The following is a 71,180-nucleotide window of genomic DNA, read 5'->3' as shown; positions in this document are numbered from 1 at the left end:
TCCGAGGCCAGGACAAGAGCCTGCCGAGGGGTTAGGCCGGTGCTGGGGCCAGCGAGGCCGGCATCGGAGCCTGCCGTGAGGCAAGGCCAGTACTGGGGCCTCCGAGGCCAGGATAAGAGCCTGCCAAGGGGTTAGGCCGGTGCTGGGGCCAGCGAGGCCGGCATCGGAGCCTTCCTTGAGGCATGACCAGTGCTGGGGCCTCCGAGGCCGGGATCGGAGCCTGCCGAGGGGTTAGGCCGCTGCTGGGGCCAGCGAGGCCGGCATCGGAGCCTGCCTTGAGGCAAGGCCGGTACTGGGGCCTCCGAGGCCAGGATAAGAGCTTGCCGAGGGGTTAGGCCGGTGCTGGGGCCAACGAGGCTGGCATCGGAGCCTGCCGTGAGGCATGACCAGTGCTGGGGCCTCCGAGGCCGTGATCGGAGCATGCCGAGGGGTTAGGCCGGTGCTGGGGCCAGCGAGGCCGGCATCGGAGCCTGCCGTGAGGCAAGGCCAGTACTGGGGCCTCCGAGGCCAGGATAAGAGCCTGCCAAGGGGTTAGGCCGGTGCTGGGGCCAGCGAGGCCGGCATCGGAGCCTGCCTTGAGGCATGACCAGTGCTGGGGCCTCCGAGGCTGGGATCGGAGCCTGCCGAGGGGTTAGGCCGCTGCTGGGGCCAGCGAGGCCGGCATCGGAGCCTGCCGTGAGGCAAGGCCGGTACTGGGGCCTCTGAGGCCAGTTTAAGAGCCTGTCAAGGGGTTAGGCCGGTGCTGGGGCCAGTGAGGCCGGCATCGGAGCCTGCCGTGAGGCATTACCAGTGTTGGGGCCTCCGAGGCCGGGATTGGAATCCTGCCAAGGGGTTAGACCGGTGCAGGGGCCAATGGCCAGCATCGGAGCCTGGCGTGAGGCAAGTTCACTCCTGCGGCCTCCAAGGTTGGGACCAAAGCCAGCTTAGGGGTTTGACCGGTTCAGGGGCCAGCGAGACCAGAACTGGGTCCTCCCATGAGGCAAGGCCGCTGCGTGAGCCAGCGAGGTCTGGATCAGTCCACTGAGTAGCCAGGCCACTACTGGGACCATCAAGAGTGGGATTGGTACTTGCAACGCAGCATGCACAGAGAAATATCGCAGAAAATATAAATCAGACGCTTCTCTTAATCAGCAATAACTAGGAGGAAAAGGGCAACAGGAAGAGGTTGAGCTATAGAAAGGGCCCTATAGTGAAGCAACTAATGTGATCAATCAGAGGGTATGTAATACTGGAGGACGGAGCCTCTTTAAAATGCAGGAGGTACATAAACAAATATATCAAAGTAAATCACCAAAGAAGTGTGGGATGGAGGGAGGGGGAGGGAATGGGACGGTGGCTGGAGGAGGGCTAATTGGATGATGTGTGCTTGTATATCCTCTCAAGTCTTGTACTCCAATGTGATTGATATATGACTACAATGCACCAATTTAAAAAATAAATTAATTAAAAAAAATAAAACAATGTTAGACAATACTAAAAAAAAAAAAAAAAATAGAAGATAAAATAGGGCTGAGGGGTATAGCTAGAAATTAGAATGGCCCTGGGTTCAACACACACACACACACACACACACACACACACACGCACGCTCACTATAAATATGTGAAGTTTTGGTTACACTAAATTTTTTTGTGGTATTTGGGAATTGAATTCAGGGAGTATTTTACCTCTGAGCTAGATTCCCGGCCATTTTTTTAATCTTTTGTTTTGAGCAGGGTCTTGCTAGTTTACTTAGAGCCTCTCTATGTTGCTGAGGCTGCCCCTGAACCCAGGATCCTCCTGTCTCAGCCTCCCAAGTACTGGGATTACAAGAATGCACCACCACGCCCGGCTCATAAAGCAATAATTAGAAACAGTTCACGACTTGAGATGGTTAAAGCACGCTCTGAACGGTGAAGAACTTATTTATGCATTTAAGTTTCCTGTATCTTCGTAGTCAAGGTATGATTTGTGCGCAGTGGGGTGGGAAGCAGTGGCCGCCTCGGCCTGCTGGCCGGCTCGGCAGGTGGGAAAAAGGGAGAAGGGATGGAGCGATGGCCAGGGAGCCAGATGCCAGCGCGGCGCCAGCTTTCGTGCCCGGTGACCTGAGCACCACTCTGCTCCCGGATAAAGCCGGAAGGGTGCTTCCTATCTTCTGTGTGGTGGGGCAGCTGGGCCGTGGACACGGTGCCCGTGGACGCGGCGCCCGTGGTGGGTCTGCGGCTCAGGCGTCAGGAGTTATTGCTTCCTTTTCTTGCTTGGCCTGCCGGCTGCTGCCTGTTAGAAAACCCCGTGTGTTGCTCCTGGAAGAATTTCCCGAGCAGCCGCTGGTATTGGTTTCTTGAAGAACAAGATGTGATATGCTGGCTTCTTATTCTGTCCCTGGAATAAGTAGCTTATTTGCACGTAGCTTGAGTTGGGAAGGAGGTAGAGCAATATAATATAAACATGCAAATGATAACAAGCACCGGAACTCCAACGCCCTCATCTTCCCACGTAAGCGACTTCCTTCTTTGCAGCTGACATTTCACGGCCGCGCCTGTCTCAGCCCCGCCAGATGCGCATGGCACGGCTTTGCGTGCCATTGAGAAGGTGAAATTGGAACTCGCCTGGGCTCGGCAGAAGCCCCCATATTGCGTATCCTGGTTTCAAGTGCGGAAGGAAAAAAACTGGAAAGGGAGGAGGAAACTGGGATATGTCCTGTTTTATACGGAGAACTAAAGACGACGGGAAGGCGGGATGAAATCTTCTGTGTGGTGATGGCTCCCGTTTCCCAGTGGGTCTCTGGTGTCTGTGACCTTCAGCCTCGTGGGCAGACACGGTCAAGGTGCGGTTCCAAGGTTACCATGGTAATCTTTCCATTAAAAACCCTCAGCAACTCGGCGAGACCATGTTTAAAAAAAATAGGGCTAGAGGTGTAGCTTGGAGGTAGAATGTCCCTGGGCTCAACCTCCAGTAACCAAAAAAGAAAAGGAAAGGCCTGGTGGCACAAATACCTGTATTTCTAGCTCTTGGGAGGCTGAGGAGGATTGCGAGTTCAAAGACAACCTTAGCAGATTAGTGAGAATCTCAAAAAACCTGAGACCCTGTTTAAAAAAAAAAAAAAAAAAGAAAAGCAAGTAAAATGAACAAAGCTAAGGTGTAGCTTGGAGGTAGAATGGCCCTGGGTTCAATCCCCAGTAACACGCACACACAGACACACGCGCACACGCACGCATGCACACACACACGCATGTACACGCATGCACACACGCACACACACACGCACACACACTGAGTTGTTGGATGAATACGTGAATATTCAAATCCATCTTATTTTCAAAGACGGTTAGTGTCTGTTACTGAGTTTTATGGTCGAGACTTCTGTGAACAATACAGCCAGAAGGTTCTAGTGCCGTTCACGTCAACCTAGTTAAAACCGACGGCCAAGCCGGGCCCACCAGTCAGTTAATGGGCAGCTGCTTGGTTTCCCCACCTGTACTGGAATAACGGGTTGTCTGCAGAATGGATTGGAGCCGTACATGCTGAGCGTTGCCGGCGTGCATGTCAGCTACTGCGATCCACGCGCCAGCGACCGGCGTAGGCCTTTGGGGTCTATACAGGCAGTCCTTCTGACCTCTGTGTTTCTGTTTAGATTTGTTTGCAAACACGTCACTGTCTTATCTAACCCGAGAATGCCTATTTTAGTGCCTTTTGCGAGTAAAGAGACATCAGAAAGCGCACGGCAGAGGGACTGCACTGTTTGGCCGTGAAGTCCCGCTCCGTCAGGGCGACATCTTGGGCGGGCTGACCTTTAGCGGCCGATGACAGTGATGTGGCAGGAGGGATGGTTTCCACTTGACCTTTCTGCCATGTGCCCGCCTGCGTCGTAAGGCAAATAAGTGGCCGCCGACGGGCTTGATGGAGCAGGGACCTGACAGGAGCTCGTCACGCGCGGGAGACGGCGCCGGCCGCATCCTCGCCGGCCCGGAGCACGTCCAGCCCTAACTCTGCCCGGACACTTAGCGTAATTAGCCCCTGGGGAGTTCGCTTTTAAACGAGGCTCGCTCCTGGTGGACTAGTGCTGCGAGGGCTCGGAGGCCCTGCCTCCGCCCTCCTGACTTATCCGTCTCTGAGAGCTCTCTTCCTCTGTCTTTGTTGTCCGTCACTGGCCGGTCTCTTCTTGCCTTTTCTGTTCCTCAAGTTTTCTTTTCTTTCTTCTTTTTTTTTGGTACTGGGGATGGAACCCAGGAGCATTCTACCTCCAAGCTATACCCCCAACTCTATTTTACTTATTTTATTATTATTATTATTATTATTATTATTATTATTATTATTTTTCGGTGGTACTGGGGATGGAATCCAGGGGCCTTCTATCCCTGGGCTACACTCCCAGACCTATTTTATATATTATTTAGAAGCAGAGTCTCACTAAGCTGCTGAGAGCCTCACTCCGTAGCTGAGGCTGGCTTTGAACCTGTGCCATCGTCCTGTCTCAGCCTCCCAAGTGCTGAGATTACAAGCGTGCGCCACCACGCCCCGCTAACTCATAGTTTCTTTCTCTAAACTTGGCCACCTCCTCGCAGTTCCCCACCAGCAGGTCATGTCCCCGGACTGGCCCAAGCGTCCTGTCTGCCGCGCGCTGCCTTCCCCGGCCCTCCCCCCGGGGCAGGTGAGGGTCTGAGCAGGTGAAGAGGAACAGCCACGTGGCCCCGAGGGTTTGGCGGGAGACGGCGCGGAGACTCGGATGCCTCCCCAGCTGCAGCCACAGCCACGGGGCTTCACGCCAGAGCCTCGGCTCAGGGGAGGGGCGGCAGCTTCTCTGGGATGGAGGGCAGCCATGGATTCAGGCTGTGAACGTCAGACACGAGTGAGGGAGGGCAGGCCCCTGTGCCTCTGTCGCGAGCCGTCTTCCCGAGCCAGGCCTGCTGTGATGTGGGAAATCGCACCTTTACCTGGCAGATGGGCCCGATAGTGCCTCTCCCACCTACCTGCTACGGGACTCAGAACCCGAGGAGATAATTGATATAAGAACCGTGCTGATTGGAAGGGATCAGGTTAACTATTAACTATTAACTAGGGTTGTCTCTGGGTGGGAGTACAGAATAAGGTTTTCTTTTTCTTTTTTTAGCCTGTTCACACTACAAATAAAAAAAATTTTTTTTTTTTTTGGTACTGGGGATTGAATCCAGGGGTGTTCTATCTCTGAGCTACACCCTCAGCCTTTTTTACTTTTTCATTTTTAAACAGGGTCTCGCTAAGTCACTAAGGATGTCACTTAACTGCCGAGGCTGGCCTCAAACCTAAAATCCTCCTGTCTCAGCCTCTCGTGTCGGGCTTCCAAACGCCCCGCTCCTGGCTGGCTCAGTGCTTCCTGGAAGCTCAGGCCAGTGGTTCTCTGGCAGGAGCTCGGGCTGCGGACCCCGTTAGCCTTAGTCGCCGCCAGGGTGCCGCTCTGTGTCCTTCCTTCTTGGCTTTCACTTTGTTCCTGACGGCTGGAACGGAGGGCTCTGGATCCGCCGTGCCGACACCCTGGACCAAAGTCCTGTTAAAGGAAATCCCCCAGAGGAGACAAAACAGAACCCCTGGGGTCCCCTCTCGGGACACAGTTAAGGCAGAGGAGGGCCCGGAGGAAGGCTCGCCCGCGGCCCACGCCCCTCGCTTCGTTTCTTCTGGGTTATGCTGTGTGGGTGCGGGCCACGGCCCGAGACTAGCCCCGTGGGCACCGGACTCTTGCCACGCCCTTCCCAGACCCTGGTTGAGCAGGAAAATGCACTTGTGTTCTGGTTTGAACATTTCGATTTTTGAAGGGAAGAAAAATAACCCACCCAAGAGCGGATGGAAGAACACGTGTCATTCCTTCATTAGAGGGGACTGAGCTCTGGAGCCCTGAGGGCCTTGGCTCAGCACTGACTCCACTTGGCGGCCTCTGTGCCCATTGCAGGGGAGAAGACCTGGGAGGTGGCCTGCGGCCCTGGCGAGGGCGGTGCCAGGCTATGGCCTCCTCTTTTTTTTTTTTTTTTTGTGGTACTGAGGAGTGAACCCAGGGGCATTCTATCTCTGAGCTACACCCCCAGCCCTATTTTATTTTTATTTGATACAGGGTGTAGCTGTATTGCTGAGGGCCTCACTAAGTTGCTGAGGCTGGCCACAACCCTGTGATCCTCCCGTTTCAGCCTCCCAAGTACTGGGATTACAGGTGTGCACCACCATGGGCGGCTGGCTGGCTTCCTCTTCTTCTAGGACTTATGTCTGGTCCAGCTCCCCGAGTGCCTTTCCCGGGCCGTCTCGTGGCCTCGTCAGACTGGCTTTCTTGTGCTATGGCCATGTCAGCTGCATCAGACTCCTCTGACAGTGCTCAGAGTAAACATTTGAGAACACAGTCCAGTGCTATTCACAGTGTGGTCCTCCAGGTGCTGGCAGTGAACGTATGCCGACTTTCGGAGAGGGGCCAGCTGGGTGTCGTTACATCTGGACCGGTAAGCTGGGACCATCGCTGTTACGGTCCTCTTCGGCCACTTATACTTTTATAACCAAGCCTACGTGTTTTTCAAAGCCGTTTGTGAGCATTATTTTTCTTACTGTGGCGCAATAATCCGGTAGCCCGTGTTGGTGTAGCATCGTTAATTCTCCTGTGTGAGATGAGGAAATGGTCCTAGAGGGGTGGAACACCCTGAGATTAAGCCGGGTGTGGTGGCACATGCCTGTAATCCCAGCACTTGGGAGGCTGAGACAGGAGGATTGCAGGTTCAAGGACAGCCTCAGCAAGTAGTGAGACCCTCGTTAACCTAGCAAGACTCTGTTTCAACATGGAAAATAAAATACCACAAAATAAATAAATAAATAAATAAATAAATAAATAAATAATACCTTTGAGATTAGGAAGTTGGTTGGTTGGGTCCAGGACTAAAATCTAGCCTTTTTTTTTTTTTTTTTTGCAGGGGCTGGGGCTTGAACTCAGGTGCATTCTACCTGTGAACCATATCCCCAGCTCTTTTTAATTTTCTTTTTTTGTTTGGAAACAGGGTCTTGCTAGGTTCCTGAGATTCTAGCTACTTGCTGAGGCTGTCCTCGAACCTGTGATCCTCTTGTCTCAGCCTCCCGAGAACTGAGATTACAGACATGTGCCACCATGCCTGGCTGTCTCCTGATTCTTAAGCAAATATATCTGGTTTTGTTTTTTTTTTTTTTTGAGGTGCAGGGAATTGAACCTGGGGCTTTGTACATGCTAGGCCAAGTGCTCTACTGCTGATTTACACCCCCAGCCTCAATATATCATTTGATTTTGATTTGCTGCTTACACAAGAGGGTTTTGCCTTGAGGTAGAGGACCCACCCACTCCCCTTTACCAGATTTTCTCCATGGTACAGCCTCAGATGTTTTCTCCAGGATAATCTGTGCTATGCATGCTTACGGTTTAGTTTTAAGGGTCACGGAGCCCATATTTATACTCTGAGGGTTTGTTTACCATGCTTCCTCATCCCAGAAACATTTTTTTTTTGGTACTGGGGATGGAACCCAGGGGCATTCTACCTCCAAGCTATACTCCTAGCCCTAATTTTCTATTCTTTATTTTGAAACAGGATCTCACTGAGTTGCAAAGGGCCTTACTAAGTAGCAGAGGCTGGCTTCGAACCTTGATCCTCCTGTCTCAGCCTCTCGAGTACTGGGATTACAAGCGTGCGACACCCCGCCAGGCTTCATTCCATACCTATTAAATGTGGTAGGTATGGGGAGACAGCTGTCAATGGCAGCCCTGCCCTCCACCTTCAGGAACCTCCGGCTCCGTCCCAGGGACACACCTGCTTGGGCGTTCCCACCGGGCCCAGGAGTTGGAGCGTGGCACATGGGGGTCCTGGAGTTCTGAGAGTTCCCCTGCCGTTCGGGCCTCCGGGGGCTCCGTCCTCGCTTGACTCCTAGGGCCGGGGCTGTGACTTCTTGCCATGAGGAGCCCCTTGGGCAGTGAGTGGGCTCCGCGAAGGGCCCGCGGTGTGTCTGGCGCCCCTTACTAGTCACTGCCTCCCTGCTCTGGACAGCGTTCCCGTTCCTGCAGCTCAGCTCTCAAAGCTGCAGGGATCTGAGAAACTAATTATGGAGGGACTTCTCCCGGCCTTTGGCTTCCTACGGCTCAGAGGCCAGTACGTGCGCCTGCTCCCGGAGTGCCGAGAGCCCGGCTTGTTCTTAGTCCTTCTCGTCAGGGCCGCTGTTTCGTGACTTGTCTCTCTTACCATACCTCGAATCGAAGGTCGCTGCTTTAGTTGCGTGCAGCAGCCACAAGGAAACAGCTCCGTCCTACTCCATCCCAGAGAGCCAGTGTTCTAACACGCCCTGTTCCTTTTGATGGGCTTTCACCCCAAGTGGAATAGCTCAGCCTCCTGGAAGTAATTTAATCTTCTGAGTTTTTATTTTTGGGGGGACCACGCTGTTGTTATCTAGATCCCACTCAAAGAATTTAAGCTGTTCACGCTGCCATGTTGCTAGCCAGAGAGCAAGTCAGCACCGTCCTCCTGGCACCGAGCATGACGCTGGTGTGTTCCATTTGTCCCTCCCAGAAAGGGATTTGCACACCCGTGTGATTTGAATTATATGTTTTAAAATAATGCTGATGGTGGCTGCTCAATCACGCACCTCTAATATCCTGAATTCCATTAGAGATGAATAGCTAAAAGATGTTTTACAAAAAACAATTACGTCTTAAAAGATTACAGGTTGCAGCCATTACCCTAAAAGGGTGCGGGGAGCCTGCGGTTTTCAGCTGTGACAGATGTGTCCAGCTAATTTTTTACGAAAACACCAACGAAGCAAATTACTCATGAAAAGTCTGTTCATGGGAACTAATTGGATGCCATGTCCACTTTAATAGTGAGCGCGACCAAAAACCGAGAGAGATAATGAATACACAGTTGAATTCTTTCATTTGGGTGGTTTCTAAAAATAACTTTAGTGCCAGTAGTATTTTTTACCATCCAAGAACACATCAATCCATTCAATGGCCCCAGATCTATAACATACGGGGAAGAAAATAAAGGAACCCATGAAGGAGAAATTTAAAAGGTGACCTTTCAGAAATGGCCCCAGGGTCACTGTCTGAGTCCTGAAGTTGTAGTATTGCTTGCCAGGAATGTACCATGGTTTCGCTGGTAGGTGGGGTGGGGGATGATAGCCGGGATGCCTCGAAAAATTGTTATTCTAATTTCTCTTAGGTGGATTGACCCTAATAAGTGCCAGTGTTCAGTGCATAGATGGGCGGAGTTCCCAGCCACACGTGCTGGTGGTCAAGCGAGTCGGTCATTGCTGAAGCGATTAGCCCTTTTCAGTAACAACTGAGCTTGTTCTAAACTCATTTAAAACGAAGACTATGGCATAAAAACTCAGCAGGAAGGCCTGCCACTGCATTTTGTGTTTGTTTGGTGCTGGGGTTTAAGCTCGGGGAATTCTGTCTCTCAGCTACACCCCTAGCCCTCTTTGGTTTTTTTATTTTGAAACAGGGTCTTGCTAAGTTGCTGAGAGCCTCGCTGCATTGCTGAGCCTGTCCGTGGACGTGCGATCCTCCTGTCTCAGCCTCCCAAGTACTGGAATTACAGGTGTGCACTTTGAGGTCCCATCTAATCCTTCAAATGTGGTAGGGCAGCATCCAGAGACTCCAGGGCAGAAACCAGCACCGTCTTCCTGTTCTGAGCCAGTCCAGAAATGTGATAAAGCAAACCCACGCAGGGAATCGACTCGTTTAACCCACCAAAACGTGTGAACTCTGAGGGAGACTCTTCTTTAGAACCAGTGACAGGCTGGGCGTGGTGGCGCTCTCCTGCCATCCCAGGTGGTGATGGTGCTGGTGCCGGTGGTGGTGATGTTGGAGGTGGTGGTGGTGGTAATAATGGTGGTGCTACTGGTGTTGGTGCTCATGTAGGTGGGGGTGGTAGTGTTAATGGTATTGATAATGGTGATGGTGGTGGGGGTAGTGCCAGTGGTGATGGTGATGGTGTTGGTGCTGGTGATGTGCTGATGGTGATACTGATGATGGTGGTGGGGGTAGTGCTTCTGGGGTGATGCTTCTGGGGGTGATGCTGGGGATGGTGGTGGTGATGTGCTGATGGTGATACTGATGATGGTGGCGATGGTGGTGGGGGTAGTGCTGGTGGTGCTTCTGGGGATGGTGGCAGTGATAGAGGTGGCGCTGGTGCTGGAGGTGGTGGTGATGATGGTAGGCGTGATCACATGTCAGGTTCCTTGCTGCTCAGGAAGCGCTCAGGAAGATGTGGGTGAGCTAGCTCCTCTTCCCTGGCCTGGGACCATTGGAGATGCTTCTTACCCTGAATCTGGGCCCTGAGCCTGGACCACATTTACGAGCGACCACTTTTCCATAGAGTCTGATGGACACATTCTAGAGAGGTTCTGATAATCTGAGGGTGCAATGAGAAGTGTCCCAAGTTCAGGGGACTGGTTACTTACTTCCCTGGCCCCTTGGTGACTGACGTTTAATAAAGAACCCAGTGATTCCGCTGAGGGACTGAGGCACAGGATGCTACGCAGGGACCCACAGTCCAGCCCTCTCTTCAGAAGTGTGACCTGAGGGACTCGTGTGTCTTCGGATGTGTATGTAAACTGCCGCTTTAAGCACTGCTTATGAGATTGACAGCACATGTCAATATACACACGTGTGTGCGCGCACACACACGTGCACGTAGTTTGCTGGTCACATGACACACTGGGACCAGGAGACTTTCTTCCTTGAGCTATTTTTTTGGTGGTACTGGGGTTCCTGGAAACCCTTCTCTGGGCTACACTCCCAGACCTATTTTATATTTTTTATTTGGAAACAGGGTCTCTTAAGCCAGCGAGGCTGGCATCGAACCAGCGTGATCCTCCTGTCTCCGCCTCCCAAGCGTGGGGATTACAAGCGTGCGCCACCACGCCCGGTCTTCCTTTAGCTATTTTGACCCCTCACAATTTGATTGTTTTGCATGGTCCATTTTTGCTGGGGAAGAACAGGGGCTTCAATTCACCTCCTCTGCCGAAAGAATCAGAGCAGATCAACAAATACAAACAGAGAACCAGGCAATGGGCCCGGTGCAGAGAGGGCAAGGGTCGCCATCAAATTGCGCTGGTCTTCCTGAGTTTTTGTTTTTGTTTTTTTTTTTGGTACTGGGGGGTGGGACCCAGAGGCTTTCTACCTCCGGGCTATACTCCCAGACCTTTTTTTATATTTTATTTGGAAACAGGGTCTCACTGAGTTGCTGAGAGCCTCACTGAGTAGCTGAGGCTGGCTTCGAACCCGTGCGATCCTCCTGTCTCCGCCTCCCAAGCGCGGGGATTACAAGCGTGCGCCACCACGCCCGGCTCTTCCTGAGTTTTTGGATCAGCTCGCAGGCTTGTCTCTCCTCTGGCAGCACGTCAGAACGATTCCCAGCCTTCCCTCCACACGGCCCGAGCCTCACATACAACATTCCAGAAATCCTCTTTGCTGGTCACTGAAAGGACGTCCGGCCGTGGAAACCAGGCTTACCCTGAGCGGCTTAGCATTAAGAATTTGAGGACACCAAATCTCTGCTTTCTGCAGAAATTAAAGACAAGTATAAGGAACCAGGAAGCTAATAACTGTTTGGATAATAAGCAGCTCAAGATTTCGCAGCTGATTTTGCAAGTAGAGAAATTGAGATAAAATCACCCATAATCATACCGACTGATTGCCAGAGCTCTTCATTCCATTAGGATTTCTTTAAAACATAACTTATAATTGTCAAGCACAGATAATATAAACACATAGTTTTGTCTCCTGTCTTTTTCTTAGGATATTAACATTCCCCTGTTTTCCTAATGGCTCTCTCCTGTCAAGTGGTGTTTTCTGAGTGGATACTCTGTCGCTCACTTAACCATCACCCTGGAATTAGATCTGAGGCTGCGTTGACTTTATGAGGCGGGGGGGGGGTTGGTGTGTGTGTGCTGACTACTCAGTTCTTCCTGTGAGACAGAGGCACAGCAGGTGGAGAGCGAGCGGCGGGCACAGTTGGCATTGGCACGAGGCGTCCAGGTGTGCGGCTTGAAGACACGAGGCGTCCAGGTGTGCGGCTTGAAGAGTACGGGTGATGGAGTCAGCCGGGTCATGTCTCTGTGTCTGGAGCCACATAGCTGTTGGCTAACCTAGAGGAACGTCTTAAACTTTTGATAAGGCTTGATCTTTGGTTTGAAAGTGGGTTGTCTCCCTCCCGGGGTCACTGTGAGGGTGGAAAGGTGGGTTCAGCCAGGTGTAATGGCGGCTGTGGGTTGGTCTTCAGAGGCCCATCCAAAGAGATGCCCTGGTCCATCTATTCATTTCAGCATTTACTCGGTGCCTCTTGCGTGCCTGGTATTGGGCTTGATGTCTGCAATCGGAGATGAGCAGGCTCAGCTGCTGCCGCTGAGCCCAGACAAACGACTGGGCAGAGGAGACGCCTATGTGTTGGGGTGCTGTAGGAGCAGGGGCGCTTCGGGGGAGGAGTTGTGGCACTCCTATGTGTAACAGGAAAAGCCTAGGATCAGCACCAGAAAAGATCAAGGTTCAAATCGGCTTGGCTACGCACGCTTTGAGACATTGGGCAAATCAGTTCCCTGAATTTCATTTTCTACATCTGTAATTGTACTCTGCCAGTTGTCATGAAGCCCAGAATGTACACAGAGCACTGGGTGTGTAGCAGACGCCTAAACATGGTGGTTATGCCACAAAATACAAACCTGACCAACTCCAGTATTCGGAAGTGTCAGCAACTGGTTCCAGTAGCTCCCAGGATAGTCAGAAATACATTTACCACATTCGCACTCTTTGCAAACTGTCCTCTGCATGATGCACGTGGTAATGTGAGTTAGCATATGCAGCTCTCAGAGAATTGCATTTCTTTATGCATTATGTAAAAACCAAAGAAAGACAACTTGTGAAGATGTCAACCACGGCTCAGCCTCGGCGGGCCCCTTCACATGGAGAATGGCCCGTTGGTCTCAGAGAATACGGCTCTCCATGCGTTTTGTGATCCCGGAGGGAATGGGCAGGGGGAAGCGACTGTATTCGGCAGGATGTCTTCTTGTGTGCAGACCTCTTGCTCCTCCTCGAACACTATTTGCTCATTTGTTCACAGGCACGTGTCTTCCACTGTGTTCTTGTATCGAGGCTTGCGTAGCTGGCGCTTGTTACCGGCGTGCTAAGGAATAACAGATGACCCTCCGTTAGCCATGAGCAAATATGTGCAGTATCATAAAAAATACATTTATTTGCTCCACAATGGGATAAAATGGCGGTTAGCGCTTCATGGCTGAGCTCTGAGGAGACCGCGTTGGATCTCCTCAGATGATCCATTAGGAGCTTTAATGTGTCGGTCTGTGTCCTGCTTGCTGACAGATTCCTTCGTTAATTCAGATTTGTTGCTCGTTTTGACTATTGGGCTATGATTACAAAGGGCAGCCTGTGTTTCTAATCTCACTGCTGTCCTATCAGTCTGATGGACGGTCAGCTGCATTTACTCAGCACCCGCTGTGTGCATCCAGCTCTCCACAGTGCTGTGTGCATCCAGCTCTCACAGTGCTGGTGCATCCAGCTCTCCACAGTGCTGTGTGCATCCAGCTCTCACAGTGCTGGTGCATCCAGCTCTCCACAGTGCTGTGTGCATCCAGCTCTCCACAGTGCTGTGTGCATCCAGCTCTCACAGTGCTGTGTGCATCCAGCTCTCACAGTGCGGTGTGCATCCAGCTCTCCACAGTGCTGTGTGCATCCAGCTCTCACAGTGCTGTGTGCATCCAGCTCTCACAGTGCTGGTGCATCCAGCTCTCACAGTGCTGTGTGCATCCAGCTCTCACAGTGCTGTGTGCATCCAGCTCTCACAGTGCTGGTGCATCCAGCTCTCACAGTGCTGGTGCATCCAGCTCTCACAGTGCTGTGTGCATCCAGCTCTCACAGTGCTGTGTGCATCCAGCTCTCACAGTGCGGTGTGCATCCAGCTCTCCACAGTGCTGTGTGCATCCAGCTCTCCACAGTGCTGGTGCATCCAGCTCTCACAGTGCTGTGTGCATCCAGCTCTCCACAGTGCTGTGTGCATCCAGCTCTCACAGTGCTGTGTGCATCCAGCTCTCACAGTGCTGTGTGCATCCAGCTCTCCACAGTGCTGTGTGCATCCAGCTCTCCACAGTGCTGTGTGCATCCAGCTCTCACAGTGCTGTGTGCATCCAGCTCTCACAGTGCTGTGTGCATCCAGCTCTCACAGTGCTGTGTGCATCCAGCTCTCCACAGTGCTGTGTGCATCCAGCTCTCACAGTGCTGTGTGCATCCAGCTCTCCACAGTGCTGTGTGCATCCAGCTCTCCACAGTGCTGTGTGCATCCAGCTCTCCACAGTGCTGTGTGCATCCAGCTCTCACAGTGCTGGTGCATCCAGCTCTCCACAGTGCTGTGTGCATCCAGCTCTCCACAGTGCTGTGTGCATCCAGCTCTCACAGTGCTGGTGCATCCAGCTCTCACAGTGCTGTGTGCATCCAGCTCTCACAGTGCTGTGTGCATCCAGCTCTCACAGTGCTGGTGCATCCAGCTCTCACAGTGCTGTGTGCATCCAGCTCTCACAGTGCTGTGTGCATCCAGCTCTCACAGTGCTGGTGCATCCAGCTCTCACAGTGCTGGAGCAGACCTTGAGCCACACAGAAAGTCGCATTAACTCTGTCTACAGAAAGGTTGCAGAGGTTTAAAAGAAACAGGAGTGGGGACAGCCAGCTATATTTCCTTGACTTCTGGGTCAAATGGAGAGAGGAGGACTTCATAAAGTCCCGGGATTCACACAAGTGAGGGGCCTCAGAGCCGGGTCACAGGTTCAGCACCCATAGGCCCGGGGCGCCTCTTTATAATTCCATGTGGTTAGGTATAGAAGGCCCTCTGAAGCCCTCATTGGTCTGTTCAGGACCGACACAGCTCAACCAAGAGGGCTGTGATTTCACCAGTGTACATCCATCGTCATGCATTCACTGGGCGTGACTAGAGATCCTGGGTCCCTGGGGTGTGGCCTCAGGGGCTAGGCTTTTGTCTCTGAAAGCTTGTTCTTTCTACCTTTGGTCCCCATGGTGTGGGAGCAGAGCCCGCTCCCTCCCTCTCTCTGCTCCGGCCTCCATGACGTGAGCGCAGAGCCCGGCTCCCTCCCTCTCTGCTTCCCGCCCCGCCCTGAGCCCTGCAGACCTGGCCTCACATGGACTGAACCCCTAAATCTCCAAGAACTGAGCAAATAAATCTTCTTTCCTGTAAGTTGTGTGGTCAGGCTTTTTGGATTACAACAGTGAGAACATTAATTGAGACCTATTTTGAAGCAGTGTATTCTGAAATACTCTTGCATGTACAGGAGCATCACCATTTTAGCACAGAGAACTCACATTTCTCCCTCATCCTGAGTCTCCAGCTTGACACACACATCAACACCATCATGAGCCTTCTCTTGACCCCTTGGTGTTGAGCTGCGGCCATATTGCCAGGACTCCCTCAGGACTAGGGGTGTGTGTCTCCAGACCCTCCCAGGCCACCAACCTGCAGCCCCCAAGCCACAGTGTGCCTGTGCACCCAGCAGACCCCATCCCACTTCACCACTGGCCCAGTGATGCTCCTTCCTCCCCTCCGGCTCAGGTGGAATTGCAGGCAGTTGTCTGGGCTCAATGGTCTCTTCCTACCTGGAGCAGTTCCTGCCTTCCCCTATCTCCTATGTCCCCGAGAGTTCTGCGGAGTGGAGACCTTTCATTCTGCTGAACAACAGGCCTCCCTCCGATGCTTCTTCACATGGCCCAGACAGGACTCCCCTGCCCATGATGCCCCATGGACTGTCCTGCAACCACGATGTCAACTTGTCTTGGCTCCTCATATTCCCCGCCACAGCGTGACCCTTTTGGCTTTGGTAGCTGATTGGTGTATCGTGGGGAGATAACCTAAAACTCCCTAGGTGCCGAATCCCATTCCGCCTCCCCTCCCTCCCTCTCTCCTTTCCCTCGGTCAGTGTTCCGTTTGCATGGAACACGGGTTCCTAGTCTGCTCACGGCTGTGTTTTACAGCACCGCCATCGTGACTTGTTTCCATACTCTAAGGCCCCACACTTGGCCCACGGGGATTCTTTCGGGTGCTCCTGTGTTCTGTTACCACATCAAGGTCTTTCACAGTGAGATGCCGCCCTCACCCCAGTCCTGGCGCCAGTCATTTCTCCAGGGAACTCTGATTCCTTCCTGGAGGCCGGTGTTTGGAGACCCAGCTCTGTGGGCTCGTGCGCTCATTGCCCCGAGGTGTGGCTGAGTAAGACCTTCCCAGTACAACAGGGACACCGTAGGATGTGCGCGCACGAGTGACTGCAGCTGCTTCCACACCTACCCGTGAGTTTGTAAATTGCAACCCAACAATCCATGCCAGGATCTCCAATTCCAGTGCGACACACCTATGCTCCTTCTTGCCCTTCTGTGGTTCTTAGTCTCCCCCCTGGGCTCAGAAACCTGGCCTCTGGCCTTCCTCTCCTTCCTTCCTTTCCTCCTTCCTTCTCTCCCTCCATCCCTCTCATTTCTGCTTTTCTTTCTCTTCCTCACTCCTTCCCTCCCTTCCTTCCCCCTTTCTCTCCTTTCTCCTCCGTCCCTCCCTCTCCTCCTTTCTTTCTTAACTGGGGATTGAATACAGGGGTGTTCTACCTCTGAGCTAGACCCCCAGGATTATTTTATTCTTTTTATTTTGAAGCAGGGTTTCACTAAATTGCTGAGACTTTTGCTATATTGCGGAGACTGGCCTCACACTTGTGATCCTCCTGTTTAAGCCTCCCAAGTACTACAATTACAGGCGTGCCACGCTCCACTTCACATTCTTGCCTATCATCTCATTAACTAGCTCGGATTCACCTGTCTCCCAACCAGCCCAGCCGTCGACCGTCCTGCCGCCCTAGCCCCCTCGATGCACGCCATCCTTCAGGCACTGGTGGCCCGCCACGGAGCACACCGCCAGCTGCCTCCTGAGAGCCGGCCCGTAGCTGCCCTGTGCTCCTCTGTGGCCCCATATCAGGGCATCTCCCTGCTGACTCCTCTGCCCAGGAAGCGGAGAGACGGTCTACTTCTAGCTCTGTCCCCAGTCCCTGTCCCTGAGCTCCTGAAGGACCAGGGAGGTGCCGTGCTCATCCCGTGGCCCTGGAGCCCAGCAGCATTGAGTCACCAAAGGTGTTTGCTAGTTGAACGGATGTAGGAGATGATTGACCAGCACTCGGAAGGCGACCATCAGAATGGCTGGGGGTCCTGCTAACCGTGGGATGGATTGTGAGCTCTTCTGCTCAGAACCATCATGGCGCCCTTGACTCAACACCAAAGCCTTACGGTGGCAGCGAGGCTCAGAGGACCAGGCCCTTCCCTGCTCTCTCTTCATCTTCAGCGTTCCCTCCGCAGGTCTGCTCCTGCACGTGGAAGGTGTGTCATCTGTGCACTGGCTGTGCGCTCCCTCTGCCTGGAACATCTCATCCGTGAATAGGGTGTGATCTGGGAACCCAGGGAGCCGCCTCTTGTATTTTTAATTTTCATTTTTTGCAGTACAGGGAATTGAACCCCAGGAATTTTACCTCTGAGCCACACCCCCAGCCCTATTTTTATTAAATTACTTACTTATTTACTTAATTTTTTGTGGTACTGGGGGTGGAACCCAGAGGCTTTCTACCTACGGGCTATACTCCCAGACCCATTTTATATTTTATTTGGAAACAGGCTCTCACTAAGTTTCTGAGAGCCTCACTAAGTAGCCGAGGCTGGCTTCGAACCTGTGCGATCCTCCTGTCTCAGCCTCCCAAGCGCTGGGATTACAAGCATGCACCACCACACCTGGCTTTTATTTTATTTTGAAACAGAGTCTCACTAAGTTGTGGAAAACCTCACTAAATTGCCAAGATTGGCTGTAAAACTATGATACTCCTGTCTCAGCCTCCCAAGTACTGGGATTACCGGCCTGTGCTACCATGCAGAGCTGAACCTTATAAAAAAGAAAACAGAAGGCTCCCTGACGCCAAACAGAGGTGCCGTCAGCCAGGAAGTAGGAGCCCCAGGAGCGGGTGATGATTCGAGCGGGGTGAGAGGTGCTTTAGGAATGGGTGTAGTGCTGGGAGCCGGTCACCCCGATGTCCTGATGCTAACCGTAAAAAAGCACTTTAGCTGTTCACACCGTCCAAGGTGAGCGGCAGCTCAGAACACAGCTAATCATTGGTATTTCCTGGGATAATTCATATTTTCCCTTGGAATTCGCTGTGAACGTGACCTTTGGCGGTTGGTTGGCCATTTCTGGGGAGATGGAGCAGCTCACATTCCCTGCGGGTTGTCTGGGTGTGAGAGCTTCGCCTGGAACACACTGGATGGCGAGGGAGGCTGGTTTTTCATTGTGTCTTGAAACTTCAAGGGCAGCACTTAAACAGTACTGCTAATAATAGTCCTTCCAGATACTAAGTGCCAGGCACGATGCTATATGCTTTGCATAGACTATCTTGGTTGGTCCTCAGAGTTCTCTACCATGTAGGTGCTATTATTAACCCCAGTTTTTACAGATTAGGAAGTCAAACTTAGAAAGGGTAAGCACCCTCAAGGTCAGACAACTAGAAATGGCTATGTTGGGGGATAAAGTCAGCCTTTCTCCTAGTCCCTGGGTAATAGATCTTGGCACATCTCTAGGACATTAGGAAGGGTGAATACATTAGTTTAGATAAAAGCTTAAGAACTTTATTTACTTTTCCTTTAAGTTTTGATTTTATAGAGCAACAAATATTAAGAACACGCCCTCAAAGCTGGGCCTGTAATCCCAGTATTGGGAGGCTGAGCCAGGAGGATCACAGTTCTGAGGACAGCTTCAGCAATTTCTCAAGACCCTAAGCAACTGAATGAGACCCTGTTTCCAAAGAAAAAGAAAAAAAATATAAAGGGCTGGGAATGTAGTTCAGAGGTAGAATGGCCCCAGGTTCAATCATCAGTATTCAGTATCAAAAGGAAAAAAAAGAAAAACCATACAATATTTGGATATTTAGTGGTAAAAGAGACCATTTTATTGCTGGAGAAGACCCTATGGGACCAGACCCACTATGTATGGTGAGAGTGTGCCTGGCGAGGTATGTCTGCAGTCTCTTCTGAAGAAGGTGGTGTAGACAGAGCCCTGGAAGGCACCTGGGGCTTGGTCCTGGACAGGTGGTCCTGTCTAGTGTCCTAACCATGGATCTGCGGTCAATCCTCTGAGGCGGTGCCCGGCCGTCGGCCCAGTGGACTTGGCAGGTTGTAGGAAGGTCTCTTGGTTGACAGCCCCGCAGACAGTGACGTGCTGCTGTCTTTCCTTCACCCAGGTGTGTGCTCTGTAGTCGAGAGGCACCTGCAACGAGGGTCAACCTGGCCTGTGATAGAGAAAAGGTTTTGTTCACAGGGATGAGCTTGGTGAAGGAATGCTTTTATTTAGAATCGAGCCCCAGGAGAACAGCCTCCTGGGAAAATGACCTGTAGAGCCCCAGGGACAGTCAGAGTTTTCACGATCTAAGGCAAAGACTCTAGACATTTTCTTTTGTCAAAAAGAAAGCACATTCCTACCACCTACTGGAGGGGTCAGTCTGGCTCATGGCCAGAGGGTGCTGTCTGAGATCTTGGGCTCTTCAGAGTCCATGCCAGGATGGGCGAGGCTCAAGGTCACAGAGTACTGGACCAGCAAGAGCCACGAGAATAGAAGCCCTGAGAATTGGTATTTTTATACCCAGCCCTTGTGTCTCTGCAAGAACAGCTTTATGGGAACTCTCTTTAGGTATTTGTGTAGAAAGGCGAGTTCTCATCGGCAGGGGTTCCAATGTCTGCAGCCTTTTAAAATTGTTTTATAGTGATTTCATCTTGGTACCTTGTCCTAGGAGACCTGGGGACAGTCAAACAGTCACAGGAACCCTACTTTACAGCAGAAGTGGCTCTCTGCTCAGTTACATCATGGTGGACTTTGAACATTACTTTTGTGATCGGCTCTAACTTGATATGCAAATTTGGAAGAAACGTACTTGAAATTAAATCTTGGACACTGACTTTTTTCCAGCTGATTATATAGAATTCATAAAGTTATGAGAATTTCTTCCAAATGATCACCATGGTTTTAAAAATAATTAAGTACCTCTCTGTGTGGGTCATTACTACAAACACTGAGGGTCAGGAGTCTGAGGTGGAAGGACAGCACTGTAGGAGAAGTGATGGACATCCTTAGACACTCTAGCGGGAGATGAGCTGCCTGGAACCCAGCCCCTTCTCCCAGGGCCGCAGCCCAGGGCGGGCTGGGCTGCCGTGGACAGATGTGGTCACCTTGTATGAGTCTCATGGTACTTTCCTCCTCTCTCTCATGCTTTGGGTTTCCAGCTGAGGCGCTGAGGAAGAAGTCAGAAGAGCTGGAGCAGGAGGAAGGCCACCTGCACTGGGTGCTGCCTTCCAGGAGGCCGGCTCTGCACAGCTTCCTGGGCCACCTGGCAGCACAGGCCCAGGCTGCCCTGCACCGGGCCACGCAGCAGTGAGTACTTACTGAACCATGTAGCTGTGAGTACTTATCAAGCCACACAGTTGTGAGTACTTATCAAGCCACACATATTATGAGTACTTACTGAGCCACACAGGGGTCAGTGCTTATTTGTGTTCCCACCGCTGTCCCCTGGCGTCTCTTCCCCTCTTGGTTCTCCCTGGAAGGAGCTGGTAGGGGCTTGGCTGTGGAGACCCGCACTGCTCTTTCTGGGAAGGGTCCTTGTCATGGGGGCAGGAGGGTTCTTCCAGAGGGAGGGCCCTGGGGCTCATGCTTCCCGAGAAAGAAGCCCTGTCTGCCAGGGAGAGACCCTGACAGGCTCAGCAGCAGCCTGGGTGCTGGGCCTCCTCTGGGAAGCCGGCCTCCTGGAAGGTGGCACCCCTCCTGCCGGTCTGTGCTGGTCCAGGGCAACTGGATCTCCTGGGATCCTGCTCAGCCTGTAAGATCTGCAGGTGGTCCCGCCAAAACCCCATTCCTCCTCGGTCTGCCTCCAGCTCTTGAGCAAATCTGCTGCGTGTATCACCCCGGGCTTGCCTGGTGCTGGAACCTCAGTCCCTCTGTATCTGTAGGGGCCTTCCAGGAATTCTAGGATATCAAAACTCGCGGATGCTTAAGTCTCTTCTGTCCCATGGTGTGGTGTTTGCACAGAACCCTCTCACGCCCTCTGGCACACTTTAAGCATCTCTAGATGACTCTCAACCCCCGACCTGGTTCAAGCCCTGCACGCGGGTGCCGCGCTCTCCTGTGAAGGGCGCCTGTGACACTCGTACACATGCAGTTTCTACTTTGTATTTTTGGTCCACAGTTGGCTGAAGCTGCAGCCCCTCGGGCTATGCGGAGTCTCGGCCCACCTTCTTGCTGCTCAGATCCAAAGCAACTGACCACGCGACTTAGAGGAAGGAGGGGTTATTTGCTTGTGTGTTCTGGGGAATCTCAGAGTTTAGTCTGTGTTGGGTTGGATCTTCGGAGCTCAGAGCATAACGAAAGAGGGAGCGAACAGGGCTCTGCTCTCAGGTCATGGAGGCAGGCAGCAGAGAGGGGTGGGTGAGGGGAGAGAGAGCACATATATATATACATATATTTTATATATTCCAGTGGTGGGCGGGCCCAGTGGGGCCAGTCTGAAAGCCCGGTTTGAGGGTGGGATCTTAGACAGCTGGGTCCTGGTAGGCGCCCAGGGCTGTTCTCACGTTCTATCCTCCATGTTTTAAGTTCTTGCCCCGAGGGGCCTGCTCATTTTACATTATGATTAGTTTAGAGCAGTGATGCTAATTTCACTGTCATTAGGGATTGACTTGCCAAGTGTAAGGCAGCGGCGTGGTAGAGCAGAGGCGGCGCGCCTCTGAGGATGGAGACGGGAAAGATGGCGCCCGCTGCTCTGCTGCCGGGCGCGTGTCCTGGGGTGTCGTTCAGCCTCTGTGGATCCTGCTCTGTACCCGGAGCAGGAGCGTGAGATAGAGAGAGGGGTTTGGGTAATCGCAGGGGCTTTTCTTGTGGGCTAGGTAATGAGTGTGATTAAGCATAATGTAGAGAATTCCCGGGTACCCGCTTGTCGGTCCTCGGCAGCTAATTTTCAATTCTGTGTTGATTTCCTCCAGTAACTCCCAGCCCAGCCCAGATGGCATCTATCTGGGAAATTCCAGAGACTCTTAATATTAGCATAAGCAGAGCAAATTGGGGAATAAATGAACGCAAAGAGATGATCTAATGCAACAGGAAACAGAATCTAAACGGCCTCAGGACTTTACAGGATACAGACCCATGAAATCCCTTGACTAGTGTTTGCTAAAGCCCAGCTCGGTGCTGGGGACGTCCCCATGAACTGAGCTGGGTCTGCCTCCGAGGCTCGTGGTCAAGAAAGACAGCCGCCATGCTGCGGCCCCATGAACTGAGCTGGGTCTGCCTCCGAGGCTCGTGGTCAAGAAAGACAGCTGCCATGCTGCGGCCGGGACCGGAGGAGGACGTGCCTCCTCTTCCCGCAGACATCCGTGGCAGGTTACTTTGGGCCAGCCCGTGTAGGGGCTGAGGAGCCACGCGTGGCGACTGTGTGGCCGAGAGCAGGTGTGGTGGATAAAAAGGTGCCAGAGAAAACCCAGAAACCCCACTGGGTTGGAATGAAACCAGAAATGTCTATTAGGGGCGTCACGGGGGTCGGGGGTAATTCCTGAGGGCCTGGCTCCTCCACCCCGTGCCAACGTGTGTTGTGTTGCTCTAGGGCCGGCGGTGACGACACCCACGCCTCAGCCGGGGGACACCTGAGGCCGCCGGAGCCCGCGGCCCAGGACAGCCCGCCGGGGTCCACGGCGCGGCGGGACCGGCTGCTTCGGCAGAAGCAGCGGCTGCAGGTGAGCAGGCCGAGGGCCCTCGAGGACGCGGCCTTTCTCTCACCCACCCAGGCCGGCGGCGGCAGAGCAGGCCTTGCTGTGCTCGGGTGCTGGATCCCAGAGGAGCCGGCGGGAGTGATGGGTGCTCCTTGAATCTCCTCGTAAAGGCGGGGTTGGGAGCTGTGTGCTGACGTTAGTCCTCATCACTTTTTTTATACTAAGGAGTGAACGTGGGGGCATTCTACCTCTGAAATAGACCCCAGCCCCATTTATTTATTTATTTATTTATTTATTTATTTATTTATTTATTTTTGCGGATCTGGGGATGGAACTCAGGGGCATTCGACCTCCGAGCTATACACCTGCCTTATTTTTTATTCTATTCTATTTATTTACTTATTTATTTTTTGGTGGTACTGGAGTTCCTGGAAGCCCTTCTCCCCCCGGGCTACACTTCCAGACCTATAATATGTATATATGTATATGTATATGTATATTATATATACACACATCTACACATATATATTTGATATATTTTATTTAATATACTTTATTTATTTTATATTTTATATATTTTTATTTGGAAACAGGGTCTCTTAAGCCAGCGAGGCTGGCTTCAAACCTGCGCGATCCTCCTTTCTCCGCCTCCCAAGCATGGGGATTACAAGCGTGCACCACCACGCCCGGCTCTTATTCTTTATTTTGAGACAGGGTCTCACTAAGTTGTGGAGGGCCTCACTAAGTAGCTGAGGCTGTCCGCGAACCGCAATCCTCCGGTCTCAGCCTCTAAATGCTGGGATAACAAGCATGTGCCACCGTGCCTGGCTCATTTTATATTTTATTTTGAACAACCGGGCCACAGTAAGTTGCTGAGACTGGCTTTGAGCTTTCAGTTCCCTGGTCTCAGCCTCCTGAGGACTGGGATTACAGGCAGGCGCCACCGCGCCTGGCCTCCTCGTTACTCTTTGATATGCCGCCTACCTGGCCCCCCAGGCCAGAGGGCCCCCTCTCATCCTTCTGGCTTTTAGAAGCTGCCTGGGAAAGCAGGAAGAAATTGCAGTGAGAACGGTCTTTGGAAATTCCTCTCCGGCAGCAGCCACTGAGAGGCAGAGTTACAAAGCTGGTTTGGGCACGATGGGCGTCTGCGTGGGAGCCATGTTTGGGCAGGCACAGGTGGGCATGTGGTGGGTACAGGGGCTGCCAGGAGGCCTCCCAGCTGGAGCCCTGTGCCTGGGCGAGAGGGAGGAGGGAAGGCCTTGGGCTCCTCCCTCACTGCCATGGGGAGCCACTGAGGGTCTAAGCAGTGAAATGCCACGGTCCAATCACACTCGGAGAATCGCTCTAGCCAGGCATGGTGGCACATGCCTATGATCCCAGTACTTGGGAGGCTGAGACAGGAGGATTGCAGGTTTGGGGCCAGCCTCAGCAACTGAGTGAGGTTCTCAGTATATTTGTAAGATCCTGTTGCCAAACAAAAACAAACTTGCAAGCAAAAACAGGGCTGGAAGTGTAGCTTCTGGGCAGGACACCCCGAGTTCAATTCCCAGGAACACAACAAGCAACCAAAAAAAATTAACTTCTATTTTAAGAATCGAATATAAGTATGCAGTTTCCTCAAAAATAAAAAATAGAACAGCCATATGTTTCAACAATCCAACTTTGGGTATATATCTGAGAAACTGAAATCGGCCTATCCATAGACCCAAGGTCATGATAGCCCCAAGCCGCTAACAACCCCAGCGCCCATCTGGGGACGAATGGGGAAACGAAACGTAGGGTGGGCTTACAAAGGAATATTATTTAGCCTTAAAAAGGAAGGAAGTCGGTTCCTTCCTTCTGCAGAGGCAGAAGGCAGAGTGGTCGGTGTCAGCTGGCAGTCAGCGTTCAAGGGGAGGATGGATGGAGTCCCGCAGAGGGATGGTGGTGACGGCCCTTAAAAGTGGCTCAGATGCTAAATTTTTATGTCATGTAAATTTTAACATGGTTTTAAAAACAAACAAACAAAAAACAAAACAAAATAAAAAAAAGGGAGGAAGGAGTGCTGCTGGGGGGAACCCTTGTCATCCGACTGAGATCGAGGACCGATGGGAGAGGGAGATGCCATTTTTTCTCTGAATATCTTGTCTGGAGACCATCTGCACTCCCAGTGGGCGCAGGAGGCGGGAGTTGTGGGAGTCTGAGCCTTGGGGTGTTGAGGACAGGGAGAAGAGACGGAGGGCACGAGGTGGGGCCGGGGTCTTACCTGCCGGGAGTGTATTTATTAGGAGTCTGGTTATTTTCTTCCTCCTTGGGACGGAACCCAGGGGCGCGCTACCTACCACTGAGCTACACCCCCAGCCCCTTTTTTTTATTTTTTATTTTGAAACCAGGTGTCATCAAGTTACCTTGTACTGGCCTCGAACCTGTGATCCTCCTGTCTTAGCCTCCCAAGTACTGGGATCACAGGCACGCGCCACTGCGCACCTGGCTAAGATGATCTGATCTCTAACCTGATTCCGAGGGCAGTGAGGTGATTTTCTGCCACAACAGGTGTGTACCCCGGTGTTAGAAGCCTGCTGACCGGCTCACTGACCTCAAGCTTGGGCGGCAGTGATGTATTATTTGGATTTGGGCTTGGCATGTGAGTGGAAGTTAAATTCAGGCGCAGTGCGTGACCTACAGTGTCCCCTTGCTCTGTAACCCTGCGTACCCCAAAGACCTGCATTCTTAACCTTTCCCTGCAGCGCGGGTTCACAGTGTGGGGACGGAGCAGCCCTTTCGGGTCTTGGCCTGTGGCTGGCATCTCTGCGAGTGGAGCTGCCCTGGGACCTGGCCCGTCCATCTGCAGGAGGCCGGTTCTTCATTACTTACTGTGTTCTCTCAAGTCAAATCCTTGGCTCGCTCCCGTAGTCATTTAATCCGTGGGAGGGGATTCTTTTTTCCTCCTTCCTTCTGCAAGCTCATCAGAACCGTGAAGCTGGCATGATTTTTCCGGTTCAGCAAACTTCTAGAGATCTGCCGTCCTGGGAGGGGCGCTCCATGGCTCCAAGCCTACGGTGGCTCTCGTGGAAAGGGGTCATTATCAGCTGAGCGGTGCGCTTCCGGCGGGGTTAATTCGGCAAATCTATTCTCTCCATTCTCTGCAGGAGGAAATAGAAGCTCTCCAAACGAGGATGTCTGTGCTGGAGGCACGAGATCAACAGCTGGGGAGGGAGCTGGAGGAGCAGGAGCTGGCGCTGTGGTGGCACAGCTGCGGTCTGACTGCGCGCGTGGCCCGGCTGCCCCCGGGCCAGCTGCAGGAGGTCAGCCGGGCTCTGCAGGATACCCTGGCCGCGGCCAGCAGGATTCCCTCCCATTGGGAGCCCCCGGAAAGCACGAGGAGGTACTGGTGCTTTGCCATACTGGTGGGGGTCACTTACACCTCGATCTGTTTATCAGAATGACTGCTTGCTGTCCTCACCTACAAAGGTTTTCCAAGTAGTCTATATTTCAACAGAAGCACTCTCGGTGTTTGACGGGGATTTTCTTCAGTGTGGGGGGCAGTCCCAGGCACCACAAGTTATTTTCCACTCCGACCACCCAACCTGATAAATCCCAGCCTTCTGCCCAACTCCCATGCACAGCAACCCTGTTTCCAGACATCCTGAGGATGCAGAGTTCAGCTGGCTAGAGATGCTGATGCCAGCCTTGGCCCAGCATGGTGTTGTAGGGCGAGGTAAACACTGCCTCTCACCGGGGGCTGGGCGTGCCATGGAGAGAGGACCACCCAATGGCGGCGTCTGGCGGGAAGACGGACTGCTGTTGGTAGCTAGTGTTTGATGGGTGCTTCTGTGTGCCAGCACTGGGCTCGGCTTCACTCTGTGAGTTGCCTCTATCCTGATGCTCCTCTTCCAGATAAGGGAGACAAGTTGAGGCAGGGTATTCACCTGCTGCTCCTGCTGCAGTTGAATGTGGCGGTCCGGTTTCTTGTCTACTCTCCCACCGAGCCAGAGTTTTGCCTGTGCTCTAAACCACGGAGGGTTGGTAAAACACACATTGCTTCTCGCCCGACAGGAGCTTATAATCTTATTTTGGAGACGGTGCACACTTTGGACAGGGAAGCGGGGGCACTGGGTGGATTGCGGGTGGGCAGTGAAGATGGTGGTGGTGTGAGCGCCATGCAGGCAGAGGGGTGGGTGTGAGCTGGTGCTCACCAAAGCTCACCGCTTTTGGTGGCTACGGTGAATCTTTACTTGACTGCTTCCTGTTGATTTGGGGTGGGTGGGTGGCGATGGCCCCCAGCTACGGGAGCGTTACCTGGGGGAGCAGAGTTAATACACTAATGTTCTCACGGCAGGGCTGTGAGGCCTTCACGCTGCTGTCCACAGGAGTCTCAGAGTTCACATCTGCGTCACAACCTTCCTAGACCCCAGCGGCAAGCGCATGTGCTGGTCCAGGGAACCACACAGGATCCCTCTCTTCTTCTCGCACTAGAATCTCCCTGTTCAAATCCAATGTCCTTGAGGAGGAGGGGAAAGACTGGGGTTGTTGCCACATTTCAGCCAAGAAACTGCCCCTCGTGCTTCCATTCCGTGCCTATCAACTGAGGGTGCGGCCGCAGCTAAAGGTTTCCCTGGTGCTCAGCTCCTGAGAGGCCACTGTATGTGCACCCATCCTGCCGCTGGGTCCGAGCCAGTGCAGGATTCTGTCAGGGGAGCCAGGGGAGTCAGCCCTCCCCCATGTGCTCTTTCCCGGACTGAAACCGGGAGCTCCGTAACTTGGAGGGCAGTGGCGCTGGGCTCAGAACCCGGAGCAGGCGGTTTCCAGTGGATCTTTTTCCTCTTGTGCTCAGGCATCCATCAGACGAGATCTGGAAAGGGCAAAATGGGTGGCCCTGCTGGGTCTCCGGACTCTTAACACTTGATAGGCTCTGGGGAGACTTGGAAGTTTGTGGCATCTGATTTCATAAAGCTGTTTAGGAAGGGGATGGGGATGGCCTTGAACCTGGTTCTGTCTGGTGGGATCTGGAGAGGACCCAGTACCTTGTGCATGCCAGGCAAACTCTCTCCACCGAGCCGGGCCCAGGATTATTAACTAATTGTACAATCCCGATTCACAGCTTGTCCCTTCCCGGTGCTGGCTCTGCCTCCATGGCTCTGGTTTGCTTTCCTGAGCGCTGAACACCGGGGTGGGGGTTGGCTCCTGGCCTGGACTAGCCTGCCTGCGGCTCCCTGCGAGGTGGAATAGGGATCTTTTAGTAATAATGACAGTGGGGGCGTGGGGGCGGCGTGCGACGCTCCTTGCATTCCTCAGACAAGCCTGCCTGGCTCATATTAGGCTGTGGTTGGCTTCTCCGTCCCTCAGCTCCTGGGATTCTCCATGCTTGGTGTGAAATGCGTTCTGGCAGTTCATGGACCAGTTGTCTCTGGGTATGTATTTGGAAGAAGTATGTCGCCCCTTTTCACAAACCGTAGGCACAAACTGTGAAATTAGTTCCACCCCTGGTTACAGGGGGCTGGCGGGCCTTGGAGAGTCTGGGCGCCTCCTCCCAGCACAGCTGGGCTGGGCGGGGGCCGGCAGGCGGGGGCCGGGCAAGCTGCACCCCGCACAGGAGCTGATCGGCCCTGGGCTTGCCAGTGAGGGCATCCCATCGCACATCTTTCTGGTCAGGTTTGATTCTTTTGTCTGCCTCATTTTCGCCCTGGGAGCTGTTCTGTGCTTGATTTCTTGGTCGTTGGTGTGTCCTCTGGAATCTGTTCACCAGCTCCTCCTACTCTGTCCTGTTTGTAAGCAGTATGGCCCAGTCCCCGCATCGGTGTTTTAGGTTTTCAGATGTTGATTTAGCAGGCTGACCATAGAAAGGAGAGTAATTCTGACCTGAATGTAAGCCCTTCATGTTCTCGATGTCCTCATTTTTATTATCATTCCTCCTCCTCCTCCTTCTTTTTGTGGTGCTGGGGTTTGAACCCAGGGCTGTTCTCCTTATGAGCTACAGCACCAGTCCCATTTTACTTTGAAATAGAGTCTCACTGAGTTGCTGAGTCTCATGAAGTTGCCAAGGCTGGCCACGAACCTGAGATCCTGCTGTCTCAGGCTCCCTCACGTCGGGCCGCAGGTGTGCGCCACCGCGCTTGGCTTCCTTTCCTTTTTATTAAACAACTAAAACCTCTCACAGACAAATGTCTATAAGCCAGAATGGGTTTTGCACTGAAATCGTAGTTTCAGTTTGGAATAAGACTGAGAGACGGTAATGAAAAAGATCCGATTGAGTGAAAGCGGAGGATTCCAAAAGCCAAGTATCCAGCCCATCAGTGGAAAATGGTCTCTGCCAGATTACTCTAAATATTTTCTTACCATCATCCAGGTATGGTATTTGCCGGAATGATTTCTTTTCTTAAAATTTTTTATTGGCACATTGTAATCATACAATGATTAATTAATTAACTGATTAATTGAATAATTAATTGAGTGAGGCGTACATGCACACAGTCACTCAGTTAGTCCCTGGGGTGGGAATGATTTCTTTAAAAACCTGTGTTCCTCCCAGGACACCAAGGAATGAGCCGTCCAGTGGACGCGTATGTGCAAGTCCTTCATCCACCTCGCTGTCTGGCCCCTGTCCTGCCACCCAGCTAGACAGAGCTGACATCTTTGCAGGGTAGGTGGTGTGGCCCACAAGGGTGCTGAGGACAGCCTCGGCACGGTTCCCTCTGCTGTCCTCTCTGCTGGGCCACACCGCCCCTCCCTGGGCCACACCGCTCCTGATAACTGGCTGGAGCGGTTTCTGCAGCCCGGGGAATCACGTGCTCCCATGAAGACACAGCCCTGTCCTACCTTTCCCAGCTCACCCCACATCTGGGGATTCCTGGCATTTTGTCATCTGTGCCCTACATCTATCCCCTGGTGACATGCGACATTATCACTGGCGAAGATAGATGGGTCCAGGGAGAGAAAAGTCAAATAGTTAAACCAGCACTTCCTGGTGTTTCCTGCGGTGGCCCCGGCTGCCACTTTCTTGCCCCCTTGTCCTCTGCAGAAGGCTGGAGGACTGAGTGGTGACGGCAAGGTCACCGATGTCAGGGGACGCCCACGTTGGCTCTGTTTACACGGTGCGCCCAGGATGAGACAGCTGCCACTCCGCCTGCTCCGTCAGTTCTAGTTTGCTTCAGTAACAATCTCTCATTATTTGATTTAATACTGGGGGACTGAACCCAGGGGTGTTCTATCTCTCAGCTACAACCCCAGAACTATTTTTTTAAATTTTGAAATAAGGTCTTATTAATTACTGAGGGTCTCATGAAGTTGCCAAGGGCCTCACTACGTTGCTGAGGCTGGCCTCCAATTCGTGATCTTTCTCTCTCAGCCTCCCAAGTATTGGGATTACAGGTGTGTGCCACCATGCCCTGCTCATTCTTTGATTTTTGCTAAACAAAAAATGAGTTAGATGCCCTGCTCAGCCTGGAGCAGCCCCTCTTGCCCTGGATCTCCTTTCCTCCCCTAGCCCTGCTCCTCTCTGCCCATGTACTCTCTAAGCAGCACGCTCTCCTCCACGGGCCTGGCCTCCCTCAGGTTTCATTTGTGGAGGTTTCATTTTGGTCACATGATTGGAGCACGAGTTTTTGAGTAAAGCAGAATGTCTGTCTGTCTATCTATCTATCTATCTATCTATCTATCTATCTATCTATCTGATCCTGACCAGATGATAAATGCAACAGAATTCTAAAGTAGAACTCCCCAAACAGTCTGGACAATGCTAGCACATTTCAAATAAGTGATAGCTCAGGAAAAGGCCAGGAGAGGAGACAGCTACACCACCCGGTTACCACCCCAGCTCCCTGGCCCCCGGGTGGCTGGCCCTGGTAAGCTGTTTCAGTCTCTGGTAGAGTTTCCCTGCCTGGAAATATGGATAGTCATAGTTTGTACTTTATAGCCTTACAGTGAGAATTTTTGTTGTCATTCCTGGGTGTTTCAGTCAATATTCTCCCGGTTGTAATCCAAAACAACTGACCATACAACTTAGAGAAAGGGAGGTTTATTGGCTCACGGTTTTGGGAGATTTCAGGTTTGGTCTATGTGAGGCCAGGTCTGTGGAGCTCAGGACATGGCGGCAGGAAGCAGAGAGAGGGGGAGAGCAGGGCTCTGTTCTCACATCATGGAGGCCGGAGCAGAGAGAGCTAGCAAGGGAATTCAAAGACAAAGGCACAGCTCCTAAGGCCACACCCTCAGGGACACACCTTCTCTAGCCACACCCACTTGCGTAGGTGACCACCCAGTAAACCCATTATAATGATTTATCTACCAATGAGATTACAGCCTTCATGACCTGAATACATGAGCTCTGAACATTAAAACATGAGCTTGTCAGGAGACATTCTATATCTGAACATGACAATGGGGATTGAACCCAGGAGCATTCTACCTCAGAGCTACCCTGCTCTTTATTTTTTTTTATTTTAAATAAGGTTTTGCTGAGTTTCTGAGGCTCTTGTTAAGTTACAGAGGCTGTCATGGAACCTGCCATCCTCCTGTCTCAGCCTCCTAAGTACTGGGATTACCGGCATGCACTACCATGCCTGACCACAGTGAGAATTTCAGTGCTTATCTAGGTAAGGGAAAAGGAGAGTGCTTGGTGCAAAGTAAACAATTGATAAATGTCTGACTCCATTATTCCCAGGGCAGCGGCTTGGGAGGAAGACATTATTTCCATAGACTGGGTCCTTACATATTGTTAAAGCAGGCCTGCCCATATATACGGACAACTTCTGTGTTTCCAGGGTGTGGCATGATTTGATCTGAGAGAACGGTTTTCATCTGTCACAAACTCCGTGCAGTCTTATTGAGACATGGGGACTTGTTTTAGTCACTGGAGCACCCAGAGCTCTCACGAATCAACATGGAAGTGGCCTAACTTGACAGCTTTCAATTATATTCTGGTGCCTGGGTTTGTGACTCGGGGACCACAGTGTGCCACTAGCGTCTCGTGTGTGGGGAAACATGATCTCCCCTGTACCCTAAACATCCTGTCCCATTAGAACAGAGCCCCAGTAATTTCTGTTTCATATCACATCTCTGTGTGACACCTTGTTTGAGAGAGTCCTACTACCCAAAATAGCTTGGAAACCATGGGTAGAGTGCACAGATTATTCATGTTTTCATGCCCCCCACTGTGTTCACTCTGTGTGTACCCCAGGGATGCAGCTAGTGTTAATATTAGCCTGAGCAAAACATAATTAAGAAGGTAAATCTACTGCAAAAAAGTAATATGGCATAAATTAAATAAATTAAATATAAATCAAATAAAATATAAAACAATGCATTCAATTATCTGCCTCACGGCGCTGTTTCTCTGGCACGGAGGCTGGCAAGGGGACTCATTTTCTTTCTAGGACAGGGCCAGACTGAGCCCAGGCCGGTCATCAACCCGCCTCAATCTCTGGAACAAGGGTGCATGGCCCATTTTTAATTTGGTCTATTGGATATTAACCAAAGGCCGCTGACATTTGGGCCAGATAAATTGCTGTATGAGAAAGAAAACCTATTCTCTGTTTTAACTGTCAAGACACGGACCAGTGTCCGGGTGTGGTTGGGAATGCTTACTTACACGCTGCTATTCAGCGCTCACCTAGGTTGGTTCAGCTACGTGGTGAATATGGCGAGCCTGTTGAGGGAGGGGGCGTCGTTCTGCCCATGGGAGGTCTTCCGTCTGGGCAGCAGCAGCTGTGGGTACCGAGGGCGGAGTCGGAGGCAGAAACAGGCCGTCTGTGTTTGAAGAGCTCTGTCCCCCTCTCTTCCTCGCAGCCACCTGGCCTGCCCTGCCCGCCCCACGCGGTGTGGCACTGGATGGTCTTACCCTCTCTCCAAACTCCAGTCTCCCACCAGCCGGGGCCTGGGGGGCTCCAGGCAGGACCCCCAGCCTCACCTTTCACCAGTACACTCACCTTTGTCACACAGGACCCGAGTTCATGAGAATCGGCGCCCTGCGCCCTCCCGGCCCCTCTCACCTGCTCCCATGGGTGGACGTCCTTGGGTCCGCATGGCCCTCTGCCCAGAGTGGGCCCCACGCGCAAGGGCTGGCTGCGCCTGCGCAGTTGTCGGGATTGGCAACAGAACCGAGTTTGCTTATTCTCAGAAACCATACGCCGGCAGGGGTGCTAACGGCTCCAGGCAGTTCTTACAGCAAGAGAACAGCAGAAACCAACACATTGGCGGCTTTGCTGTACTGATGCTTTGCAACTCCGGCTCTAGGACATGTTCTTGACCTGAGCCCTGGCCCGTGCCCACACTTACCCAGCAGCCTTGACCCTGTGCAATCGCAGACCTCCCTCGATCTAGCGAGCACGCCTCTTCTCGCACCCGGATGCTGGCTTGTGTCCTTGGCGGCTGTAAGAGGCGGAGGGCAGGGCCCGGGCTCTGTGCTGAGTTCCTGAATCCCAGGCACCCACCAGGTCTTGAAGAACGAACGAGCTCATTGTGAATTCACAAAGCAAAGCTCCAGCTCCCAGGCCCTGCCACGTGTCCCCATGACCGGGGCACCTTCCTTCCCTCCGTTCTCACCTCTACCTCCCTGCAGGTGTCCACACCCCACGACCGGCCCACAGCTGGCGGTACTCACCTCACTTTCTCGTATTTGGAATTCCCCCAAATCATCTATCACGCTACCGCCCAAGGAGTTATCCCAAACCCCCACACAGGTCCTTTGTATTGCCCTCCTGGTGAAAACCAGAATGGTTTCCCATTGTTTTCCCGCTTCACGCTTCTTCACCTGGCACTTAGGACTGCCCAGGGCGTGACTCTGATAGTCCTTAAAAGGTGGCTTTCCTCGTAAATACTGTAAGAACATTGCATGATACACAGGGTGCGTGCCTGGCCACCGCTCACATTAAACAGACAGTAGCCTTCCTCCACGTTTGCTCTGCTTTCCCTAATAAACGAACACGATGAGCTTGGGTGAGCCCTCGCCCGCCCTTCCCACCACAAATCCTGGGCAGAGGTGTGTCCTCCTGAGGTTTGTCCTTCGGCCCACCTACGTGTGCCGTTTGGACCAGATTCATCTCCTCTGGCAGTGTCCTGCTCTCTCTGAGGCCTGGCCCACTTTCCAGGTCTTCTAGGAAGCTTCCCCACCACCCCTTACTTCTAAATCGCTGCCCACGTTATCACCTCCACTGCCGGCTGGAGTCCACATCGGGCCTCGTGATGGATGACGGAGCAGCTTCCCAGCCCGGCTTTCCCTTCCCCTGAGAGGAACTTTGCCATCTCGCTCTGCTACTGCTGACCCTCTGTGTGTGTTATTTCAATGCCAGGCAGCGACCTTGACCCCAAGATCTCGGTGCCATCAACTTATTCATGTTCCAGGCTTTGGCTGAGCGCCTACTAGGGAGCCTAGGGGTTGTTACAAGGATGGAGGGATTAAGGACAGCTGAGAAGTGCTTGGCAGGGCCAGGAGAGCAGGGGTGCTGGTCAAGCGTGCTCTGCCCAGGCACACCTGCAGCAGGCTCCCGTCGAGGTTAAGTGTACAGGCACCCGGTGCACCGTCGTGGGGTTTATGGTGTTCTATGTACCTGCCAGCGAGACTCTGCCAGGTATAGCCGTTCCTTGTGAGGAGGGGGTTATAGGACTGCGAGTCTCAGCACTTTGCTGCTGGGAGCGCAGCGGGGTGATTCTTCCTATGATCGGAAGATGGGCACCCTGGGAATGGTAGCAGATTTTAATTCTGGCCTATGTAAAGCATAGTTGGAAGGAAAGATCTGCTTCCTGGTAACACAGAAGTCCTCCGAGTCACACGAGGTCAGTTGGGCGTCAGCCTCTGGCCAAGGGGAGTAGTTGACAGTGTTCCTGTGTGGGCAGGAGCCCACTCGTGGTGCCAAGCAGTCTAATGGCCTCTTTTTAATCCTCCTAGCCTCCAGGAAAGGATAAGGTCCCTCAACCTGTCGCTTAAAGAAATTGCCACCAAGGTGAGTACCATTATATTCCCATTTTCCAAGGAATTCTGTATCATTTTCACTTAATTTACTGTCTAGGTCACAGACTACTTGGGCTCAGGAAGAAACAGACTTTTTATTTTGTGTGTGGTGTTGGGGATTGAACCCAGAAGCACTCGAACTCTTAGCTACACACCCAGCCCTGTCTTTTTTTTAATTTTTGAAAGAGGGTCTCACTAAGTTGAGGAGGGTATTGCTAGGTCTCTGAGGCTGCCCACAAATCTATGCTCCTTCTGACTCATCCTCCTAAGTACTGGGAGGAAGTGTAGATTCTCTCTCTCTCTCTCTCTCTCTCTCTCTCTCTGTGTGTGTGTGTGTGTGTGTGTGAGTGTGTGTGTGTACATGGGTGGGCACACACTCATTCACATACATGACTATGGCGGGGAGCATATACGAATGTCCAGAGAAATAAGCAAGACTGTGGCCACACAAAACACCTTCTCTCTATTCTTGACTGGCCTGGCTGGTGACTGTGAGGTACAAGTCTCAGCTTGATATGGGTTTTTTTTTTCCTTTTGTACGTTTTACACACACACACACACACACACACACACACACACACACACCTAATATTCTCAGAGAGAGAAAGAACCTTCCCTTCACAAGTCACGTTTCTTAACACTGGCAGGTTACCCAAACCAAAGGTAATTAAGGGGTAAATGAGATGGAAGAAATAGTTGGAAATAAATGAGATATCTGGAGTGGGCAGAGATTAGATTATATCCAGCAGAGCCTGAAAGAATGTACATTGCAATTTAATAAGAACATCCGGAAGGGTTGTTTCATATTAATAGTGACAGTTTGAAGGATGGATATGTTTCACAAAGGAGAAATGGACACAGTTAAGACTAACAGACACCATTAACCAAGATCAGACATAGATCGGCCGAGACCTTAGAATCCTGGCTGCTGCCACAGAATCAACGGACATGTCTTTGGACTCCTGGACAGTTTTAGGCAGAAGGGACGTGCCGGTCACTGGGCACTTGGCGGACCTAAGACTTGGTGCTCGGGGGGCAGTATCTGGGACTTTCCATTCTCATCTCCTGATGCCTCTCAGGACCACTCCGAGGGCCCTGAGATTAATCACGTTGGACGTGTGGGTGCCTAGGCCTGCTGGTTCAGGATTTGGTTTAGAGGTTACCAAGCTGCGCCCTCATCTAGAGGGTGAATTTTTATAAAGAGCTGTTGTAAATTGCACCCACTAAGTGGTAAAGCACAGGTGTGTGCATGCAGGAGAGAATCGGTAGAGTATTTAAGGCAGGATCAGGTGCGGTCTACTTGGGTCTCAAAAGCACCTCTCTCCAGTCGGAGATGAGCAGGCCCTGGGAGTTGGCGATAGGTAAAGGGCCTCATTCTGACCACAGAAGACCGCCTCGTAGTCAAGAGATTTATTGGGGAGGGGGCTGACATGGACGGAAGACACAAAGAGAGAGAGAGAAAGAGAGAGAGAAGAGGGAGAGAGAGGGAGAGGGAGAGAGAGAGAGAGGGAGAGAGAGAGAGGAGAGAAGCAGAGGGGGGAGAGAGAGAGGGAGAGGGAGAGGGGGGGGGAAGAGAGCGCGGGCTGGGGTTAAACCGCTAGGGGTTATGTGTTGGGGGCCCTTAGGCTAGGAGAAATGCCTTTTGAACTAATTGGCTAAGGTCCCAAGGGGGAGGGGGGTTGTGTGGCCAGGTGATTGAGGTCAGAGGGGAATGTCCTTTTCACTGATTGGTCAAGGTGGGCCAGGAGAGGATAGGGCTTCCTGGTAACTGGCCAGGGCCGGCTGGCGGGGGGATGGTGACTTACCTGGTCGGACCAGGGCCTCTCAGGAAGCAGACACTTGGCTCATGAGGGTTTCTGAAATTGAGACTCAGTTAACCTATGAACAGGGGCATGCCCTCCATCGCCGCAGGGAATTACGTTTTATAGTTCTGTGGGCCCTGGGACCCCAGTGGGTGAATTTTAGATTTTGGATGCAATCTCAGATTTTTGGCAAGGAAGAGCGATGCTTCCAGGTAATACCCTTTGTGCCCCACCCTAAAGTGTCTCCACAGACATTTCATTCTGACTAAAAGTGGGCTATGAGCTTTTGTTGAACTGGAGCTATTTCTAGGTAGCTCATTAATCTGATATAAGGATAACAGATGAGTATGAACTTTTAGCCTCAGACAGAAAGAAAAACAATTGTGATATTTGAGCCTCAGATGAAATAAAACATAACCTAAAGGCATTTGGAAAAGGAGAGAGAGTTGAGGGTTTTTTTTTTTTTTGAGATGGGAAGAAAAATCTAAAAGTATTTGCGGAGTGTCATGGGAAAAGGATATGATAAAACCCTCAGACCTGGCTGAGAGACACTTGTCTCTTTTCAAATCTGACTCGCCAGCCAGCGCCTGCCTCCGAAGCTTTCCTAGAGAATGTCTAGCAGGAATTAAATTTAGCCTGGCGCTCTGGCCTTGACCTCAAAGGCCGTATCTGAATTGACTGCCTACTGTGTGCCAGGACAAACTCCCTGGGTCCTAGCAGGGAGGGGCACAGTCCAACCAGGGAGCAGAGGTGGCAGGGTACGGGAAGACAGGGCGGCACATGCCGACTTGCTGCTGATTCTTCTCCTCTAGGTGGGCGCAAGCGAGAGCCTTTGCGGCACCCTGAGGAGGAGGGTCCGAGACCTCGAGACCCAGCTCCCGGCCCTGCTGGAAGCCAAAGCGCTGGCCTTTGCAGGTAACAGCCAAGCGTGAGTGGCGAGGACCCCACCGCCTGTCTCCTTTTGCCTTTGATGAATAGTCTGCTGGTCCTGATGTCCTTCCCAGGGGTGGGGCACAGGGTCTCCTAAGCAAGGGCCGCGCAGCCCCTGGGAGGCCCTCTGTACACGCCACCCAGTGAGGTCGTCCACACGGCAGCTCCGGCTGGTCTTTGGTGCCCACTTTTCTGGAAGTTGAGATGGTAGCCGTGATTCCAGCAGGGGTTTGCATATTGTGATCTGAGGGTGCGCAAGGTGGGCCAGGTCACAAGAAGAGGAGGTAAACAGAGGCGCTGATTGCCTCTGTGTATGGCTAAGGCCAAAGGCTCCAATTGCCTCTGGGGATTCTAAGGCTGAAGGTCCGAGTCCCTGTGCACCACCCAGTCGACTGCTTTTTACAGTTTGGAAATTAGTACTGGAACAATTTTCCAACACTGGAACAATGTACTCAGTTTAAAAGTTCAATCATAGATGCCGGGCATAGTGGCGCATGCTTGCAATCCCCGTGCTTGGGAGGCAGAGACAGGAGGATCGTGCAGGTTTGAACCCAGCCTCGCTGGCTTAAGAGGCCTGTTTCCAAATAGAATATAAAATGGGTCTGGGAGTGTAGTCCGGAGGTAGAAGGGTTCCATCCCCAGTACCACAAAAAAAAAAAAAAAAAAAAGTTCACTCATAGGACTTAACTTCTCAGGAGATTCCAGGCCCTCCTTGATCTGGCAGCTCTGAGGGATATTTTTCTCTTCATTTGTGGCTTGAAAACATGAGTTTCCAAACAGTGCTTGACTAGTGCTTTCCAAACCCCCCTGGTTCGCCATTCTAGGTGATTTTTGGGATGACTGTGCCGAGCAGTGGGAGAGACTGCGGTCCAGGGACATACTGGCACAGCGAGACCTGGCGACGTGTCTTTTGGTTCAGTTCAATCGCGCAGCAGTAGCAGGTCGGGGCCTGGGGGCCAGGCTTCCCAGGGTGTGATCAGTGGATTCTTATTTTTTGTGTGTGATACTGGGATTGAACTCAGGGGCATTCTACCTCTTAGCTACACCCCCAGCCCTATTTCTTTTTTCTTTTTTAAATTTCAAAAGGTCTTGCTAAGTTGCAGAGGCTGGCGGCGAACCTGTGACCCTCTTGTCTCAGCCTCCTAAGTACTGAGATTAGATCTGTGCTCTGCTGTGCCTGGCTTGATTGATGGATGTGTGTGTGTGTGTGTGTGTGTGTGTGTGTGTGTGTGTGTGGCACTGGGGATGGAACCCAGGGGCATTCTACCTATGAGGTACACCCCAGCCCTATTTTTATTCTTTATTTTGAAACAGGGTCTCACTGAGTTGCAAAGGGCCTCACTAAGTAGCTGAGACTGGCCGCGAACCGCGATCCTCCGGTTTCAGCCTCCCGAATGCTGGGATGACAAGTGTGTGTCACCACGCCTGGCTGATTGATGGATTTTTAACCCTGTTATGTAGTGGCAGCCTCAGAGATCCCTGAGATTTATAGGTCGAATGGACCACAGCCCATCAGCTTCAGAGGAATCATATGAATACAAAGGAAGGTCTGATAATTACATGTATGGGTTTTAGATGGTATTTTAGGAGAGAGAGCAGGTGGTGGCTTCTGCTCCTCAGATCATTAAACAGCTAACGTTGGCAGCTAAGGAGAGATGCATCCCCGGGCAGCCAGGCGTGTTACTTACAAGCCGTAGAACATGGCAGCGAGCGTGTGATGCCCGGCTCTTAACAGCCTCGCGTGTCACCGGCCTGGAATTCTGGCCCCATTTGCAGAGGGTGAAAAAACAAGCTTGAACACAGCTTCGCTTCTGAGTTAGGGCTTCCGCCTTTCCTAGTCAACAGCTTTTTCCCTAGGAATACGGCGGCTGGGCTGGGATTCCGCCGGCCAACTCACCCCTTTCTCTGGCGGGAAGTTTCTTTTTAGGATTCTTAAGATGGCAGATTGCGGATGGGTCTGCATCTTCTGTTTTAGCTCCTGGGTCAGCGGAGGAAATGGCCGGGCCTAACGGGTGGAGGGTGGCTTGAGGCGATGGAGGGGGAGCGGACCTCTGACCCAGCTTCTTGGTGACCTGCCTGCACTGGCCTCTGCCGCCGCTGTCCCCGGTGGCCTCTCCTCGCTCCATTAGACAAAGGCCACGGTGACAAGCGTCTGCGGGAGATGTCCTCCTCCACTTTGGGCTCCCTGTGGGAGCGCCGAGGGACAGCGTTCTTTTGATAGTAAGCGGATAGGGCCTCCCTCGGGCCCTGAGACCCTCAGCGGGCTCCTGTCTGCCTGAGAGTGTCTGCGATTCACCGTATCAGGTTTTGAGACCCCTCCTGCATTTGATCTCTGAGGCCCTTTCTTAATTTGTGAAGCCTTTGCTGTCTGCAGAGACTGGGAATAGAAATCGTTTTTATTTGCAAAGCCAGTGCGTCCCAGCTGGCTCCCTGTGTGACGGCCCTTTCTTGCCTTGCGTTTTATCCTGGAAATATCCTTGGCTCCAGGATTAGATTAAGAACCCTTTTCAGTGTCTCTTATGATGGTCACCGGGCGGCTTTCTGACGCTATGTTAAACAGGGACCCTCTTTTTTCTCCAGCTCCAAATAAGCCTTTTCTTGCTTTTCTTGTTAGCTTTGTTACAGGCAAAAATCACAACAAATATTAAGGTGGACTGTCTCTTGTTTGCAATTCTAGAAGCAGGCAGCCCCTCATTCTGCAAAAAGAGGAAGCTCTCCCATGAGCCAGGAACAGAGGAAGACGTGGATTGGTCCTTTGAGAGTTCCTTTCCTTGCAGATGTCAGAGCAGAGGGGAAGGGACCTTCCTCATCCTGCCCACTAGGATGGGGCTGTTTGGGATCCGGCTTTTCTCTCCAACCTTCTTTGTCGGCCTGCCCTCGCCCTGGACACCTGGCTCCTAACACCACTCAGGTCCCGGTTTCTCCTGGAAGTCTTAACTTCTGCCCTTATGAAACCTGCCTCAGTTTCCCCTCCTGGAGCAGTCCCTCTCCTCTGGCTCTCCTGGTGCCGGTCTGCCCGTTCTCTGCAATTCTTGTCCCTTGCTATTTCGTGGCCACTTCCTGGGGAGCAGGGCGGTGGCCATGTCTTCTAACACAGAGGGAGATGGTGGAGCCTGAAGAGGTCTCACCTAGCACAGAATTGGAAAGCACGGATCTCTGCGGCAGAGGGTGTTGGGTGTTCAGAGGCCTCCGAGGTGGGCAAGCATTTTGTAATGATTTCAATGTTCATACCAGTTGGAAATCCGCCTGTTTAAGCAATAATAAAGAAGTGGGCAGCATCGTTGAGTATTAAATCGGCAGGATTCTGGGGCTCTGTTCGAACCGGAAACTTGCCCTGTTTATTGCTACGTGACCCTCAGCAGGACATCCGAGCCTCCAGGTTCCAGGTCTCGCAGTCGTAAAGTGGAGGTAACGATGCGTTTCAGGGAGCTTAGAAAGCGCCTGTGTTTTCAGACACTGCAGAGAGAAACATCGCTGTCAATTAAATAGTGACGGAGTGCTTGTTCTGTGGCTTAGAATTTCTCATTTATATGTATTGAAAGAGGTCTTGTAGATATATCTAGGCTTTCAAAAACTCATACACCGTTCTGTAGAGAGGAATATGGATCGGTGAGGGCTTTCCTCTTTCATCTTCGGCTCCATCTTCAGAGATGTCTAAAACATGTCTGGGTTCAGAGTCCTCGAGAGTGACATTTTCCAACATTTTGTGATCCTCTGTGTCACTGGAGCTGCTGGGGTGCAACCCTGACACCCCCAACCAGGGGCTATTGATTTCTGTAGGATTTTTAACCAGGTGGTTAACACAATTTTTCAAGATTTATTTATTTATTGTGTATGGTACTCACAAAAAATTGAACTCCAGGGCATTCTACCTCTGAGCTACACCCCAAGCCCTATTTTTATTTCTTATGATTTGAAATAGAGTCTCTCTAAGTTACTGGGGGCTTTGCTAAGTTACTGAGGCTGGCCGTGAGCCTGCGATCTTCCTGTCTCGGCCAAGTATGCGTTTACCACACCTGACTCATTCTCGATTGTAAACACGGGTGCTTTCCTGTTCTTAGCAGTCCAGATCCACAGGCGTTTTTAGGCAGCAGCCAGAGCTCGTGGTCCTGAATTGTGCGTTGATCTTGTACCATTTCTCTTCTTGTACAGTGAGTGCACCCAGTGCTCTACACAATACGCCTGCTGACTCCAAAGTCAGTAAGATTTTCTCCTGCTTTTCCCTCTGGAAGCATCATCGTTGGGACTTCTCGTAGGCCCACCGTCCATCTCCAGTTATGTTTTGTGGCTTGGAGTCTGCATCGAGGATAACACTCTCCTCCTGCGGCTAACTGCTTGTTCCAGCCTCATTTGTTGAAGACACCTTTTCTCGTTGACTTAGGTTGAAAGTCCGTGAAGTCCATGAGTGTGTGTCTGTTCCATCCCATCGACACATCTGTCTGTTTGCCTCTCTGCTGGTGCGGTGCTGCCTCGATCCACCGCAGCGTAAATCAAGCGTTGGTCTTGAAATGAAGCCTAACTTCTAAAGGATGGCTTTGGTGTATCTGGGCCTTAGCATTTTCTCTTACATTTTAGAACAAAGTCGTAAATTTCTACAAAAGAGTCTCATGAAACTTTGATTGGAATTGTATTAAACCCATGAATCAATCTGGGGCAATTGAAATCTGAGTAATGCTGTGTTTTCCAATGTATGTTTAGAGTTTATCTTTCTAATTATTTATTTATTTATTTATTTTTGTTTTTTTTTGTTTTTTTTTTGTGGTACTGGGATTCCTGGAAGCCCTTCTACCTCCGGGCTACACTCCCAGACACCTATTTTGTACTTTTGTTTGGAAACAGGGTCTCTTAAGCCAGCACACGCGCCTGGCTTCGAACCCGCGCGATCCTCCTGTCTCTGCCTCCCAAGCGCGGGGATTACAAGCGTGCGCCACCACGCCCGGCTTTATTTATTTATTTTTATTGGTGCACTGTATTCATACATCATAGTGGGATACAAACTTTTGTAGACATACATGCACACATCGCCCAGTCAGCCCCCACCCGATCCCCACCCCATTCTCTCCCCATCCCTCCTTCCCATGCTTGGCTTAGTGGTTGACATCTAGTGTTATAGCAATTTATCCAAAATTAAAAATGATAATTTCACATAACAGTTTCATTTGTCTGATACCAAGCTTTTGATGACTTAAAGATAACATTTCAATATTTCTTTTTGCTTTCTTTCTTACCAGAGAAGATTTTTTTTTTCTATTTTTTTAGGTGAAACTATCATATATTTATATATTTATTTTTCAGAAAAAAAATCTATCCTAATATGGAATATGGACTCTAGATACCCAAAACGATCTTGAAAAAGAACAAAGCTAGAAGATATATATTATCTGATTTCAAACCATATAAAGCTACAATAATTGAAACAGTGTAGTACTGTTCTAAAGGCAGATATATAAACCATTGGAGTTAAATAAAAGCCTAGAGCTAAATTCTTCCCTATATTGTCAAGTTATTTTTGACAAGGTTTCCACGAACATTTGGTGGTGGAAATAATAATCTTTTAACTAAATATTGTTGAAAAATAATACTTACATGGAAAAGAATAAAATTGGACCCTTACCTAATCCCATATACAAATATTAACTCAAAATAGATAAAAACCATAAATATAAATCTTAAGACTATAAACTTTTAGAAGAAAATCTGGGTCATAAAACCTCACAACATTGAAATTGGCAGTGATTGCTTGGATATGATTTCAATGGCACAGGCAACAGAAGAGTATACAAACTCCCTAAAAAAAAAAAATATTGTATATCCAAAGACAATGTAAACAGAGTTAAAAGTTACTAATAGAATGGGATAAAATATTTCCAAATGCTATATCTGAAGGTATATTAATATTCCAACTAGACATCCTAAAAATTAACAACAATAAAGGCAAACAATACCATTTAGAGATAGGTAAAAGACTAACATAAATAATGAATCTCCACAGATAACTAATCTTAGTTGTCTATTGGATGGAAAATCTTGTTTCTCTGGTTCTGGTGTGTGTTACCTATTTCTTCTTTGTAGTTAATCTCTTTGAGTATTTTCTCTAGTGCTGATTTTGAAGACATAAATTCCTTCAGTTTCTGTTTGTCATGGAAGCTTCTTATTTTTCCATCTAATTTGATAGAAAGTTTTGCTGGGTAGGAAATTTTTGGCTGGAAGTTGTTTTCTTTCAGAGTTTGGAATATGTTACTCCAAGCCCTTCTGGCTCTCATGACTTGGTTTGGGAAGTCTGGAGTGATTCTAATTGGTTTGCCTCTGAATGTCACTTGGTCCTTTGTTTTTGTTGCCTTTAAGATTCTCTGCTTGGCTTCCACATTGGTCATTTTGACAATTATGTGGCGTGGGGATCCTCTTCTCTGATCCTGTCTAAAGGGAGTTCTATAAGTTTCCTGGATCTGTGTATCAACCTCTTGCTCTATGTTTGGAAAATTTTCTGCTATTACTTCCTTGAAGAGATTGTTGATCCCTTTGGTTTCACTTTCTTTTCCCTCCTCTATTCCAATTATTCTTAGGTTAGCTCTCTTAAAATGGGCCCATATTTCTTCAATGTCAGATTCCTGCTGTCGGATATTTTTTTCTATATTAGAAACTATGCGTTCATTTTTGGAATGATCATCTTCTAAGAGCGAGATTCTGTTCTCCATGTGGTCTAATCGGTTGTTCGTGCTTTGAATTGAGGCCTTTACTTCATTAATTGAATCCTTTATCTCTTTTTGGCTCTCTCTGAATTCTTTTCGAAGCACCTCTATTATTTCTACAGTTATTTTCCTGATTTGATCTTCTAGAAATCTCTGAATTTCTGTTTTATCAGGTTCTGATGTTGTGGGGTTGTGGGCATTAATTGCTCCAGTATTATTCCTCTTTCCCATGATTTCAGATGTTTGTGCCTTCTCTGGGTTCTTCCCTTGGGTCACTATGACTTCCCTTAAGGTGTTCTGGATCTCGAGTCAGTAGTATCTCAGACCCCACTACTCCTTTACTGGGTTGTATCACAGAGTCTCCGACCCAGAGAGTCGATAGAGGCTGCTTTAGACTGTGGGGGGTGCCAGGTTGCACGTTCTCCTATGGTGTGATATCTCTGCCACCGCCCCTCCCCCACTGGGTCAAGTCCCAGGGAGTACAGTACTGGGATTTCTCCTCTGTGGCCCGCAATTTGACTCACTGTTCTTGAGTATGCAGATGTAGCTGTACTGGACTTGGTGAATTCACTGCTGCTGCCGCCGGTGGCAATATGGCGCTGCTGCCACGCCCTCGGCCGTGAGGCTGGTGTATTTTTTCTTCTCTGGTTTTGAGTTCCACTCTGAGTCCCTGCAGCATGTGCTGAGCTCAGCCACTGGGAGCTTTAGATGCTCCCTGCGCCGAAAGATCCCGCCTGGCTGTTCCGAAGCGGCTCACCTCGGCTTGTTGTAGCCGTCTGGTGAACTCGCTGCTGCCGCCAGCACTATGGCGCTGCTGCCGCGTCCTCGGGCGTGAGGCCGGTGTATCTCCTCTGTGGCTCTGAGCTCTGTTCTCAGTTTGCTTTCTCTCTGGAGCCTGGTGATTTTTTTGTTTCTCTGGTGATTGTGTTTTCTGGCTATGAAAGGTGCTGATTTTGTGGTAATGGAGATTGGTTGTTAGCCAATTTCCTGGAAGTCGATGGCACTTCTCTCTTTCTAATTATTTAGATCTTTACTTTCAGTAGGTATTAAAAGTTTTCTCTATCGTGCTCTTGAACACATTCCTTTACATTTTTCTCTAAGCAGTTTCAGTTTTCAAATATCGTGAATATCACGGAAGCCAGGTATGGTGGAGCATACCTGTAATCCTGGCACTTGGGAGGCTGGGAGGCTGAGACAGGAGGATTGCAGGCTTGAGGCTAGCCCCAGCAACTTAGTGAGACCCTATTTCAAAGTAAAACATAAAATAGAGTTGGGGGAATTGCTTGGAGGGAGAATGCTCTGGGTTCCTGCCTCAGTACCCAAAAGATCATAAAACTCGTGATGTTTAAAAAATTATCTCCCAATAGTTTGCTGTTAATATTTAGACATGCAATTGGTTTTCATGTTTTATAAATAGTTTTCATGTTTAAATATATTTACCCAACCATGAGAATTCACAATATTACTGGTCTTTAGCCAAATATTCTTTTTTATTGGTGCATGCTAATTACAGAATAGTGGGTTGCACTGTGGTATATTCTGACACGCGCAGAACCTACCCTTGGTTTTTGTATATTGACTGTGTACCCCGCAACCTCTCTGTACTCCAGCAAGCTTGCTTCAGCTGCGCTCCCCATGATGGAGCTTGAGAGGCAGGGGCACCGGCTGTAACTGGGTCTCATCGGACTCAGGGCCAGGCCCTTCCTGCCTGCTGGGACAGATTACGTGTCTCTGACATTTGGGTATGGAATGGACTGGTTCTTTGTGGCTTTCTGGTTGCCACCACTGGGGCCAGCCTCCTTCCTTCCTTCCTTCCGTCAGTCCTTCCTTCTGTTCCTGGACTGGGGGTTGAACCCAGGGATATTCTACCTCTGAGCTACACGCTTAACCCTATTTTATTTATTTATTTATTTATTTATTTATTTATTTATTTATTTATTTTTTCAGTACTGGGGATGGAACCTCTGAGCTATACCCACAGCCCTATTTTTTAATTCTTTAAATTGCAGAGGGCCCCACTAAGTTGCTGAGGCTAGCCTCCAACCCCAACCTGCAATCCTCCTGTGTGTGAGCAGATATACACATATGTGACCTCCTTTTCCCTCAGAAAGTACTGGAAGGAAGAGGTAGTATATAATATATCATGGTCCCCCAATCAATGCTTTTTGCTAGGATAATGAAAGACTTTACATCTATATACATGTAATTTAAGATTATATAATGTAGATTTTGTAAGATTGCATATTATGTATAGTCATATATAATATACACAATATATACACACACTCATGAATAAATGGTCACTTTTTACAAAGTATACTCATCTTAAAAAAAAAAAAAGAACGGGGATAGTAGGAGCCAGATTTGAAAGAGGGATTATTGAAAACTCCCCACAAACTGGCGTACATGAAAATTAGTATCTCTATACTAATTAAAAAAACATAAAAGTCAGCTAGTAGGAATCGGGCGTGCCGTGTGGGTGGGTGAGCTGCGCCGTACACGTTTATCAACTCGCAGAGTGAGCGGGTCCCCGGCCCCGGGCTTCCGGGCCTCTTAGCAGTGAGGCCCCCGGGCTGTCTCAGCAACTCGGGTTTAACTGTGTTACTTTTCACTTTTAAAGGTGGAACCTGGTTTATTTTGTCAAATATATGACTAGAGACTGTACACTTGAGCCACGTCACTGTGGTACCGAGGAACGAATGCCCTCACCCGGGAGATCATAGCCTGCTTCATTCCTGGGCCTTGCTAGGTGTATTCTTTTTTTTTTTTTTTTTCAGGGTTGGGGATGGAACCCAGGGGCATTTGACCTCCGAGCCACACCCCCTGCCCTATTTTTTATTCTTTATTTTGAAACCAGGTCTCACTGAGTTGCAGAGGGCCTCGCCAAGTAGCTGAGGCTGTCCGTGAACCGCGATCCTCCGGTCTCAGCCTCCCGAATGCCGGGGTTACAAGCGGGCGCCACCACGCCTGTTGGTGGTGAGCATCGTGCATTCTAAGTGGGGTTTTATTTATTTATTTATTTCTGCTGTTGAGTTTTTAAAAAAAGTATCAACAACAAAAAGTACGGGGTTTCTCATGTTACCCCCCACGCAGTTTTTGATAAGATTGTATCCAAGAATAAAGAAGACGCAAACAGATCGGAGCGAGTGCAGCCTAGCGCTGTTGTCGTTGGAACGGCGGAGCTCTTGAAAGGCATTCATATCTCTTTTTAAAAAAGGCTCGTGCAGTATGTTCTGATTATCATCACTGCCACTTCACTAAGTATTTTCAAAGCAATGAATAAAACATAAACCCAGGGAGCGAGGGCTTGTCGCCGCCGCCGTCGCGGGTGGCTGGTGGCCGTGGCGGAGGTGCTTTGTGCTGCCCGTTGGGTCCTGCTGGGCCGCCGCCCTTCCCCTGTACGTTGATCTCCACGTGGAGCCAAATTTTAACCAGCCTGAAAGAGACGGGGCTTGGGGCGACCCAGGAGAATAATCCAGGGCCGGGGAAGAATGTGGGAGACGGATAAGGAACGAATCCCTGGCACACGATAAAGACATAAAGACGATAAAGAAGGGATCCCGGAGCACACCGAAGCTCTTTCATCTATTGAGAGGTAATATAACGAGGCCAAAGTCCATTCGGTTGTCTGTGGACCTTGGAGGGTGAAGAATTGAGAGGGATCTCTGAGCCGGGGTTTCCACGCGGATCAAGTGCCGAGGCCAAGCCTGTGCGCCGTGGCTCCTGAGTTCTGCACAGAGCCAGTTGAAATGTGGCGGTTGGAGAGATGGGCAAGGCACAGGGACCTTAAAACGCCGTGACCTCCAGCTGCGGCTACGGAGCACGGCATCGGAGGTGCGTGTGGCGGACAGCGCGGGGCCGGGGAGCAGCCCCGAGGGGCAGCCCCGGAGCCCTCTGCTTTGTTCTCCCGGGCCCCTCTGCAGGCGACATCGTTTCAGCCACGTGTAGGTCCAAGTCCAGATGAAGAAGCAAGGCGGGAGGAGATCAGTTTCCCCTCATCTTGTCCTTTTAAGAGTCTGCACGCTCCCGGCTGTTGCCACGCCCGGTGGGCTCAGCCCTGGCACGGGTGACAGCTGTTGGCACAGGTCATCAGAAGCCACCCTCGCGCTGGCAGCCACGTGCCCCTGACCTGCGGCGCCGTTTCTGCAGCAGAGAGGAGGTCTGCAGGCTCATGCACAGGGCGTACTGACCAAGTGTTTTCCCGATGACACGGCAGAGATAAGCCTGTGTCTCTCATGGTGGCTCGACCGTGACCCACGGGGACGCGGAACAGGTCTTGTGTTCCAGTGGGACACTTCGGGACCCAGCGGGGTGTCTTTTAAAATAGTAACCACCTAGCCAGGCTTGGTAGCGCATGCTTGTATTCCCAATACGTTTGAGGCAGAGGTATGAAAATAAAGTATGGTTGGGGGTGGAGCTCAGAGGTAGAATGCCCCTGGGTTCAATCCCCAGAAACACACACACACACACACACACACACACACACACACACACCCCAAAACCAAAACAAACAAAAATGGTGACCACCCCATACACGCGCGCTCTTTCCCTGGGCCAAATGTTAACACGAAGCAAAAGCCTTTCCTTCCTTGGTCCTGGTCCACAGAGCCAGACCTCGGGTCTTCTGTGCCTCCCATCAGTTTCCAGGTTAATGAGAGCAGAGGTCAGCCTGACCGGTTGTCCAGGAGGATGAGTGTGTGGTCGAGCTGGATATTTGGACCAGGGTGTCAGCAGACAGAACGATACCATGGTAGAGAGGGGCAGAGAGACCAAAGCAACCGAGGCAGACCCCACCCGGAGCCATGGGTGAGAGGAAGGTGACCAACTCCCCGTCTTGGGACTCGGGAGAACACACTGGAATTCCGAGCAATCTTAAGTGGGGTGAAATAGAATGAGGAGCTAAGTGTATCTTCCACCCCCTGAATTACTATGGAAATTAACTATGAACCTTTCAGTTCTATGGACTCCAATTTTTTTTTTAAAGGGAAAGTAGGATTAAAGAAGTAATTTTTTTTAGGATTAAAAAAATTTACTTTTATTTTAGTTGGGTATATCGGCTTTCCAGAAACAAGACAACCTTGAGGTTTACTTAACTGTCTTCCTGTCTCCTGTGTATAAGATTGTTAATCCGTATTGTACTCTAGTAATATTGTTGATTTCGCACTGTAACTTGGATAGCAAGGAAGCCGATGTCAGGGGAGAGATTTAATCACAGAATAATCAGGGCTGGAATTTTAAATAGGACATCATTAGCATGGAAATGAAGTTTCCCACTTTCTGCAGGCTGCCTGAGTCGGATGGATGGGCGGCCGAGGAAGCTCAGAGCCTGGCTGGGTCCCGGCCCAGGGAGCTCTCAGGACGTCCTGCAGGGGGGTTCTCAGTAAGACGATCAAAGGGCAGGATTTCATATTTCTGGGAATAATGACCGACTGTGTCCAGCGTGACTATTTTGCCTTTCAGCGCGAGCAAGATAAGGATAGCCTCAGGGCCGGAGTTTGGAGTGGAAACAGCTGTCTGTTTGTGGTTTGGGATGGTTGCTTGGGACCAGAAAACCACGTGTTCACACTGATGAGACCCTCATCTTATTGGTGGACTGCTTTGTGATTTTTGAGCTGAAATAGCTAATAAAAGGAGGGAGACATACATCTCTTTGACTCCGAGGTTCACGGCTATAGTTTCTGGCAGACCTTCATCCACACCCATGAAGAAATAAATGGCTATTGGTTTAGAGACTGAGAGTTACGAGTCTACATATATAGGCAGTGACTCTCTTTCCAGATTGTTCAGATATATTTAGAAAAAAAAAAACCTTCCAAGATAAATTAGATCAAAAGAAGATAATCTCTCTTTGGTGAGGATGAGAAGAAATAGTAAACAGAAACAAAATTTCACCTAACAAAGATAAAAACCAGTAACTTTAGGAAGCAGAAACAAAACCTCAAAGATAAAAACGGAGACAGAAGACGATGCGAATGACGAGTGTGAATCATATTGGTTGAAGACACAAGGTGATGACGAGCTTCCTAGACGCCAGAGCAAAAACTACGGGAGCAGCACCATCTGCCTTCCGCAAAAGGGAAAATGGGTCATGGGAGGAACTGTAGACGAAGAAGGAGATCCTGTAGACAAGCAAGTATGGTGTCTTTACTGAGGGGGTGGGAGGGGGAGAGGGAAACTCTAATGCACGCATGATGTACATTCACATATCAAAGTCAATCGCCACGCCAAACACGAGAAGGAGGGCGGGGGAGGGGACGGGGCGGGATTGGGGAAGGGCTGACTGGGTGATGTGTGCACGTGTGCCTCCACCATCTTGTACCCCGTTAAGATGTATGACTACAATGCCCAAAAAGTGACCCCAGGAGAGAGGCGCTTTGGGGGAAAGGGAGTAGCACTCGATTCTTAAAGATGGTTTTCTTGAGAGCACAGTGCAAAGTCCTCAGGAACAAGGGGATGACACACACAAGGCGCTTTTAATTCGGCGGTTACCACCTAACTCCAGAAACAAAACAAGAGGGATGACTTAAGACAGGGGCTCAGGGGGAGATGGGGAAACTTTACATTGTAGATATGTCGGCAGGTACAAGGCTTTCCACAAAACGATCTAGTCTTTTTATTTTAAGCAGATTTAAAAAGTGATTATTCTCAGGTTACCCCAACTTGAAGATGTGTCGGATTAAATACCATGGCGAGGGCTCAGTGAGGGTTTGGGCTAACGACATTTAAGAGACTGGAGCCTGGGGTGGCTGGACCGCTTGCTCTGTGGACATCCCAACGTCCCCTCCGTCCCGAGTCTCGGCTGATGCTCCTGGTGGACAGGTCGGCACGGTTAGGGTCAGATGTAAGATGTCACTTGAAGACCGCGTGCATTAATGTTCAGAGCTGATAGGATCGGTCTCGTTAAGGGTTTCAGTCTCATCGGCAGACGAGTCCGCTGTGGTGGTGAGCTGGAGGCGGGCATGGCCTGAGGGACTGTGTTTGTCCTGCCTCCCTTTGCTTGTCGGTGTTCTGGCTTCCCTCGTCCCGGTGTGAGAGCAGAGCCCACGCCCTTGCCCTCTCTGCTTCTGCTGCACATGCTGAGCTCCACAGACTCCGCTCTCACCCGGACTGAACCCCGACTCTCCAAGGAACGTGAGCACAGGAGCCTCCCTTCCTGTAGGTTGTGTGGTCAGCTGTCCTGGGGTTATAGCCATGAGAATTCTGACTGGGATGTCGGGGAACGTGGCCCGTGCTCTGTGTTGCGGAACCTCCATGGCTATCGTTCCCATCCCATCAGCATTTTTTTTTGTGTGTGTGTATATGTGGTACTGAGGATGGAACCCAGGGGCGTTCTACCTCCAAGCTAAACCCCCAGCACTATTTTTTATTCTTTCTTTTGAAACAGGGTGTCACTGAGTTGCAAAGGGCCTCACTAAGGTCTGAGGGTATAGCCCAGAGGTAGAAGGCCCCTGGGTTCTATCTCCAATACCACAAAAACAAAACAAAACCCTTTTTATATATTTGCAAAGAATTGTTGATAGTTTTACTTCCTGTCTTAGAATATATAGAAAGCAGCACTTTGTGTTTCTCTAAGAAAGGCACTGAATAGTAGATTGGTATCTTTCTTTTCTTCTTCCTCCTCTTCCTCCTCCTTCTTCTCCTCCTCTTTCTCTTCCTCCATACTGGGGATTGAACCCAGCTGAGGTAACCCCCCAGCCCTATTTTATTTTATTTTTAAATTTTGAAACAGGGTCCCACTAAATTGCAGAGGGCCTCACCACGTTGCTAAGGCTAGCCTTGAACCTGTGTTTCTCTTTCCCAGTCTCCCAAGTACTGGGATTGCAGGCGTGTGCCACCACTCCTGACTTGCCTTTCTCAGTTCCTGGTAGGGAAAGTTTGTCTGTGAGAACGTATTCATTCACCATCTCATTAATTACAAGGAATTCAGCATGTGGGCGCGATGGCAGCCTTTCTAGGCTTCTTTCGAGTAAGTTCTTGAACCGAATTAAATAAACAGCATTTAAAATATTCCATAATTCAGGACTTTGCGGAATGAGGTTGGCGATTTTAAGAAAAACGGAATCTAATTTTGTGAGGTTTTGCAGACTTAGATTTCCCTGGGTCTAGCTAAATATGTCTTGTGTTCTGCCACAGATTTTAGTGATCGGTTTTGGGAGAGAATCTAGTTTCCCTCTTTGGCATGGCCATGAGTCACGGCTGCCTGCGCACACCCTGCTGGGTTAGTTCTGTGCTTCTCTGAAGCCGCCACATGCTACACTCCACGGGAGATGGTCTTCCGTGGAGGGACCATTATGAGCCGCTGGTTGTTTTTCTGGGTTTCTTGCTCAGCGTGGGAGAGAGGGCACCCTCGGGGTGTCTTCCTGCATGGACTGCCGTGTGGAGCCTGTGTCCGGTCTCCAGCTCCCCCTCCCTTATCTCGTTGTTACTGTGGACTTGGAGATGCCCAATCCGTCTGATTCACGTTCCTCCAACTTTTAATGTAACTGGGGAGGGTTGAGACCACTACAGGGGCCGGAAGTCCCGAGTGGATGCGCTGAAACTTGATATTTATGGCCCAAGCAGAGGCCATCCAGAGTACCTTAAGGAGCCACTGACTCGACATCATCAACAGTTTATGAGTCAGACATGCTCATAACTCACCCGCCCGCGCCGTCAGAGTGTGATGTGAGTTTTGCTATTGGCATCACACGTTCCAGAGTCTTTTAAGCTCATTAACAACTGATTATATGCCCTGCTTTGGGGTTTAATTACAACAAAACTTTATTTGCCGAGATGATGGGAGATTTTTGACCATTCTAGCCCATTTTGAACATCTCTCTTTTCCTATGTTTACGATGGTGGCTGTACGTTCTCTCTATCCACCAAATATTCCTCTCCTTCCCCCAAGGAAGAACCCAATGCAGTTATGCTGGCTCATGTGGCATCTGTCCTGCCTGGAGAGGTGGCTGAGATCTCAAGCTGCCTCTGGCTCTACCGGTCCAGCATTGGCTCTGATCCGAAGGTACCACCTGTCTGTTAGGAGGGGAGAGACAGGTGCGTTAGAACTTGGTCCTGTCTCTTCTCCTTCACTAATCCCATCTTTTCAGAGACTGAGAATGGTGGTGGCTGGATCCCAGGTCCATGTGCACCATAAGACGGTCCCCAAGCACCAGAGTCCTTAAAAACAATGATAGCGTGTCGAGGTAACTGTTTAGAATAGAGTCTGAGACTTCTAAATGAATTGGGGCAGAAAGGGGTTTGACACACAATGTGGATGGGAGTTCCAGCCCTGCCTGCGCCTGGAAGGGGTGTGACGCCAACACTTGGGGCCTGAATAAACAGCCCCACTCTGTTGGAGCCAACAGTAAAGCACAGAAGCAGAGGGTAGAACTCCTTTTCTTCCGGATGCATTTCCTGTGTAGACGTCATTGTATTCTCTCTCTCTCTCTCTCTCTCTCTCTCTCTCTCTCTCTCTCTCTCTCTCAGATTGAATGGAGGAGCTTCTGCCTCTGAGCCACACACCCAGCCCTGTTTCATTCTTTATTTTGAAGCAGGGTCTCGCTCATTAGCTGAGGGCCTTGCTAAGTTGCTGAGGCTGTCCTCGAACCTGTGATCCTCCTATCTTAGTCTCCCAAGCACTTGGATCACAGGCATATGCCACCACACTCGGCCTTATTTCAGGTCCATTAAAAAAACCCAAAAAACCCAAACCTCCTGCCCATAGAATCTTTTCTTCCAAAACCATGCTGGTATTTTATGGGCTAAGGGCAAGCATCTAATGATGTATGCGTGGCCCCAGAGTGTCTGTGTATGGTGCAGTTGGAGGAAGGCTACCAGGAGAAGGTAGATAAAGTCACCCTTGTCCTGGAAGGAGACCAGGCAGGGTGGCCTTTGAGACTGCCCCTGGCTTCTCCACAGAAGGCGCTTGCAGAGGCCCCTGCCCTTCTCTGCACTGTCAACATGCAGCGTTTAGGGTTAAGTTAGCGACCCTTCCGCTGATGGGGTGAGGTCATAAATCAGGAGATAGTGCTGCGGCTGGGCTTCCTGAGGCCCCTTCCGGCCCCTGGGTCTATGAGTGGTCGGAGTCTCCCCAACTCCATGGCAGCTTCCCACGGCTCATGGATGCTCCCAGGGGCTTGCATCCTCTCTGCTCCACCCCGAGGGAACCCGGTGCCCTCCGCCACCCGGCGCCCACGCCTCCATTCCTGCCCAGCCACTTCGGGACCGCTCCTCCCAGCCTCTAAGCTCCCCGCCTGCCGCCCCTGCGTGAGCTGAGCCAGGGCCCCGCTCTCCTGGTCCACACGCTGTCCCCTCAGGCCCAGGTGAAAGTCTGAGCTTGCCTGCTGCCGGGGAGGGGAGCATCACCCCTCCCTCCGCATCCCGCTGTCATTCATCCGGTTTGCTGCGTTTAATGGCACATTTAATGGCATCGATGAAGAAGCCCAAAGACTATAAATAAATATTCTCTTTGGTCCTGAAAGGGTTTTATACAATATGAAATTTAGAGCACATTTTCTCTCCGGAGCCCTGGCATTAATATTCATCACACGCCCCAAAGTAGAAGCTATTATCTTGTGGCATAATGAAGTTTACCGTATGCTTCAAAGTCACTGGTAATTGGGCTCCCCATCATCCCAATTAGAAAGGTCTTCTTGTCTTGCCCGTCTCCATTAGACAGATACCCCAGCTCGGGGCTGTCACAGGAAATGTGTTTAAGGTACTTGGTTCAAATACAAGGGGGAGGTGGCATGATACTCTCTGCTCAAAGTGTAGCTGCTTGCATTAATTTTTATTTTTATTTTTTATTTCTTTTGGTGGTACTGGGGTTCCTGGAAGCCCTTCTACCTCCGGGCTACACTCTCAGGCCTATTTTATACTTTTTTATTTTTGGAAACAGGGTCTCTTAAGCCAGCGCGGCTGGTGTCCCCGCCTCCCAAGTGCGGGGATTACAAGCGTGCGCCACCACGCCCAGCGAGCTGCTCGCATTTAATCACCCAACCCTGACATGCCTGCTGATTGGCTCAGGTGGTCTATGGCCGTGGAAACTTCTAGAACAATTCTCCTGCTTCCTCATTGGCTGCATTGCATGAGCCCCTCCCCTTTAATGAGGTAGGATGCACTGTCGTCCATCCAGAACTGGACAGAGAAAGTTGACATCAAGACCCTGGTTGTACTTCTAACCTCTGGTTTTTCTTTCTCACTTAAAAAGTTGACTAGCTGCACTCAAGTATGGCAAGCGTATTGCGCTGAATTCTCTTCTTGCGAGCTTTGATGGAATACAGGGGAGAAGGGGCCGAGGGGCTGTGGGTCAGGGCAGTGGGCTTTCTTGGAGCTTGCAAAGAGATGAGTCTACGTCAGAACCAAAGCAGGCAGTTCCTGGGAACCCAAACCATGTTGGGCGTAGGGGTCATGGTAGCTGATGCTGGAGAAAAATACATCTTGATCAGGCTTGGGAGAGACAAGCTGGGTTGCCGCCGTTGAAATGTTAAGATGTTTTTATGTCTGAATATGCCTCCATCCTCTCCCTTGGTTCTCAAGCTGCTTTGCTTTGGATTGCGAGAGGAAGGCTAAACATCAGTCCTCAAGTCTTAAGAGCCGGCAGCTTCCGTCAGTGGGTAACGGAGCTAGGGAAGCCGTGGGTGCTTTGCGGCCGCACTTGGGCTCTATGCTCTTCACGTTCCTTCCTTAAGAGAGCCCAGCAGGTCCGCAGGCACGTGGTTGTTGGGATTTCCTACTATTCAGACGCCTTACTCTTAAAGTAATCTATAAACGCACCTCTGATTCATGGGATGTAGACGCGGTGCAGAGAGCTTCCTCTGCCTTCCTCTCGTTGAAGGGTGTCCCTGGCTCTCCGCACTGCCTGGAGTGGTTTGCATTTAGGCTTGACAGAGAGAGGCAAAGCTTAGCTGCTGTGTCGAGGGATGCTTGTGGAGTTCTTCGTGCATGAGAGAGAAGGTGGAGGGGGAAAAAGCTTCCTTGTCTTCTTGAAGTTGCTAAAAATACTACACTGGAAGTGTTTAAATACTGTGAACGCCCCGCTCTGTGTAGGGAGCCGCCCGCCAGCCCTTCCTTCTGGGGGAGCCACGGCAACTTGCTTTCCTCAACCAGTGAGAGCAGCAGAGGAGCCGCGCCAGCTCCGCACTTTAATTTTAGATTTCCCCAGGTGGTTCCTGTCCCCCAGTCCTCTCGGACATCTTGCAGGGACCCACTTGGCAGTGTGTGAAGGTCACAGCAAGGGCAGCGGCGTGTCCCAGGAGTGCACGAGCCCCTGACCTGCTGGGGGCTGTGTTCTACAGATGAGCACCCCACCCCGAGCCTCCTGCGCCCACCCTCCACGTCGGCCCTAAAGGTCCTCCTCTCTCAGCAGCATTTGGACTGCAGAGCCTCTGAGTCTATTATGACGAGTATTTTCTTTCTTTCTTTCTTTCTTTCTTTCTTCCTTCCTTCCTTCCTTCCTTCCTTCCTTCCTTCCTTCCTTTCTTTCTTTCTTTGTCGTCGTCATCGTCGTCGTTGTTGTCGCCGTCCTCCTCCTCCTCCTTCCCCCCTCTTTCCTTTCTTTGCAGTTCTGGGGATGGGACCCAGCTACACCGCAGCCCTATTTTTTATTTCTTATTTTGAAACAGGGTCTTGCTAAGTTGCTGAGGCTGGCGGTGAACCTGCGATCCTCCTGTCTCAGCCTCCCAAGTACTGGGCATACAAGCGTGCGCCCCACACCCGGCTTCACTGGTGTTTTCTGAGACCATTTTTAAGTGTATAAGAACCCGCTGGTGCCTATCACTTCAGGACCAGTGTTCTAACTGGGAGACTCAGCCCAGAGTCCTTGAGGACAGGGCCACACAGAGAACTGGCCTTGCCCCTGAGCTGGCTCTCTCTCGCAGAGCCGGGAGAAGATGTTACGAAGCCTCGTAGAGCACCCTTGGCCCCAGCGGCGGGCAAGCGTAGGTACCCACAGGCATCAACACACCCAGCGTAGGGGACTTCCTTTCACGTTCAGAGTGGGTGGAAGTGGGCCACTTCTGATCCCAGGTGGGGCTGGAGACCTCAAGAAGGCGTAGGGTCACCAAGGCCCAGTTCTGCTCACTTAATAGGTGTTGAAGGTCACGAGGAGAGCGGGACGGGGAGGAGAGGCCCAGTGAGATGTGCCCCTGTGGGCATCTCACCTGCCCGGCCCACAGAGCACTCGGGCCCCGGGGACATGGAGCCTGGAGCCCCTCTCTCCTGAGCTTTCACTTCACAAAGGCCTAAAATCTACAGCTGGGACATTGTCTCTGCAGTTGGGAGGGACGGGGAGCTGGGGAAGACTGGCAGAGAGAGGACGAACAGGAGAAAGGCGGCCAGCGGCCTCCATGTGGGGCCTCCTCCAGGGGAGGGGCACCCAGGGGAGAGCCGAGCCCGCCCTGTCCTGGGCATGGAGAGGAGAGGGGACTCCTGCTGTTGTGAGTGCAGCTTGGGCTGGATGCTTGAGCACCTTGCCCGGTCGGTCACCTAGCTGGAAAGTGGTAGAACCGAGCTCACCACTGGTCCGCCACCTTCAAAGGTGATGGAGAGACACATGTCGCCAGTGACTTTGCCTCTCTGCGGTGGACTGGAGCGTCCTGCTCGCCGCCAGCAAAGGCGACCTTTACCATCGCTCTGTGCTTGGTGGCTCTGGGTCTTTATTTCTGAGCTGTCTTCCCTGGGCTTTGGATTCGAATGGCTCTGACGCTGTTGACCAGTCCCACCGTCCTGGGCGAAGGCTCCACAGGGGTGGGTGCAACACGGCGCAAAATGCGTAGACGCAGGAGGCCGCTGTGCACCCTCCTCATTCAGTTTAGCTTTAAAAGGGCAGCCAGGAGCTGGGCGTGGGGGCGCACGCTTGTCATCCCAGCATTTGGAGGCTGAGATGGGAGGATCCGGGTTCTCAGACAGCCTCAGCTACTCAGCGAGGCCCTCTGCAACTCAGTGAGACCCTGCTTCAAAATAAAAAATAAAAACTAGGGCTGGGGTGTAGATCGGAGGTAGAATATCCCTGGGTTACATATCCAGTACTGCAAAAATAAATAAATAAATAAATAAATAAATAAAATAAAAAATAAAAAATAAAAAAAGGCAGCCGGTCTGGGCCACGGTCATCTTCCTGATACTTGGTGGCGCACCCAGATGCCAGCATCTGCCTGGGTGGCCTTCAGTTGGGCCGAATGGCTGTGTTTTTTAGCTCCTCATGATTCACAGTTCAAGTGATCATGTGTTTTCTTTTTCTTTTTCTTTTTCTTTTTCATTTTCTTTCTTTCTTGTTTTTTTTTTATTTTTTTTGTAGTACTTGGGATGGAACCCAGGGGCATTGTACCTCTGAGCTACACCCCCAGCCCTATTTTTTTGTCTTTTTATTTTTTGAAACAGGGTCTCACTGAGTTGCGAAGGGCCTCACTAAATAGCGAGCTGCGATCCTCTGGTCTCTGGCTCCCGAACGCTGGGTTTACAAACATGCGCCACCGTGCCTGCGGAGCAGATTGTGTGTTTTCAATTCCATTTCCTCTCTGTCTAAAGGCATCGGCCTCTTGGGCTGCGCGAGGCCCATTCATTGGCTTGGTAATAATCAAGGTAGCCACCAATCCCAGCTCCCGCGTGGGGCGGACAACGTCAGGTGTGAGATGGTAGAAAAGGCGCCTTTGTTAGACTGTACGTGGCAGCGATCAGGAAGAGGCAAGGGATTTTTTTTTTAAACGTGAAAGAGAAATAGAAATGTAACTAAGTTTAGGTTTCTCCACTGTGCAAAATCCCATTTTGAATGACAAAGGATTATGCTGGATAGTTTTGGATTTGGGCCCAATATTTGGCCTTAGAGCAACCCCAGAAGATTAGACGGTGTGTTTTGGAGACTGATTCTCCAACAGGAGTGGTTAACGGCACTCTTCCTGCATCGAGGGGTGGGGGACCATGCCCGGCTCTGGCTGTTTTTGCTGACTCTCACCTTTGGCATATTTCTGGATGTTCTGATTTCTTTGATAAAAAGTCATCGTCCTTGGGAAAGGACAGGAAACTATTTGTCAGAAACGAAGCAATCCAATGCCAGCTCTGGGAGGCTTCTGAGCTGAGGCAAGGGCTCTGGGTGGGCTTGGCGGGATCAGGGGGAAGCAGCCCCCACCCCCAGCTCGCGGCTGGCATCTCCAATGTCTGGAGAGCCGGCTGGCTCAAGGGAGGAGTCCTCCCTGAGCAGCCTCTTCTGTGGCCAGTCTGACAGTGGAAGACGGTAACCAGTGTAGCTAGCAAAGTGTTGTCTCATCCAGGGGCCAAGCTGCTGCGTGGGGTGGCCCTGGGGGTCCCTGGAGGCTGTCTCCAGAAAACACACAGGGCCACAGGAAGAGGCAGCCTCTGCAGAGACTTCATCGCTGGCTGGACCCAAGTAGTGATCCTGGATTCCTGGATGGCTCCCTCCTGGAGTCTGGGTGTGAGTAGATCATCTGGCTTCTCTCTGAGCCTCAGAGCTGTCCTGCTTTAGTCCTTGGGAGGGGCGGACGAGGAAGTGGACGTGGTAATATAGAATGTGTATGCTTTTCTCCTGGGGGGTGGGTGGGACTAGGGATTGAACCCAGGGACCTCCAACTAAACCCCCAGCCTTTTCGTTTTTTTTTTTTTTTTTTTTTTTTTTTTTTTACTTTGAAACAGGTTCTCACAAGTTGCTCAAAGTCTAAGCTGCTGAGCAGGTCCTCAAATCTGCGATCCTCCCAAGTGCTGGAATTATACGTGTGTACCACCACGCCCAACTTATGTGTGTGACCACTGAATTGTAAAAAGTGTGTAAAACTCTTGAGTGTGGTGGCACATGCCTGTAATCTGGGAGGTTAAGGCAACAGGATCATAAATCTCTTTTTTTTTTTCCTTCGGTACTGGGGATGGAACCCAGGGACATTTGACCTCCGAGCTACACCCCCAGCCCTGTTTTATTATTCTTTATTTTGAAACCGGGTCTCACTGAGTTGCAGAGGGCCTCACTAAGTAGCTGAGGCTGCCCGTGAACCACGATCCTCCTGTCTCAGCCTCCCGAATGCTGTGATTACAAGTGTGCGCCACCACGCCCAGTTCAGGATCACAAGTTTGAAGTCAGCTTGAGCAATTTAGTGACATCCAGTCTTAAAAAAATTACTTCAAGCACCCCAGAGACATTTGGGTGTTGCATTTGGAAACATATTAGTTTGGCTGGAAATGTTACAAATCAGGGAGGGAATCCCTTCCAGCTGACCAGAGACAGGAGCCAGGGTGGTGAGGACCGCGGCATTGCCATTTACCGAGGACTTGAGGCCTCGGCAGCTGGGCGGGCGTTGTGAGTATGACTAGGTCCTGTCCAGCCTCACAGGCAGACGTCAACCCCTGCAGCTTCTGCATTTGGAGTCTTGTAGGTAAAATGTGCTCGGTTCCTATAGTGTATAGGGGACGGGGCCAAAGTATATGGGGCAGGTCTTCCAGTCTGCAAAGGAAGTGATGTTTTCACATAGTGAAGGCAGCGACTCCATTTGATAATAAAAGACAAACAGGTCTGCGTCGGCTTGCAGATGAACATGGGGCGGTAGCTCAAAGCTCCAGTGATGCCCCTTAGGGCCCGTGGGCTCATTGCCAAAGAAATTACTGGACTAATAAGAATTCCTTTATGATTGACATAGTTTATGAAACTTTTTAAATGAAGATAGTTTCATGTCAAAATCAGATAAAAATTTGAACCATTACTTTTAATAAGACAGCGTGGTTTCTTTCAGACCCTTTGGGGAGATTAAACTCATAAAACTGTCAGGAGACAGATCACAACTTCTCTCTAATATGAGAATCTTTAGTTCATTGTTTCTTTGTCCTGGACATTTTAAGAAAGTAGGGCAACGAGTCCCTTGTTCCTAATCTTCATAAGAATAAAACTCTCCTGTGGCCAAGGCCTCGATGACTCAAGGCTTAAGGCATCAGAGGGTCTCCTGATACGGTCAGAAGTTGTGGGTGCGCACTCAGAGTGCTCAGCTACCCCGCTCTCGGGGAGTCGCAGTGCCCCTTCAGAGAAGGACGCCTCGTGCTGCTGCTAAGGGCCTTCTGCCTCAGTGACGTCCACACCGAAGTTGACACGGATTGCTGAGACTGCACACCTTTCCTCAAGCATTTTTTTTTTTAAAAAATGTCATTTTCCAGACTGTAACCAGTTAGCCATATGTGAACATTTGAAGCTCAGACATAGTTTTCGTTACACAAAATTGACCATAAAAAGATCCACAGAACTTGTTGTACTTATAACCCAATACAATTCTCCATTAATCTCATTTCTGGGGCAAGTTTTCAGAGGAGAGCAGAAGGAAGCCTTAGAGGCTTTCGCTTGGTTTTTGCTTCCCGGTCAAGAGAATGTCTACTCTGAAATTCAAGAACGCCTTGGGCTTCTGTTCAAATGGTTTTTCAGGGTTGCCTCTGTTTTCGACACATCTGTAATGACCTTTGAAAATCCGAGGGGTGGGACAGCACTCTTTACTACAGAACTACATGCTTGTGCATTTAAAAGTAGAATGGTCAAGAGACTGTGCCACACAGGAACTTGTATCTCGTCCCCACCAAGTAGTCTGTCCGTCCTTCCTTCCTTCTCTTCTTTTCTTCCTTCCTTCCTTTTCTGATGACTGAACCCAGGGTACTCTACCTCTGAGCCATACTTCCAGCACCATTTTATGTTTTATTTTGAAACAGGGTCTCACTAAGTCGCTGAGGCTGGCTTCGAACCTGTGATCCTCCTGTCTCCGCCTCCCAAGTACTGGGATTACAAGCGTGCCCACCACGGCCGGCACTTCCACTTTTTGAGTCCTGCACATTTCATATTACATCTGCCTTAGCATCTAAGCACTGTGCTGCAGAGTCCTGGACACAGAGGGCCGCGATCTGTTTGGCTGACCCCAGTGCCCAGTTCTTACCTGCTACAGAAGGGACAGGAAAGAGACAATGTCACGGTCAGATGAGGAAAACCCCGTCTTTCCCTGTCTAGCTGTCATGCTGTATATGGCCTGTAACTTGATTAATCTGTAATTAAACAGTAGGGTTCTCGGGGAGGGATTGGGGGAGAGTGCTCTGCATTCTTGTCCACAAGAGGGCGCTGTGGCAAAGCGTTCGTCTGCAGCTTCCTGCAAGAACTTGGGAAGAGAGGAGCTTGGGTCTAGGAGTCATCTTGGTATCCAGTCTGCAGTCAAATCTGCACCCTGAAGGCTTCTCGCACTGTGTCCTCGCACCCTGGCGGCTCTCGGATTCTGGGCCGTTCCTCTGCACTCTCTCCTAGCTGGGATACTCCAGGCGGCTGTCATCTTAGCAGTGGATGGAATTAATCATGGCATCCAGGGATATTTTATTTAAATCTGCTTAAAAAAAACCTTTCATTACTTATTCACGTGTCTGGTTAGCAATCTCACTGCCGTTCTGTGTGATCAGAAATAAGGTTTCAGAAAGCAATTATTTGATGCGCACACGATGTAGCTACCTGGCTTCAGATGAGGATGGGCGGCTCAGAAGGCCTGGGCTGATTTGCGTCAGGCCCCCTGTGGCTCCACGCCAGCCGCCTGAAACAGTGGCTGGAGCTGTGTTTAAAAGGTAATAACGGTGGGGGGAATAGCGAGCCAGCCGGGAGGGGCCGAGCGTGCCCGTTCCAGCTGCGGCTGAGTCCCCGTCAGATGCAGAGATGCTTTTAATTAACTAGGCAGCCAGCAAAGGCTCCCACGTGTGCAGGACAGGAGGAATTCATTTCCAAGACCCGAAAGGAGCAGAGCCCGAGGCACCCAGCCCAGGGCCCGTGTGCGGTGGTCGTGTTATCCGTGGGAGAGCTGCTCCCTTCTCTTCTCCTGCTCTGTTGCTAGGCCTTCCTTTATGCGGTGGTCGTGTTATCCGTGGGAGAGCTGCTCCCTTCTCTTCTCCTGCTCTGTTGCTGGGCCTTCCTTTACAGTCAGATTTGTTCAGGAAAAAATGTTTGCAGGCCTTGCACACTGGATGCGCTGGGTGCTGGGGCTGGGAAGCAATCAGAGCCCAGCAGATGGCTCAACAAGGGGAAGGAGGTGCTCGAACCCACCCAGTCTTGAATCACCAGCCTGCCTCAGCCCGGGTCTCCTTTGACGTTCTCACAGCAGGGATGACTGCACAACTTCGAAGAAGACACATTTACTCGCTCATAATTTTTTGGAGATTTTGGGTCCAGTCCGTGTGGGGCCAGGTCTGTGGAGCTCAGGAATGGCGGCGGGAAAGAGAGGACGAGAGCCAGGCTCTGCTCTCACACCATGGAAGCAAGAGAGATCAAACAAGAGGACACAAAGGCAAGGCTCAACCCCGAGGCCACACCCCAGGGACCCGCCTTCTCTAAGGGCATCTGGTTTCATTTCTGAATGCTCTGTCCTGTGGCTCCATACTAACGGGCACCTCATGGGTACTTTTTACTGAGTATCACAGCCCCGCCACCCAAAACAACTGGTGCATGGCCCAGCACTTGGGGTTTAGAACGTGACTTTGATCTGGCAGAATGAACCCTAAAGTTTCTCCTTTTAAAATTTTATTTATGCATTTATTTATGGGTTAATTTTTGTGGCACTGGGGATTGAACTCGGGGCTACTCTGCCACCGAGTTAAGCCCCAACCCTTTTATTTTGTATATTGAAACAGGGTCTTGCTAAGTTGCTGAGGTTGGCCTTGAACCCGTGACCCTCTTGTCTCAGAGTGACTCAGAGCACAATGTTCCCTCCCTTGCTGGTTCCCACATTGGTCTCAGTGTTCCTGTGGGTTGTTCTGGCTCAGGCCGCAAGGTATGAGGCTTGGCCAATTGTTTTCTCTGTTCTGGGAGCGTCTGACGTGGTCTTGTCCTGGGGTTGTGTGCTTGGTGAGCCAGCCCCAGACGTGGTCAGTGCCGACTCCTGTCTTCCCGTGTCTGGATGGCTTACTGCTTGTCCTGTGTCCCTGGGACTGGGCCGCCCTCAGCACCGTGGTCGGGTCTCCTGAAAGGGGGAAGGGAGAATCTCTGAGCACTTCCCAGGACACTTCCGTCCGCTTGTGACCAGCTCCTCTCCATCCTCAGCTCGGGCCTGGTCATGGTGCATCCCTGTCCCGTGTATAATTTGAACACCATCTTATCTGTGCAGCTAGGCCGGCCCTGGGGACTCGGGCCCACATGCCGGGCATCTGGATGCTCCTTGGGAGCCTGGACTCCATTGGGCCCCGCTGGAGTGCCACCGAGGGCCTGGCTGTGGCGTGGCTCTGTCCCCTCAGGCCGCCCTGCCCAGCCGGCTCCAGGTCCCCCAGCCACCTGCAGAGTGACCGACCGCGGTGGTGGCAGGAGGGAGGGGCGTGTGGCGCGCTTTGGCTGTGTGTGCTGTGGTGTGGGCGTGCTGCGCAGAGCCTCGTGGTTTGTGCTGCTGTGTGGTGTGCTGACTGTGTGGCGCTGTGCTGTGGGTATGACTACGGTGTGAATGTGGTGTTTGGGTTTTATGTAACTATGGAGTGTACGGGATCATGTGTTGTGTATATGATGTGTAGGTGTGAGTGGGTGTGACTGTTGTGTGTGATTGTGTATAACTATTGCGTGTGGCTGTCGTGTGTGTGCTGTGTATGCTGTGTATGTGGGCGACTGTGGTGTGTGATGTGTATGTGTTATATGTGTGTTGTGCACATGTGTGACTGTCATGTGTGCATAGTATGTGTGCAGTGTGTGGTATGTGTATGTGGTATGCCTAATTGTGGCTGGGGTATGTGTGTGTGACTGTATGGTGTGTATATGGTGTGTAATCTATTTGTGGCTGGTGTATCTGTGTGTGTGTGACTGTGGTATATTTGTGGCTGATGTGTGTGTGTGTGTGACTGTGCTGTGTATGTGGTGTGGATGTTGGTGGCTGGTGTGAATGTGTGTGACTCTGGTATGTATGTGATGTAGTCTATTTGTGGCTGGTGTGTGTGTGTGTGACTGTGTGGTGTGTAGTCTATTTGTGGTTGGTGTGTGTGTGTGTGACTATGTGGTGTGTAATCTATTTGTGGCTGATGTATCTATTTGTGGCTGGTGTGTGTGTGTATGTGTGTGTGTGTGTGACTGTGTGGTGTGGATGTTGGTGGCTGGTGTGAATGTGTGTGACTCTGGCATGTATGTGATGTATAGGCTATTTGTGGTTGGTGTGTGTGACTGTGTGGCGTGTAGTCTTTGTGGCTGGTGTGAGTGTGAGTGTGTGTGTGTGTGTGACTGTGTGGTGTGTAATCTATTTGTGGCTGGTGTGTGTGTGTATGTGTGTGTGTGTGACTGTGTGGTGTGGATGTTGGTGGCTGGTGTGAATGTGTGTGACTCTGGCATGTATGTGATATATAGTCTATTTGTGGTTGGTGTGTGTGACTGTGTGGCGTGTAGTCTTTGTGGCTGGTGTGTGTGTGTGAGTGTGTGTGTGTGCGTGTGTGACTGTGTCAAAGCCCGTCCCTTGGATCATCTTCAAGGGAGGTCGATGGGCAGCGGCCTCCGTCTGGGCAGATCAATACTAGGTCTCAGAAACGAGGGCCGCTCTTGAGGCTTGATCTCCTTCCAGCAAATTGCGTAGGTGTGCCCTCCCGTGGTTGGCTTTGTTCCTTTATTATTATTTGTAATAATAATGGTAATAGAAGGCGTGTGCCACTCTGACTTCCTTGGTGAGGGTTTTCCTCTGCGTTTACTTGTTGTCCTCAGCTCGTCTTGTTGGTGTAACCGCAGCAGGTGCCCTGAGGGTCGACCGTGTAGTGGGCCCTGGTCCCGGCAGACCCCTCAGTCTGTGCACAGCACAGATCCACCCTCTGGGGCCGTGGACGCCCCCCCGGGCCCAGCGCTGCGCCGTCTCCTGGAATTCTGTTTACTCCATCTCGTCACCCATCACTGCTGGGGATTCTGCTGTTTGCACACTGCTTGCCTGTGTGGCCTCTTTCCATCTGTTCTTAAAAAAATAAATAACCAGCTGAGTCTAATTTTAAACCAGCCCCGCTGACAGGAGCCCAGTCTTGGAGTGCGTCGGAAGCCAGCAGAGGAGAATTCTCGTTGAGGGCTCACAGCTCGCTCTCCCCAAGAGTGGCCCATTGTTGGGGTGCTGTGGACTCCAGATAAGAGGATGCTTCAGAGGCTGGCTCCTGCGCCCCAACGGGTGATTACTGAAGGAAGGTGTTGCTTGAGGCGCTCTTTGGGTCCCGTTTCCTTTGAGTTCTAAAGCGACCTCCTGTTGTGCATCCTGTCGCAGCCTGGGCTCCTGGGTTCAGGAGCTGCAGTTTGCCAGGAGATGGCTGTGCTGGGAGGTGTGGAGTGGTGGGCTGCCTTGGCGTGGGCATGGAAGGCTTCGCCCCTGTGCTTACCCAGCAGCACCATCCCCGTGCCCAGAGTTCTGCCATGAGCTCCTGCTGGGAGATGACCATTCCACGAGACCCGGGGAAGAAAAAGTCATGAAACACCGGGGAGCCATTTCTCATCCAAGGAGAGGGCCATGGGCCGTGGTCTCTGCAGACACAAGCCAAGGGAAGGTACCGATTCATCACCGGGCTGCGGGTCGGCAGAGAAGCTGGACCGGGCTGATGGCAGCCACAGGGTACATGTCTTGGCATCTTTCTGTGATGATGTTCCTGGTCCAGCGTCACTACTCATTCCTCCCCTGAGTCCTTCCAGCTGGGCCTTATGCCGGGGACCCTGAGTGCTTTGAAAACCGGAGGGAATGGAGTGCTCCCAAGGGTTCGTGGGCATTTGAAGAAGGAGCAGAGGAGAAAGCGGTTAGAAATGATAGGAACAGCTGTAATCCCAGCACTTGGGAGGCTGTGACAGGAGGATGCAGGTGCGAAGCCAGCCTCAGCAGCTCAGTGAGAGCCTCAGAAGTCTAGAGAGACACTGTTTCAAAATAAAAAGTAAAAAGGGCTAGAGGTGTAGCTGGGAAGAAGAAGGAGGAGGAGGAGAGGTAGAGAAGCTCTCTAGGAAGAAGAGGAGGAATAGGAGGAGAGCTAAGAACAAGTTCACCCGTGAGAAGGCATGTCAGAAATACCACTAAAGAAAATTCAAACGGCTAATCCCCAAGGACACTGGATTCAAGCCCACACTCAGATCACCCCTGGCACCTGAGGGCTGGAAGGGGCTGGGGTCCCCCTGGCCATGGGGGGCTGACTCTAGGGACAGAAGAAGGGCTCCGTGTGGAACATGTAATTGGACCCCCTGCTCCCAGTTTTTGCCGGTGAATGGGCGGGATGGAGGCCAAGGCCATGCTGGCCGAGGGCAGCGGGAGGCAGGGGCCAGGGTGGGCATCTCAGCGGAGGCACAAGACGGAGCCTGGCAGGCCCTGGAGACACAGTGTGGAGTGAGGGGCTCAACGTGCCCTCTCCCCTTTGATAGGAAGACAGAGGACTGGGGCTGGGGTGCGGAACAGGTCAAGGGCGGGTTTGGCCGTGTTGCGGTGAGTTCTTGAGCCCTGGGTCCTCGCCTGAGAGCGGGCGCTGCTCGGCGAGAGGGGCCTCTTCCTGGGGAGAAGGCTCCAGGGCAGGTGCGGCCTCCTCCAGGCGGCTTCTGGTGGCCAGGGCGCCAGGCGGGGGCACTGGTCTGGGGCGGGAGGCTGTGTCCATCCTGGGAGCAGCTGTCTGGCAGGACAGTCTTGGCTCTAACCGTCCAGCTCTGGAAATACCCTCCACCTGCAAGCGCCCGGGGCTTTTCTGGGGAGGTTTCTGTCTGACACGTGGTTTATATTCCATCCCATCTGTTATGCTAATGTAGCAAATATGGCAGCGGGAATATAGTTCTGAATTCTGAATATAATTCTGGGCCTTTGTTTCTCCGGGGGACGCATCCAGGAGGGAGGTGCGCCCTTAGTGCAGTGTGAGTTCGGGGGAGCTCTTTCTCCATCACCTCCCTCTCTGCCCTCCCTGACCCTTCGCCGGGCGCAGCCTGGCGTCAGCAGTGGCTGTGGCTGGACGTGTGCGTCTTCAGGAGACAGGGGGCCCTCCGCTCCGTGCCTGGTTAGCAAGCCGACCATTGCAACCAGCTGGCCCTAACAGGCGTTTTGATAAAACCTGCCTCTGAGTCAAAAGAAACTGCTGCTTCAGAGATTCCGCGTTGGAGCACGGGAAAGGCTGACAGGTGGGGTCTCTCGTGCGAAGCCTCCGCCAGGCTGAAGGACGTCCTCCGTTGCCCAGGGATGGCGAGGGGGATTAATTGGATTTCTGTCTTCCCCCAGCCTCTAGCCCTCTGTTCTTGTGACAGGACCACAGACATTCCTTCTAAAAGCAGAATCAGACTTTATATATTTAGCAGTTCTGAGCCGTGGAGGTGGAGCGAGGGAAGGAGTGGGGGCGTGGGTTCCCCTGAGCTCCCATGGCAGTTCTGTCTGTCGGGAAATGGAGGCGGACACTGGGCACGAGCGGCCAGCAGGGAGACCGCGGCTGCCTTCATCGAAGCCGCCGTCCCGCGCCGGTGTGCGTGGGCTCCTGGTACCCGTCCTGCGCAGCGCCATCTTCTGCGTCTCCCCCGTGCCAGTCTAGGTGTGCTCCTGGGACTTGCTTTTTGTGAATGAGACTCTGAGGAGTTTTCTTGGAGGTGGCTGTGGTGGGGCTGGCGAGGAGAGGAGGCGGAGAGAGAGATGAGGGGGCGAGAGACGGAGCTGCCGGGAGCCGGAGCCGGAGCCATGCAGAGTCAAGGGAGCCTGCGGCTGGCCGTCCTCCCTCCCCGGCTCAGTCCCTTTGTGCGGCTATAACAGGATCCCACAGACTGATTTATCAAGAACAGGAATGCTAAGCCTCCCTCTGGAGGCTGGGGTCCTGGGTAGAGGCTCTGGCTTTGGGGAGGACTTCCTGCTGCCTCATCCCGGGCTGAAGGCAGAGGGCGGGGTGGGGGGGAGGGCAGGAGGGGCCGTACTCATCCTTTGAGAATGACCCCACAGCCCAGCAATGACTCCGGTGGTCACCCGAGGCTCTGCCGTGACCCCAGGACCCCTCCAGCCCCACGCCACAGGGGCAGCATCGGGTGAGGGCGCATGTCCAGGGGTACTATCCAGGCTGCTCTTTGGGGTGCAGGCATCTTCAGAGCACTTGGTGGGTTCCACGGGCTTATGTTCCAGGTCAGGTAGCTGTTAAGGAAAGAATTTTCACAAAGGCAAGATGCTTCTGTTTCGAGTAACAGAGGGAGCCGGAGGACAGCCGAAGCGGCCTCTTGCTCCTCCCTCCCCAGGCACCTCGAACCACACACGAGGAGTTCCAGATGCCTGCCCAAAGAAACACAAGTTCCTCTTCAAGCTGTTCCCTGATAATTTATTCCCCTCGGCTGAGTTTCACAAAATTATTCAGAAGACTCAACGCTCAACTCTAAAAGCCAATAAAATAGGTCAAAGACATCGGGTGCGATTTGGAGCAAAACAGAACAGACCTGGCTGCTTCCTGATACAATTTTAGTTTAAATGCCAGTTATTACTCCATTTCCTCCCAGATTGGACAGCTGGTTCCTTCCCGGAGCCCGTCTTCAAGGCAGATGGACCCACCGTCTCTTCAAAGCGCTGGCGTCTCCTGGGCTCCCCCTGGGCATCTCTGTGCCTTGACTCTCACATGCCAACCGCAGGCTCCCTGGCAGTGGGCACCAGGGCGGCATCGAGTGTCGACTTGGTCTCTTCCACTGAAGGCGGAGAGAACATACACTGGCAGGCGGGTTGTCTCAAACATCGGCAGATGGATCTGCTTCTCGGGCAGACCTTTCCTTCTGTGGGGTGGAAGGCCACTTAGGTGGCCCGGTCCCCAGTCCTGGAACATGCAATCCTTGACCCCAGGACATGTGATCCTCGCCCTGGGATGCCTCTTCTGGACTTGACCCCAGACGCCTCTCCTGGACTCGACCCTGGGGACGCCTCTCCTGGACTTGACCCCGGGATGCCTCTCCTGGACCCCACCTGGGTGTGTGGGCCACGGCACCGTGACCTGGCTAACTGGCCCAGCTTCCCTGGATCCTACTACCAGTGCTTGGTTCTTCTCATTTGGAAGTCATCCTTCAAGAAACAAACATAATCAGATTCACTGATCATTCAGACCAGTCACAGAGGTGGCAGTTGCTCAGGGAGTGGGGAAAACGAAGTTGGGCTTGACAACTCGTATCTGCCCCGTTCTGATCTTAGAGCCCCTTGGACTTCAAATTGAGCCGTTTCTTGCTTTATGCGTAGAGTACTTCATTTATCTGACGGGACTTACAGAACAAGACAAGCTGAGAAATGGACAGGTCTACAGTAGCTGCGTATATCAATGTGGGCAGATCCTGCACACTTCTTGGTGAGAAGAGTCGAGTTTCAGAAGAAAGCGTACAGCGGAGCCAGCTTTCCAGCTGTCTGAAGGTTGCTTGCAAACGAGGGAACGGGCTAAACCAACACGTAGGATGGTGGAGGCCCAACACTCGCCCCTCTGGGGAAGGTGGGCGCTCGGGTGCCAGCTCTCGGAGGTGCTGGCAGGGCAGAGGGGCTGCTCAGAGGATCTGGGCAGTACAGGAAGGTTCACAGGCAGGAGGTGGAGGCTGGGACCGAGCCGATGCGGGAGGCCTGCTGAGGGGTGGCTTTCTGACGCTGGACACTCATGCCCCCGGGCGGCTCGCCCTCCACCGGGGCTCTGGGGGTTTTCTTCTTCCTGGGCACTTTGCACACCGTGGCTGCGTGACCTACTTTAGCTCAGCAGACACGATCCCATCCGAGGCCAGCTAGCGGTGGACTTAGGCTTCGTTTCCTCTTGAGAGCTCTGTGTGTATCTCTGCAAGTGGGAAATGCGTCCCCCCCTGGCTTTGGGGCCCGGGGCCTGCAGAGTGGACATGCTCACCCCGTGCGTTTGGGGGACACAGTGGTACAGTGTGACTCACCGTGAACTCTGCCTCATAGAAGCTGGTTGCCTCTTCCAGCCTCCACGACCTCTTGTGTTGGGGGCACCCGCAGGACAAGCTGTTGTGTTCAGACCCTGGGCTACCCGCCATCGAGACGGAGGCTGGAGGCTGGGCCTGAGGCTGAGAGGCATCACCAGGCAGGAAGACAGAGGCCTGTGGGCACTGGATCCAGGGAGCAAGTGTCTGGAGGCTCGGCTTCTTTATCCTGCCAGCGCCACCCCAGGGGTGGCCCGGTGTCCAAATCCGC

Source organism: Muscardinus avellanarius, assembly GCF_963383645.1.
Source record: "Muscardinus avellanarius genome assembly, chromosome: 20".
NCBI classification, from domain to species: domain Eukaryota; kingdom Metazoa; phylum Chordata; class Mammalia; order Rodentia; family Gliridae; genus Muscardinus; species Muscardinus avellanarius.
The sequence above is the reverse complement of the archived record's forward strand: the minus strand, read 5'-3'. Positions refer to the sequence as shown.